Genomic DNA, 72,089 nt, shown 5'->3' on the forward strand with positions numbered 1-72,089 from the left:
GGCAACCCGGATCATCACGGACTGAGATTCGTGATGATCCGTGTTGCATCCGTGAAGGTGTAAAAGGGGCTTAAACAATCACCCCCGGAAGCGCGTTTTCGTTTTACACCCTGGCGAAGGCATTTTCCGCCAAAATAGCTAAACAGCGACTAGTGACGAGTCTACGTTTGTTTACATTATCAGCTGGGCGCGCGATGCAAAAGTCCGCACCGAAGAGAACAACAAGAGCTCTATGTTCAAATGCAGCTGTATTCAGGTTCAACACGAATGTTTGCCTTGATCATTTGCCTTTGCCGAATTGCAGGTAATTTGCACCATGGACCCATTACAACGTAGTGGTATAGTTCAGTGGTAATTTGCCCCCTCACTATCATGGAAGAAGATGATATTCACCGTTGTATGACACTGCATTCTATGAGTAGGATGTAAAATAGACCTATTAAAGTTTATTTTTTGATAAAAGAAAAACAATCATTATATAGCCTATAGGGTATACGTAAAACAATGTTTGTTGATCACTGCATTATTAATGTAAGATTAATACAAGCTTGACGAATACAGTATGTTCTAACAATATTCACTTATATTCTATCTATTCACTTGCTGGCAATATTTTTTTATGTTATTTGTTCTTTTTAAACTTTGTTTGATGTAAAGTACTGTACTTTGTACCTTAATTTGACGATGGTATTTGGGCCGTGTATTAGTGATAAAAGATATATAAAACTCAATAAATAAAGTAAAATTCGCAGAGCAAAATGCTGGAAAATTTATCAAAATCGGATAACAAAGATTTCCATCATTCCGATGAAACAATTCTAGGCATGTTTTCATGAATATTCATTAGATGGGCTGATGTCATATTTTGTATTTTATTTTATGAATTTATGTTTATTCAATTGTTTTTCTACCAAGAACTAAAACAATTGGATTGACAACTAATTAAGTGCATTATTTATCTATTGCCGCAACTTATTTAATCATTATGGAGACAAATCATTTACCGATTTATGAAAAATGAAAAAAATCATGTATAATAACATAAGAAAAAGGAAATGAAAGATGATGTGCATGTATTAAACTGATTTCACAAAATATTAATAAACTTTTAAAACTTGTCCGATTCTGATAAATTTGTCAGCCTTTTGCTCTGTGAATTTTACTCTATTTATTAAGATAGAAACATTTTCAGCCTGGACGATCCCTTTAAGGGAAACTTACTGGACAAATTATACTTTGTTGATTATGATTTGCTACAAGTAGTTTTTACTTTGTTTTCAAATTATAACTATAATTAATTGTAGTAGTAATATTAGTAGTCGCCGCATCGTCGTAATAATAATAATAATAGTGGTACATTTAGTAGTTAATGTAGTTATACATTTATTATTGTTATATTATAAATTATTATCTTTATTATCATATTTTTATCATTGTTAGTAGTAGTAGAAGTGTAGTATACTTTTTTTTATTAGCATCATTTTGAAACTGTTATTATAAATTGCATAGTTTGTTGTCAATATCGTCATCATTATTATCACTATTATTATCATTATAATTGTTATCGTCTTTGTTATGAACAGTATTAGATGTTACTAGTATACTGTTAGTAATTATTCAAATATTACCGTTCGTCTTGTTCTTGTTCTAGCTTCTCCTCCAGCCTTCAACTCAGTCTTCTTCTTCTTCTCAGTCTTATTCTTCTTCTTCTTCTAATTTTTCTTCTTCTAATTCTTCTTCTTTTCAGTCTTCTTCTTCTCAGTCTTCTTCTCATTCTTCTTCTCCTCAGTCTTCTCCTTCTCAGTCTTCTTCTTCTTGTTTTCTTCTTTTTCTTCTGCTTTTTTTTCTTATCATCATCATCACTATTATTATTATGTACATGTACTATTATTGATTATTATTATGTATTATTATTATCATCATCAGTAGTAGTAGTAGTAGTAGTAGTAATAGTAGTAGTAGTAGTGTAGTAGTAGAAGTAGTAGTAGTAGTAGTATAGTATCATTGTTAGAATTAGTCATAGAAGTAGTAGAAGTAGCAGCAGCAGCAGCAGCAGCAGCAGTAGTAGTTGCAACAGTAGTACTCAGTAGTAGTATCGGTGGTAACTAGTATATTTTATTTCATCGTAACGATTGAGTCGAACCAACCGGACCTCTTTCTTCATTCTCTTTCTTTTGGTACTATTGTTGCGATTCTTGTCTTATCATTATTCTGCTTACTAAATTAATTTTTGCCATTTCCCAAATTATAAGTTTCTCATCTCCCTGAGTACACAAACGGCACTGCAATACATGTTCGGATTTAATTCATATGAAAGCTCTGTGTGCATATGAAGTTATGTGGCCGTGTATACTGAACATTGTGCTATCAGTGGCTGTGCAGATTGCATGCGGTTGTGTGGGCGAAACTCGCCAGTTTCGGACTCTCTCAATAACCAGCGAAGTGTGTAGACTCTTCACTAGTCCTTTTTAGCTATATTTGCGGAAAATGCCTTCGCCAGGGTGTAAAACGGAAACGCACCCCGGAACCCCCCCCCCCTCCCGCCTTCTCTCCGGCATCGATCAAGCGTGATCCAGGGGGGGGGGGCACTCGACCAAAAACGTGGTAGGGGTGTGCCGTGGGCGAGACAAAAAACGGGGCCCTTGGAACGGATCACTAGCGTGTGAGTGCTTATGCATGCCTATGGAACGGGCATGTTACAACCGATAATGTCGCACCAACGCATAATGTCGCAGCAACGCATAATGTCGCAGATTGCGACATTCCCGACCTTTCGTTTGAGGACGCGTACGCTTATTTAGAACGGTAGTTCATTTTGGGAGAGACTTTTGGGCCCGTCGTCATGGTCGTAAAACTCCGTCCTGTAATGCAAATTGTGTGACATGAGATTTTTTTTTCGTTTCGCATCTGGAACGGACACACTCAATTTGCGTTTCGTGTGCAAAATTCTGGTTGCTACTATGGTAACAGCGATATATCTGATTTAGGACGACTTTCCAAATCCAAATATGCTTCCTCCCAGAGCTCGAGAGGCCGCCCGGGGGACCCACTTCCATTGAATGGTGGATACCAGGCGCGACCACACGTAAAAAGGGAAAGAGTGGGTATACGTATAGGCCTATGTAGCGTTATGAGGGTGTGAGAAACAATGATTAAAATACTGAAAAGGGATATATTTCCACTACTTGTAGGGTGTCACAACCCAAATACTTGTCGAGAGATGCATTTTCATAATCTGGAAAAGGCCTTCCCTTGTTTAGGGTGCTTTACGTAACCCCATGGTAGCGCCTGATATCCACTCATCAATGGAAGTGTACCCCCCCCCCCCCCGGCTAACCCCCCATTTCTGCGGAAAAGTAAAACATACTGCCCATAGCATTGCGTGCTAGAGGCATATCGTTTATGTAGAAGGTGCTGGCAAAAGAAAAAAGCTCTGCAAATTTAGACGGTTTATGGCCTGTTGCATGCTGTGTACATGTCAACGCATGGGAAATGATTCGGCTTGAGAGGTGATCTGACCCAACAACAAGCTCTTGTTTGTATACAGACTACGAACTGCTTTTGAAATTGGATCGCCTTTCAAAGGAATTCAAAGATTTGCAACTGAAGGTAAATGAACTTTTAGTAGGGTTGTGCCCTGATGAACCTGCTCCCTTACAGAATGCTTGCATTAAAGAATATGATGCTATTCAGCGATCTGCTGATTCAAACTGTTCCCATGAAGAGTCCCCTGAAGTTATCCGTCCTACTCCAACACACATCGGTCATGCCGATATATCTGATATTGATAAACAACTCAATGAGTACAGAAACAAGCAAAAACTAAAATACGATGAATTATCTGGCAGAAATTATGATAATAACACTCGTTCGGACCATGACATTAAACATGCAAAGGATAATACTGTTGTGGTAGAAGATGCCATGATGAGACATGACGTCCAAACCACAATCGACTCTCGGCAATACAGGAAATAACGACGAAGACGAAAATCCAGCAAGTAAGCACAATACAAAGAAATCTTCGCAGACACAAATAAAAGCAGATGTGCTGATAATCGGAGACTCTATGACTAAACAAATAAGACCATCAAAACTTTCTATAACCGGGTCTGGAAAAAAAGATTTTCAACTTATATTATAATTTTCGAAACAATCGGGTCTGGAAAACAAGACTTTGCAATATTATTATAATTTTTTAAATAACCGGGTCTGGAAAAAGGACTTTGAACTTAAATATAATTTTTGAAACAACCGGGTCTGGAAAAAGACTTTGGACTTAGATTATAAGTTTTGAAGCAACCAGGTCGGGAAAAAAATACTTTGGACTTATATGATAGTTTTATTAACAACCATGTCTGGAAAATAAGACTTAGGATTTAAATTGTGATTTTCGAAACAGTCGGATCTGGAAAAAAACATTTAATTTATATTATAATTTTGGAAACAACCAGGTCTGGAAAAAAACTTTGAACTTATATTATAATTTTTTAAACAACCAGCTCGGGCAAAAAGACTTTTAACTTATTTTGTATTTTTTTAAATAACCGGGTCTGGAAGAAAGACTGAACTTAAATATAATTTTTGAAACAACCAGGTCTGGAAAAAAGACTTTTAACTTATTTTGTAAGTTTTTGAATAACAAGGTCTGGAAGAAAGACTGAACTTAAATATAATTTTTGAAACAACAGGGTCTGGATAATAGACTTTTAACTTATATTATAATTTTGGAAACAACCGGGTCTGGAAAAGGACTTTTAACTTAGATTATAATTTTTGAAACAGTCTGGTATGGAAAAAAGATTTTCAACTTATATTATAATTTTCGAAACAATCGGGTTTGGAAAAAAAGACTTTGGACTTATATTAGGATTTTTTAAATAACCGGGTCTGGAGAAGAGACTTTGAACTTAAATATAATTTTTGAAACAACCGGGTCTGGAAAAAGACTTTGGACTTATATTATAATTTTTGAAACAACCAGCTCTGGCAAAAAGACTTTGAACTTAGATTATAATTTTTGAAACAACCAGGTCTGGAAAAAAGACTTTTAACTTATTTTGTAATTTTTTTTAAATAACCGGGTCTGGAAGAAAGACTGAACTTAAATATAATTTTTGAAACAACAGGGTCTGGATAATACACTTTTAACTTATATTATAATTTTGGAAACAACCGGGTCTGGAAAAGGACTTTTAACTTAGATTATAATTTTGGAAACAGTCTGGTATGGAAAAAAGATTTTGGACTTATATGATAATTTTTAAACAACTGGGTCTGGAAAAAGACTTTAGACTTATATTACAATTTTTTAAACAACCAGCTCTGGCAAAAAGACTTTGAACTTAGATTATAAGTTTTGAAACAACCAGGTCTGGAAAAAAGACTTTGGACTTAAATATAATATTTGAAACAATCGGGTCTGGAAAAAAGATTTTGGACTTATACTGTGTTTTTTGAAATAACCGGGTCTTGAAAAAAAGACTGGACTTATATCATGATTTTTGAAACAATAGGGTCTGGAAAAAAAGACTTTGGACTTATATTATAATTTTTTAAATAACCGGGTCTGGAAAAAAGACTTTGAAGTTAAATATAATATTTGAAACAACCGGGTGTGGAAAAAACATTTAACTTATATTATAATTTTGGAAACAACCAGGTTTGGAAAAAAACTTTGGACTTATATTATAATTTTTTTAAACAACCAGCACTGGCAAAAAGACTTTGAACTTAGATTATAATTTTTTAAACAACCAGGTCTGGAAAAAAGACTTTCAACTTATATCATAATTTTCGAAACAATCGGGTCTGGAAAAAAAGACTTTGGACTTATATTAGGATTTTTAAATAACCGGGTCTTGAAAGAAGATTTTGGACTTATATGATAATCTTTAAGCAACTGGGTCTCGAAAAGACTTTAGACTTATATTAGGATTTTTTAAATAACCAGGTCTGGAAAAAAGACTTTGAACTTAAATATAATATTTGAAACAACCAGGTCTGGAAAAAAGACTTTGGACTTAAATATAATATTTGAAACAACCGGGTCTGGAAAAAAACATTTAACTTATATTATAATTTTTTAAACAACCAGCTCTGGCAAAAAGACTTTGAACATAGATTATAAGTTTTGAAACAACCAGGTCTGGAAAAAAAGATTTTTGATTTAAATTGTGATTTTTGAAATAACCGGGTCTGGAAAAAAAGACTTTCAACTTATATTATAATTTTCGTAACAATTGGGTCTGAAAAAAAAACATTTAACCTATATTATAATTTTGGAAACAACCAGGTCTGGAAAAAAACTTTGGACTTATATTATATTTTTTTAAACAACCAGCTCTGGCAAAAAGACTTTGAACTTAGATTAAAATTTTTGAAACAACCAGGTCTGGAAAAAAGACTTTTAACTTATTTTGTAATTTTTTGAATAACAAGGTCTGGAAGAAAGACTGAACTTAAATATAATTTTTTAAACAACCGGGTCTGGAAAAAGTCTTTGGACTTATATTATTATTTTGGAAACAACCAGGTCTGGCAAAAAGACTTTGAACTTAGATTATAATTTTTGAAACAACCAGGTCTGGAAAAAGACTTTCAACTTATATTATAATTTTCGAAACAATCGGGTTTGGAAAAAAAGACTTTGGACTTAAATTAGGATTTTTTAAATAACCGGGTCTGGAGAAGAGACTTTGAACTTAAATATAATTTTTGAAACAACCGGGTCTGGAAAAAAGACTTTGGACTTAAATATAATATTTGAAACAACCGGGTCTGGAAAAAAAACATTTAACTTATATTATAATTTTTTAAACAACCAGCTCTGGCAAAAAGACTTTGAACATAGATTATAAGTTTTGAAACAACCAGGTCTGGAAAAAAAGATTTTTGATTTAAATTGTGATTTTTGAAATAACCGGGTCTGGAAAAAAAGACTTTGGACTTATATTAGGATTTTTAAATAACCGGGTCTTGAAAGAAGATTTTGGACTTATATGATAATCTTTAAGCAACTGGGTCTCGAAAAAGACTTTAGACTTATATTAGGATTTTTTAAATAACCAGGTCTGGAAAAAAGTCTTTGAACTTAAATATAATATTTGAAACATCCAGGTCTGGAAAAAAGACTTTGGACTTAAATATAATATTTGAAACAACCGGGTCTGGAAAAAAACATTTAACTTATATTATAATTTTTTAAACAACCAGCTCTGGCAAAAAGACTTTGAACATAGATTATAAGTTTTGAAACAACCAGGTCTGGAAAAAAAGATTTTTGATTTAAATTGTGATTTTTGAAATAACCGGGTCTGGAAAAAAAGACTTTCAACTTATATTATAATTTTCGTAACAATTGGGTCTGAAAAAAAAACATTTAACCTATATTATAATTTTGGAAACAACCAGGTCTGGAAAAAAACTTTGGACTTATATTATATTTTTTTAAACAACCAGCTCTGGCAAAAAGACTTTGAACTTAGATTAAAATTTTTGAAACAACCAGGTCTGGAAAAAAGACTTTTAACTTATTTTGTAATTTTTTGAATAACAAGGTCTGGAAGAAAGACTGAACTTAAATATAATTTTTTAAACAACCGGGTCTGGAAAAAGTCTTTGGACTTATATTATTATTTTGGAAACAACCAGGTCTGGCAAAAAGACTTTGAACTTAGATTATAATTTTTGAAACAACCAGGTCTGGAAAAAGACTTTCAACTTATATTATAATTTTCGAAACAATCGGGTTTGGAAAAAAAGACTTTGGACTTATATTAGGATTTTTTAAATAACCGGGTCTGGAGAAGAGACTTTGAACTTAAATATAATTTTTGAAACAACCGGGTCTGGAAAAAGACTTTAGACTTATATTACAATTTTTTAAACAACCAGCTCTGTCAAACAGACTTTGAACTTAGATTATAAGTTTTGAAACAACCAGGTCTGGAAAAAAGACTTTGGACTTAAATATAATATTTGAAACAATCGGGTCTGGAAAAAAGATTTTGGACTTATATTGTGTTTTTTGAAATAACCGGGTCTTGAAAAAAAGACTTTGGACTTATATCATGATTTTTGAAACAATAGGGTCTGGAAAAAAAGACTTTGGACTTATATTATAATTTTTTAAATAACCGGGTCTGGAAGAAAGACTGAACTTAAATATAATTTTTGAAACAACAGGGTCTGGATAATAGACTTTTAACTTATATTATAATTCTGGAAACAACCGGGTCTGGAAAAGGACTTTTAACTTAGATTATAATTTTGGAAACAGTCTGGTATGGAAAAAAGATTTTGGACTCATATGATAATTTTTAAACAACTGGGTCTGGAAAAAGACTTAAGACTCATATTACAATTTTTAAACAACCAGCTCTGGCAAAAAGACTTTGGACTTATATCATGATTTTTGAAACAATAGGGTCTGGAAAAAAAGACTTTGGACTTATATTATAATTTTTTAAATAACCGGGTCTGGAAAAAAGACTTTGAAGTTAAATATAATATTTGAAACAACCGGGTGTGGAAAAAAACATTTAACTTATATTATAATTTTGGAAACAACCAGGTTTGGAAAAAAACTTTGGACTTATATTTTAATTTTTTTAAACAACCAGCACTGGCAAAAAGACTTTGAACTTAGATTATAATTTTTTAAACAACCAGGTCTGGAAAAAAGACTTTCAACTTATATCATAATTTTCGAAACAATCGGGTCTGGAAAAAAAGACTTTGGACTTATATTAGGATTTTTAAATAACCGGGTCTTGAAAGAAGATTTTGGACTTATATGATAATCTTTAAGCAACTGGGTCTCGAAAAAGACTTTAGACTTATATTAGGATTTTTTAAATAACCGGGTCTGGAAAAAAGACTTTGAACTTAAATATAATATTTGAAACAACCGGGTCTGGAAAAAAACATTTAACTTATATCATAATTTTTTAAACAACCAGCTCTGGCAAAAAGACTTTGAACATAGATTATAAGTTTTGAAACAACCAGGTCTGGAAAAAAAGATTTTTGATTTAAATTGTGATTTTTGAAATAACCGGGTCTGGAAAAAAAGACTTTCAACTTATATTATAATTTTCGTAACAATTGGGTCTGAAAAAAAACATTTAACCTATATTATAATTTTGGAAACAACCAGGTCTGGAAAAAAAACTTTGGACTTATATTATATTTTTTTAAACAACCAGCTCTAGCAAAAAGACTTTGAACTTAGATTAAAATTTTTGAAACAACCAGGTCTGGAAAAAAGACTTCTAACTTATTTTGTAATTTTTTGAATAACAAGGTCTGGAAGAAAGACTGAACTTAAATATAATTTTTTAAACAACTGGGTCTGGAAAAAGTCTTTGGACTTATATTATTATTTTGGAAACAACCAGGTCTGGCAAAAAGACTTTGAAGTTAGATTATAATTTTTGAAACAACCAGGTCTGGAAAAAGACTTTCAACTTATATTATAATTTTCGAAACAATCGGGTTTGGAAAAAAAGACTTTGGACTTATATTAGGATTTTTAAATAACCGGGTCTGGAAAAGAGACTTTGAACTTAAATATAATTTTAGAAACAACCGGGTCTGGAAAAAAAGACTTTGGACTTATATTATAATGTTTGAAACAACCAGCTCTGGCAAAAAGACTTTGAACTTAGATTATAATTTTTGAAATAACCAGGTCTTGAAAAAAGACTTTTAACTTATTTTGTAATTTTTTTTAAATAACCGGATCTGGAAGAAAGACTGAACTTAAATTTAATTTTTGAAACAACAGGGTCTGGATAATAGACTTTTAACTTATATTATAATTTTGGAAACAACCGGGTCTGGAAAAGGACTTTTAACTTAGATTATAATTTTGGAAACAGTCTGGTACGGAAAAAAGACTTTGGACTTATATGATAGTTTTTTTTAACACCCAGGTCTGGAAAATAAGACTTAGGACTTATATTGTGATTTTTGAAATAACCGGGTCTGGAAAAAAAACTTTCAACTAATATTATAATTTTCGAAACAATCGGGTTAGGAAAAAAGACTTTGGACTTATATTAGGATTTTTTAAATAACCGGGTCTGGAAAAGAGACTTTGAACTTAAATATAATTTTTGAAACAACCGGGTCTGGAAAAAGACTTTGGACTTATATTATAATTTTTGAAACAACCAGCTCTGGCAAAAAGACTTTGAACTTATATCATGATTTTTGAAACAATAGGGTCTGGAAAAAAAGACTTTGGACTTATATTATAATTTTTTAAATAACCGGGTCTGGAAAAGAGACTTTGAACTTAAATATAATTTTTGAAACAACCGGGTCTGGAAAAAGACTTTGGACTTATATTATAATTTTTGAAACAACCAGCTCTGGCAAAAAGACTTTGAACTTAGATTATAATTTTTGAAACAACCAGGTCTGGAAAAATGACTTTTAACTTATTTTGTAATTTTTTTTAAATAACCGGGTCTGGAAGAAAGACTGAACTTATATATAATTTTTGAAACAACAGGGTCTGGATAATAGACTTTTAACTTATATTTTAATTTTGGAAACAACCGGGTCTGGAAAAGGACTTTTTACTTAGATTATAATTTTGGAAACAGTCTGGTCTGGAAAAAAGATTTTGGACTTATATGATAGTTTATTTAACAACCGGGTCTGGAAAACAAGACTTTGTAATTATATTATAAATTTTGAAATAACCGTGTCTGGGAAAAAAGACATTCAACTTATATTTTAATTTTTGAAACAACCGGGTCTGGAAAAAAAGACTTAAATTTTTAGGAAATCTGGACATTTACCGGTGCTGATCGACAGATTAAAAATATGACACAATGGAGAGACAATATAATGTATGATCTGCTTAAGAAGGAAAGTACTAATTCTATCATATCCCTGTGATTTGCTGGATTTGAGATTTTTTTGTTATTTCAATGATTTCCTGAACGTTTGTGGGGTTAAAGAATAGGGAAGAATTTATGGGTGTGGGAAGAAATTTTGCAAAACTTTGGTTTGGTCTGGCAAGGTTGTTAGCCAAAGAGGGTCCTATGTTAACGAAAAAGGAATTAAAGGTATCAGCTACATCATCTGAATTTATTGCAGCAGCATGAACTGTGAAATTGTCTGTTGGTAATACTTTGGGTTTCTTGCCAATCAAATCCATGATTATCTCCCATGTGGCTTTCATGTTTGATTTAACTTTGTTAAGTTTTTGGGAATAAAACAATTTGCGAGAAGCCCGAATTATATTGGTTAATCTATTTCTATAAGTTTTATATTTATTTTTATTTTGAATAGAAGGGTTCTTTAAAAATGTCTTGTATAGTTTATTTCGGGTATGTATGGATCGTAGAATAGCTTTAGTAATCCATGGCATTTTTGCTTTTCTTTTTTTGATAGGTGATAGAGGAAAATTTTTATCGTAATATTTCTGCAATTTTTGGTTAAAATTTGTGTAAGCAATATCTGAATTTGACTCATTAAATACATCTAACCATTCCTCAATCGCAAGATCACTTTTAAACGATTCAATATTGATTGGTGATTCTTTACTGTACATTGTACATTTAGGTGAATTTTCTTTTGAAATATCATTATCACATAATAAAAAACCGGTAAATGATCAGCTATATCAGATATTATTAATCCGCTGGAAGTATCTCTGTTTAGTATGTTTGAAAATATGTTGTCGATAAGTGTTGATGAATGGCTATCAATTCTGGTCGGTTGATCTATGTGGGGATAATAACCAAATGAATGCATAGTGTGTAGGAATAAATCGTTTTCATTATTTTGGGATAACAGGTCAATGTTAAAATCACCCATTAAATATATTTGTTTATCTTCTTTTGTTATGGTATGAAGGCATGTTTCAAGCTCTTCGCAAAATAAATTTGCATTGCCATGAGGGGGTCTGTAAACTAACCCAATAATTATATTTTTGCCTTTCGGCTTCATGATTTCTAAGAATAAAGTTTCACTTTGTTTTAATGATATTTCTTTTCTTATTTTAAAATGCAAATGTTCATTGATGTAAAATGCTACACCACCTCCTCTTTGATCTTCACGATCTCGCCTTATAGGATTATAGTTTTGCAAGTTGAATATGTTAGGTGAATTATTATGAAACCATGTTTCCGTGACACCAATAATGGAGAATTTGAAATTATTTAGAGTAAAGAGTAATGATTCCAATGATTCAAAGTTTTTGTTGAAACTTCGGGCATTAACGTGAAGCAAACTGAATTTGTGTTCTGTGTCTCTAAATTTAGAAGTAAAATCTTCAGTTGAGTAATATTTATTACATGATGCATTGTTTGTATTGAAAATAGAAAAAATGACTATGTCATTACTCGTGAAGAAAAATGATAATACCAAGATTTTAAGATCGAAGATATGACAACTGGTTTGTATGTAAATTTTCTGTGCCGTAACAGTATGATGACGGTGGTAATGGTGATGATGATGGTGGTGGTGATGATGATGATGATGATGATGATGGTGGTGATGATGATGATGATGGTGGTGGTGATGATGATGACAATGATAGCAAATCATACAGGAGGTCAATGAAGTCATGACCTGCGAGCATCTGGCCACCTTTACGTTAACAGAAAGTAGAACCATATCACAAAAATGAATAAAGAAATGAAACCTGTCTAAATAATTCTATAAAAATCTATCGATAAACCTTAGTCAAAGAACCAAACATAAATTAAAAAGAATAGTAAAAATCGGAATACATGCAGTGTAAAATTGCGGGTAACAGATCGATTAAATTCAGTACAGGTATTAAAGAGTATTTCTTGTTGGATTACAATTAACGAAATTAAGCAAACATGTGGTGCGAATCAAGGCTAGTACAATGCCTTTGAGAAAAATGGATACAGAGACAGTTATATACTAAAATGATTTAAAATAAATACCACTGAGCATGTACTTGCAAGAATATTGACAGCAAAAAGTATTTAAAGGCTCCTTCGTATATTGAAAATAAATTAGACAAACTGTTTTTTCCTACATTACAATACCTGTAATCGGTTCGATTGACTTTACCTGTGTTGTAATGTTAAATTTTGTTATGTATTAATTTAAAAGATTGCAATATCACCAAAGGTAAAAATAAAGCAGGCATCAAGCCGTCCAGAATGCAACGAGTGTACGTAATGGTGAATCAAATAGTAAGCCATTAATCTTGAAAGTTATTTTCTCAAGTGTGAATTCCAGCAATCGATTGTAAGTATTTCTTTAGCCATTACATATTTTGAATCATTATGTACTTTAATGAATGAAAAAATGTTGTCCATTCAATACAAAATTGATGAGAAATTCACCATGAGTCGAAACCCATACATGGCAACATTACAAACATAAGTTGGTACTTTTTATCACTATATTGATGTAAATTTCGTTGGTAAATTTATAAGTGCTAGTAATCGATTGGAAGTATTCAACTCACTTCAGCATACAGGCTAAAACCAAAACAATCCAAAACATGTAAAGGCACGCATCTTGGATCATTTTTTTTTCTTTTGGTGTATGAAAAAATGTAGACCATTCCGTAAAAGGGATTGATAAAATCACACATGGCAACATCACAACAGGTAAGTTGGTAATTTTCACTTTACACATATTCTATATTGATATAAATTTAAAATAGAATTGTTTCACAAAATATATATTTTTAGAACAATCCGTTCTGGATTAACATGATTATATACACAACAAAAAAAGTAAGTCCCCCCTAAATCAAATTGCTGTAACTTTTGAACCGAATCAGTTTGATATATGATATTTCATGGGTGGTTTTCTACACTCATTAAGCAACTCCTGGAAAAAAAATGAGATTGATCGGCTGAGTCATGCATGAGTAATTAAAGATTAAATTAAAAATGACAATTTTTGAAAGTCACAAGAGTCATTTTTAAGATTGTGCAAATACAAAGTTGGGCAAAAATTGTTTTTAGGTGAATTTTATGGTGTTATGCTGTTTTACTATCCATCATTTAACCACTTCAGACCAAATTTTTGATATCGTATGTTCATGGTTAAGTGAGCACAATGTATTGCCGGGGCCGCGGAAGCGGGGGGGGGGGGGCTGGGGGCCCCCAGTTTTTTCCATAAGCAAGTACAAAAATGTAATACGATTGTGATTTTTGGCATGGCCAGCCCCCCCCCCCTCCCACTTTGAAAACTGCTCTGCGGCCCCTGTATTGTGACATATCATCATAGGGGTTTTTGGTAGTATCTTCTACAACTTATTAGATCATGTTAAAATTTGAAAAAAGTTGATGGCTTCCCCTGATTATAGGCCCCTCTCCCATTTAAAATTTTGGATCCACCACTGATCTGTCCATACATTCAACTGAGAAATTGTTAGGAATAGAATACATTTATCCAGTATAAAGAGTATTCATTCCTAAGTTTTCGAATGTGCTCGCTCAACCATGAAAATGGTCAAAGTTCGGAAAGTGTTTGGTGATAGAAATGATGTGTGATAAAACAACAGCAATTAAAGACACATTTGAAACCAAATTTGTCCCCAATATTCACTTTATTACCCTTTAAAATGAGTCTGTGACATTGAAAATACCAATTTTCCCACTTTGATGCGTGCTCACTCATCCATAAATAAACAAATCGATTTCATTTTTGCACAGAATTATGCCCATAGGTTGATAAACATTACTGCCAAACGACATTGCTAAAGACAGCCTTGAAAAAGTTCTACCATATTGAATAAGGGATTACGTATGCTTAAACATATGCACACATAATGTACACACGTCTATGAGAGAGGAAGTCAAAATTTTAACAAATATGAAATGAGGGTTTGTTTCATGGACGGTTTTTGTTACTTCTGCCAACAGTTATTTCATGAAACTTCGCATATGGCTTCAGAGTCACACTATCCAAAAGGTGCGCACACCAAAATAACCATTCGATACGGTACAGAGTGGGGCCAAGGCCTTGAACTTTCTTCTCATTTGCATAATTTTTGAATATTGTATGCTCACTGATGCATTAAACATCGGGATTTTCATGAAAATCAAATCAAATGAACTGTGCAAGGAGTTTTGTGGCAGATATTCATAGTTACAAATTGCATTTTTTCCAATAACGTAAAAAATAGCTAATCACATTCCACATGTTCATTCAAGTGTAAATGTTTAATTTGACACCTTTGAATCATTGAAGCATGTTAATTAGTCATGAACATAACGAAAAAGTTGAGAAAAGATCATTTTCAGTAACCAAAATGAAGCAATACTTGCCTACGATATTTGAAAATCGCATTTTTGGTTTCCAATAGATGTTCATTGAACCGTGAAACGATGAATATTGTTGAATATAGTCTTCCCAAAAATAACTGTCATCATATTCTGGCATTTTTATTGATAGAAATGTGTAAAAATCCATTTATAGCAAATTTGGACTTGGAGTTTATTCAACCGTGAAATTTAGCTTAAAAAGTTGTATCGTCTTTTAGAAAGTACCTTTTACAAGCCTTCTGACTATTTTTCATGATGAGAATGTGGAATTAGTTCCAATAAAATGGAATCAAAGTCATGATATTTTGCTTGTGACTTTTGAAAAGTGACATTTTTGCCTTCTGATGATGCTCACTGAAGCATGACGTAAGATACATCCACAAAATTTACTCAGAGGGTAGCTTATCAAATTACCTACACGCTCATGTAAAAATATATCAAAAACTCGCATTGGTTCGGAAATTATTGATGTTTGTTTAGGGGGGACTTACTTTTTTTGTTGTGTATATAATAAAGCGGATGCATTGATATAACACAACTCATTAGAAAATGTCGTCACTTATATTTAGTATCCATTATTAGAAACAAAACAAAGTAACGACCTGTAATCGATTGTACAAGTTCAATTGAGTTTACCTGTAATGTAATCTTAGATTTTGTTACGCATTGACGTCTAGATTGCAATATCGCCAAAGGCGAAAATAAAGAAGGCATCAAGCCATCTAGAATGCAAAAAGTGTATGGAATGGTGAACTTTACAGCAGTCGATTGCCGATTGCCAGTAATCGAATAGCAAGTCATTAATCTTGAAGGTTATTTTTCAAGTGGAAGTTCCAGCAATCGATTGTAAGTATTCGATTTGTTTAGCTTTTACATATCTCAACGTACTCTCCTACTTAAATTGATTCATACAGGCATTTCATCCTTCTTTTTAAAATGATCATATCAGGCATATTAAGAGGGGGTTATTTGCTGCCATCTGCCGGTATACACAGGAGAGGTTGCATTATAAAATACAGGCCGGCTTTGCTTCTTACGGTACTGTAGTGTGTGTGTGTGTGAGAGAGAGAGAGAGGGAGAGAGAGAGAGAGAGGAAGAGCGGGAAGCTGGAGGGGGAGAGAGGGGATGGAGGGAGGTGGGGGAGGGGGCACCCGTACGTAGCGCTGTTCACGTCAGCTGTAGTACTCTACAATGGTACCCCACCCCTATCTAGACACGTGAATTTGCGTAGCCTCTTTACAGACCAATTTATAATTAATTATCGTCGTGCTGTGGCGCGTGGCTGTGATGGGCGTGGCGTATCGTAACTCTTGTCCGTCTTGGGAGAGGGCGGTGGCGAAGGGGCGGTGGCTGGGGAATGAAAAGGTTTCCCAGTAGTTGGGCTTATCATGTTTGAATGATCCGATTGTAAATAATAAAATTCGTAATCATGGTGATAACCATGATATAAATGATAAACGGTAATATATGAAAATGATAAAATAATAAATATAATAAATAATAGCATGATAATGTAAAAGCATTAGTGATTTTATTTTTTGTCAATCACATGTCGATATATATATATATATATATATATATATATATATATATATATATATATATATATATATATATATATATAGCTTATAATGACTTAAAGGTGAGTTTTAGATATATATTAAATAATAAATAGTGATATGCTTAGGATTAATTGTTAAATACAATGTTTCCACTAGTCAAGATTTATTCTCTAATTTACGTTTAATGTCATTTTAATTTAGTACTATATTATTATCATTATTATTATTATTGTTGTTAAAATTATCATTATTATTATCATTATTATCACTGTTATTACCATTATTGTTTTTTCATTAATATCATCATTATCATTATATTAGTACTATATAGTTGTTATTATTATTATTATCATCAATATCATTATAATTATTAATATTATCATCATTTTCCTGTGTATATTATCATATAATCAATCATATTCAGTTAACTAATATTGTCATTCTTATCATCATTGATACTAAGGTCATCATCATCATTGATCATTGTTATTTTCATTATTATTATCATCTGCATTTTTTTTGCAAAAGGTCATGAATCAATTGCTAATTCCAACAGAATCAAACAAGGGCATAACAACGTATCTCAAAATTTGACAATTTTGAGGGCATCTTATAAAAAACTGTATATTAGAAATATGACCATGGTGGTAAGAAAACATATCATAACAGGTAATCCCGCATTGTCGTTATGAGTTCATTAGAAGAGATCTGTGGAGCGGGCGGTGGAGACGAGCACTGTTCCAATCTTCCTCTAAGATTAACATGAAAAGGTCTACAATACTAGACTACCAGGTAATCTCCTCTTTCAGTCTTGAATGATTTATCCTCCATTGACGATAGTTTTGACAAGAAACCGCGCATTCCTGTACCTCCAGCTCCATGACGTGGGGTCGTCGTGACTCAGCTCCGTTATATACTGTATCTTGAATTATCTAAAGACTTGTATGTCTACCAAACTGATGGTTGTCAACCGTTGTATATGCCGACATTTTTATTGAGGAGTATGATACTGGCGATGATGATAATCATTTTATCAGAGTATGGACCTATGACCATTGACCAGAGCCGCAGCCAGGTCATGTCCACCAGCTAGCATACGGCTTGTTTACGCAGCTACATCTTGCATTACAGTAAAAACAACAGTGTGATGTTGTATACCAGAGATGATCCACGTGAGTAAACTTTCTTTCTTTGGCTGTTATCCTTCGTAGTAGTACAGTAGTACGAATCAAAATAAGTTTGCTACTGTCAAGATTGGATATAGTCACTATTGACTATACCAAAAAGTTCATACTCATCTTGTGACCATTTAAATAAAGTGTCTGGAAAGATGATGAAATCACTGGCGGATCCAGAGGGGCACAGACGGCCCGTCCCCCCCCCCCCTCTTGAGAGGCACAAATAACAATTGTCATGTAAATATGCTGTTGTAACACAAATAAAACCCTCCTGCCCCCTTTTTCGGGGGGGGGGAGGGGTTGTAAAATTTTCCTCAGAAAAATGGGGATCCGCCCCTGAATGAAATGTAATGATATATTTCCCTTCAAGTGAAGTGGTATGGATCCCTTTTTCGTATTTCATGTACTTTTCCAACGTCGGTTTCCGTGTGACACTACCCTACCCCGACTCCCTGTGAACATTATGGTGAATTTGGTAGGCCAATGAGATAAATGGATAGTGTGGTAGGGGGCGTGTAGGATTTTGGTGTTATTATGTAATAAGTTGGTGATTTTATATTCTATATGTATAAACTTTATATAATTTTTTAATTTTGTTTTACAGAAAATCTTTATGAAATACTTCCCCACCCCAACAATCGTTGATTTTTAATCAATTATAATGGAGAAAAATCAAACAAAACTTACATTTCCTCAAAATCGGGAGTAAAATAAGAATGTTGTGACATGCTGAAGTTTGGTCGGGATGCTAATAAAGGCCGATGACGTATTTATATTGTAATTTATGATTTTTATTCCAAGAAATATGAAATATTTGATTCTCTCGATATGATGTGATAAAGGTTCCTTTGATATGCAGAATTGTCATTGTTATAATTTCGAGTGATTTGATGAAGAGTCTCCTTATCGTCAAATTAGAGCTGTTTGTGAAAAATTAAGCAATTTTTTTTTACATGTCGTTAAATCACTTTCTTTATATTTATCTTATTTTGGTTAAATTTTCAGCGAATGCTTGTTCGATGTATCTCTTTTTCTTTTGATCAAGTTTTCGGTGGGAGTGCATTTGCCCTTTAATTTTAACTGATATGATGATTGCATGTTCCGGCCTTGATTAGATTAAAGTTTCTGGCATATGAGATCCTCCAAGGTTTGTTTAATTTTTTTTTTTTTTTTTGGGGGGGGGGCAAGTCTCAAAATATTGTTATAAACGCGAGAAGAATTGAAATTAGGTGTGTGTTTTTAATTTAATGTCATTGCTCTTGACTGTCTCTCAATATATTTGCTAGTTAGCATTCATCTGATTATTTTTTAAACTTTCAGCGTTAAGCTTGTTCAATGTTTCTCTTTTTCTCCAGATTAAGTTTTCGTTTGGAGTGGATTTGCCAATTTGATCTGAAATGATATGATGATCATGGCCCTGGAAAGTGTGAGTGCTGCGTGTGTTACTTTCCATAGGCAAGACCCCCGTGGAATTCCGGTAGGTGTGACCATAGTAGGTCCATCGTGGGACGGACAACATTGTTTTATTTTTTTGCTTGTCAAATTTCTGAGGACTAAAATAGCCCAAAAGAAACCCTCTTTGTTTTCTTCAGTCAAATTTCTCGACTTGATGATGATTCCATTTTTTAAATTCATGGTCTTGATAATGTATTGGCTAGCCGTTAAGTACAGGAAAGGTTCAACCTGAACAGTTAGTTGTAGAAATAGCAGAAAAAATATTGATTAAGGTTTTAGGAAAATACATTAAATATCAAATATCAATAGTTTCAAGGTTTGGATTTGTGAAGTAACAAAGGAGCAGCTGCCCCATATGATAAGTAAGATAAAATACATACATTTATTATTTTTTAATGTTTCGTGATGTCAAATTTTTGTTTGCTTTTGTAAGAGAGGCATGTAGCGCTTGTGACATGATTTGTGTATTGATATACTGAAGGTACAATAAAACCATTTGTTATTTTTTTTTGAGAAAGTGATATTTCATTCATTTTTACCATAGTAACTATATGATATTTAGGAAAGCTGCTCGCAAAAGTCGTCACAAATCAAATAATCCAAATTCTAGTAACTTTTAACTCTTTGATAGGTTTTACTCAAAAACCGCCGATGTTTTTCATATTATTTTTTCTGCAATTTTCACAATAAATAAAAACGTTTTGTTTGTCAGGGTGAAGTTCCCCTTTAAAGGACAAGTCTACCCCAACAAAAACTTGATTGAATAAAAAAAGAAATAAATTAACAAGCGTAACACTGAAAATATCATCAAAATCAGATGTAAAATGAGAAAGTTATTGCATTTTAAAGTTTCGCTTCACTTCACAAAACAGTTATATGCACATCTCGGTCGGTATGCAAATATGAACTGATGACATCACTCACTCACTATTTCTTTTGTATTTTCTTATATGAAATATCTTTATTTTCTTGTCATTGTCATGTGAAATGAAGTTTAATTCATTCCTCCCTGAACACGTGGAATTCCATTATTTCAACATTTTGTGCTTCATGCAAGGAGGTCCTAATCGTCAAATTCGTAAAAATTGAAATATTGTATAATTCAAACAATAAAAAAACAAAAGAAATAGTGAGTGAGTGACATCATCGACTCTCTCACTTGGATGTAACTGGCTCGTTCATATAACTATTTTGTTAAAAATAAGCGAAACTTTTAAATGTCATAACTTTCTTATTTTACATCCAATTTTGATGAAATTTTCAACATTGTTCTTGTCTGATTTTTTTTCTATGGATTCAAATCAACATTTTTCCGAGGTGGAATTGACCTTTAAGGGTGTAGTTGGCATGTGAGGTTCTCTAAGGTTTGCTTTACTTATATTTGTGGGGGGGGGGGGGTCTCACAATATTGTATCATCGCGAGAAGAAGTGGGTTTTTTTTTATTTGATTTTACTTCATGTATGTGGAGTTTTTAACCTACAAAATGTAACTAAACTATGTCAGTACAACTACAGGAAAGTGATAATAAAAAAAATTGATTTTTTTTTTTTATTAAAGATGTCCAAGTGGAAATTATGTCATTGAAAGTCGGACGAGAAGTGGACTTTCCTGCTTAGAAGTTCACTCACTCCCTCATTATCTCTTTAATTATAGTTTTACTTCGATAGTTTTACTTAATTGAATTAAGATGGTGTAAAATGGATGCAAAGAAAATAAGTAAATTTTACTGAGAACTTCCAAAGTAATAATTATTTCAAAGAATTAAGGTAGTTTCTTAACATAATTCAATTAAGTGAATACTAAGGTAATTTTTATACAGTGTACAAAACTGACCACCATTGATTGGTGTCTTGAAAATTATTTTACAGCAACTGGCTGATGGAGAGGGTATGGTTTACGTGCAGACTGGTGACTGAAGGAGTAACCAGAGAATTGGAGATGGAACACCCCCCCCCCTGGAAAAAAAACTGAGGTCATTAGAAAGTAAGTAGCGTAATCTGTCAACACTGTGCAAATAATGTAGTATCATATTTTGTATAATCTTTAACATTCTTTTATTACGCTATAACATTCACTAATGATGTTTCCTTCGCTGTATTTGTACATTTACAAACATGTTATCGATTAAACCTCTTTAAGATGTTTTCTGTTACTATATAAGTGACAGAGAACCCCGTAAATTTTGTTTATTTGTTTACTGAAGGAAAGTGGAAGCATAAAATTGTTATTACGGAGTGTTTTAGTTACAATTAATACTCTGCGAGGTTAGATCATCTTGTATTTTATTTCGGACATGTAATTTGAAACAATATCTTTTAAATGCAAATATTTATTACAGGTCTCCCTACGTGGTTCATTTCAATGAAAAGCGGATTGCAATACATGCATCGCCCGTATGAGGCTATATAGACAATCGGGTAAAGTGGTCATGTCATCGTAAGATACAGAGGCGTATTCTTTTTAACATTTTGTTAAATAGGATAAGATACACTGTTAATCTTGGTCTTCTACTTATTATTTTTACTGAGCGTATCAGTTAATCAGTAAAAATGACATAAAAAGTGTCGAGAATAAAATAAAAAACAACAAATTAGCGTAATTGATTAATTAAATATACTTGTAGATTTTGATTTAAAACAATCATGTTTTTAAGACATGGTTGACGTGCATGCTGATTTTAGTTATTGAATAATGTAGCTTAATTCATACCATCACTATTTTTGTTTTGCTTTCTTATCCGATCAGACATGCTCCACATTTCAAGCAAGAAGGACAGATTTTGAAATCCGACGGGACAATCGTTAAAACAGTTCTTCTAAGATAGAGTGGGCTGGCTACAAAGATCAACGAGGTGGACCATGAACTAGGCGCAGATTATGTAGTTGCTATGCGTCCCTCAAAAAAAGGAAACTGGGATTCTCATATCGTTTTTCTCCTAAGGCAAATTCATTATAATATTTCGTTTGCATTATATTTTCACTTTTATACACACAATTCAATAATTCCTCTAATTTTATACCTAATCTGCCACAAACACTTTACAAATTAAAGGGAATGGTCCAGGCTAGAGATATTTTTTATCTTAATAAATATGGTAAAATTTACAGAGCAAAATGCTGAAAATTTGACCGAAATCGGATAACAAATAACAAAGTTATTGAATTTTAAAGATTTGTATTATTCTGGTGAAACAGTTCTAGGAATGTTTTTATGAATATTCACTATATAGGTTGGCTGATGATGTCATATACCCACTTGTTCTTTTGTATTTTATTATAAGAAATTAGGTTTATTCTAAAATTTTCTACCAAAAACGAAATAATTGGATTGACAACTGATTAAATAAGTGCAACTTATTTTATCATAATGGAGACACATCACTAACTCATGAATGAAAAAATGTTTCAGTTATGATTTTAATGTAATAACACAAAAACAAGGAAAGTGGGGATGTGACTGTGACATCATCAGCCCACCTAATGAATATTCATGACTATGTGCATATAACTGCTATCACAAATTATTGTTTAAAATTCAATAAATTCTTTGTTATCCGATTTTGATGAAATTTTCAGCATTTTGCTCCCTGAATTTCACTCAATTCATTTAGATATAAATATTTTGAGCCCAGACCGTCCCTTTAATGAGCAATACCAGTTTGAAATTTTAATGCCAAAACCATGTTGCACAGAAAATTTGGACAAGATTGGCTTGTGTTACGACACCCGAACTTATTCGACGATTGACTCAATATCATTTCTTTTGTATACATTATTACATATCTCACTGATCACTGAAATAAGAGTGCATTGAGAATGATTAATACCTTTCTGAACAAATCGTTTCTGAAAGTCCTCGATATTTGTTGTTTTAATTTGTCTTGCGTGAATGATTTACCAAGTTTTTGGTCTCAAATTAAAGATGAGATTTAACTCTTACCAAGTATCAAATTCATAGTAAAAACATGTGAAATCTATCTCTAAATACGGGTTCCCTTTTTTGTTGGACGCACTGTCTTACCCCGTCTATTAGGGTCAAGACAATGATAAGGGGCGAAATGCAGTAAGATTTTAATCCGGTCTCCTCCGCAATCAAATTCTGAAATCGATTGAAATTTGGACGCGGAAGTGGACTCCCTGTCTGAATATGATTGGAGGGATTTTAAAAAATACCTACATTGGCGAGCTATAAAGCCCACATGGTCCTGGGAAGCGGGGTGATGGTATGTGTGCCAAATTAGAAATGTCAGGAAAATCACCTTCATTTTTTTTTGACCCCCCCCCCCCTCTGTTTTTGGTTGTCAAATTCTTGGGACCAAAACGACCCTCATTTTGTAGTGAAAACTTTCTCTTTATGTTTTTGGGTCAAATTTTCTTCAGCACCCCTGCCCTCCAAAAAATCGTTCCAAGGGCCATGGATGTCGATTTGTGTTGTGAATTTTGTCCAAGGGGGGGGGGGGTGATCTCTGGTTTCACCCCCCTCCCCTTGAATAGTATGATGTCACGGACCATAGAGCCCTGATTTAACCATTATACATGCGAGCTTGTAATCTGTATTCTTTGGTTATGATCCCCGGGTTATGACCATGAGGTAATTCAGCAACCTTCTTGAATTCCCAGCACAACATCGAAATGCTTCCACAAATCTTAATCTGAGTAATTGATCATTTCTCTTTTTACTGACTTATCTCAACCTGATTATGGTCATCAAAATAAATCCCAACGATTTCCATCACAAAACAATTCTGATTAATTTGGAAAACCGAGAAATAAATGACAAATTGAAAAGAAATACATACAAAAGAAAATAATATTGCGATATTGATTTCTGTCAAGTGTATTCGATCAGACTGACCGACAGAGAGTCTGAATAAAAAATGGGGCTTTAGTTACCTTATTAGAGCAAGCCTTTTATTTCAAGCATAAAGTTGCATGATATAATGAAAAATTTCGAAGAATTTGTTCTTACAGTTTTGTAGATGATGCCGAATTTCGGGGTTGTGTGCGGGAATTTCTTATAGAATCCGATGACAGGGGCAAATAATATATCTGGAAGCGTGACTTTATGTTTTTAAGGCCTTTTCACACCATACGTCTGGTCCATTCAGAATAAATCGTATTTTGCTTATTTTCAGAAAAAGTATTTGAGGTTAAAATTAGCTGTAAATATACTAATATAATCTTTTTGGATGATTTATTTTGGACTCGGTAGTGGACCAAATTGTTTTCGAAAAAGAACCCGAGAATGAAAGAAAAAAAAAGGTTACCAAAAACTTAATTGACACCTGGGCCCCGTTGCATAAAACTTTTGCCAGACTTATTTTTGCCATAGTTTTTCTATGGCAAAAACCTTAGTTTTTGCCAGAGTTTCAAATTCGGTCAAAATTTCATGGCAAAAAAACTCTGGCAAACTTTTGCCAGAGTTTTTTAATTTGCCAGAGTTTTTTAAGACTGAATAAACTTGGACGAGGATGAACGCCGATATCAGCCGATATTGCGATCGGTATCGCTCATGTATGCTGTCTGCTGAAGAAAAAATGGAAACCCCAGTCAAAGTAAGTACGACTTATTTTATTCATTCATATGTATTGATATTTATCAATTTGATCATTCCAAGTCGATAAATTATTTGCAAAAATATCTGTGTATTATTTTGAATCACGATTGGTACCGTAATAGTTAGACCCACGATATTTTGAAAGACGTTTCTTTCGTTCTGTTTTGTGTCGCAAGCACTCGCGATGGTCAGCGTCTTTGCCATGTCTATTGCCGCCGGAGCTTCGGGATGGTAATGTGCAGGTTGCGCTTGCGGCTCGAGCAGCTGCAGCATGCAGCTTACGTTTTTCTGCAGTCTGCATCGGCACATTTGATTTGGAAACTGTCGGTTGATTGTATTAGCCATTGTATTTCTATTGCTATGATCATATATTCTGCTTTATGACTGATATCATAAAAAAAGATTCTATACCTTTTTTAATGAATGAAATTGAATTTTTGATGAAAATGGTTAAACTGTTTGGAAATGACATTGACGGTTTGGTCTTTGGAGAGTTTCCTCAAATTGGCCTAGGCCTATCCCTAGGCTATAGGCCTAGACAGAAATATAGAATTTACCTGAATTTCAGACCCTTCCTATTTCGAAGAGCAAATGCTGGTTATTTGTTTTCCGTTATTTTTTTCTTCAACCAGTCGACTGTGTGCGCGGGGGATCAAAATTTATTCGGCGATGGTTTTTGGCACTAGGCCGAAGTATTCAATCCGTCGGCACGCCATTACTTTTTTTTAGGCTAGTGATTTAAGATGGCCCTGTTTCTCAATCTGCCCTTGTCCCATCTGACAATGGACTACACCATTTGAGATGAGACCAAACAGGGAATTAATCTAAGCCAGAGACTTACATAGATCTAGATCTCATTTACCAATCTAAACCCTTTTGAAAATTTGAGATTTGCTATCTATCCTCACTAGGTTGAATACAGGTACCGGTAGGCCTACTAGTACTACTACTAGTGCCATTCAGTGCAAAAGGCCATCGTCGCATAATTCAATCCTCCGCGCATACAGTCCACAGATTGATAAAGAAAATGCTGACAACAGATTACCCTTGAAATAACAAAAGTATGAAATTAAGATAAATTCCATATTTCTAAATATTTTCGGGAATATTTCAAAATCTTTGAATTATCCCGGGTTGAATACTAGTGCCCATAGGCCATACGGTACATCTTAGCAATTCTTACAAATCCTTTACAAAAAACACACCAAAAATTCTTGCAAAGGAACAAAGTACATAATGTTATTTTTATTAGTCAAATGGACACTATGAGTTACATTGGTTTTCAAAAGGGCACCTTTTATTTTGATCTCATTTTATAGCTAAATTAAATTATAACAATACAGTAAACAAACTGATGAGCATATAAAAATGACCTTGATGAAATGAACGAATCCCTTTAAGGTAATATATCATCTGAAATGTAATTTCATGGGCAATATTTGTTTACATTGAGATTGGTTTTATCTGTTCGAATCATGGTCATAAGTTCCACATTTAGATCCAAGTTTACAACCATCAAACTAGTCTTTAAAAAAGCCATGGTTAAAGTCACCCCAAATAGAAAATACTTAACATTAAATCATTCAAATTGAAAGAAAACTAAATGCAAATATTTGTATGGCTTTATCTCTAAGTGGAATTTTGTGATCGTCTAATAGATTATTTTCTCATTCAATTTCTTACAGCTGAAAAAGTCAAGATACACTCTTGAGCAGTTGCAGTGTATGTGCGACTTTGTGCGGATCAATCACACACGATTGTTTGGTCAACCTTTGTCGCCATGTGAAAGGGTAAGATATACAGTATGGAAGCTAAATTTAAAAACTGCGCAAATTTTAATTGCTACCATTTTTATTATATGCCTGTCCTAGACGGTACACGGTATCACGCTCATTGTCCGTCTGTTAACTTTACCTTGTAAACGTGGTAACTACAGTTTCTTTCTTTACGAATAACTTAATGTTCCATGTTGCAGGATGGCGCATTATGTGTTCACCTTAGCAACACTCTTGTTTGTATTTATAGATGGGTTTCTTTTTTTTTTTTTGGTAGTCCTTGGCCCCGTCTTACAAAGAGTTATGGTTGATTTGATTAGTGTCTTAATTAATCTATGAAAAACGTGCTCAATGTCCTCTGTATACAAGAGAAGCACAGTGAATTTTCACGAAAACAATGAATGCTTGAATATACATCATAGCTAGAAAATGTTTTGAACAAACATGAATAATGGATGTCGACATTGCTGGCCATCCATAATTGCGATCGATTGGATCAATCGCAACTCTTTGTAAGATGAGGTTCAGGGCCCTGTTGTACAAAGAGTTACGATTAATCCAATCCATCACAACTATGCAAAGCCAGCAAAGTCAACATATAAAATGCATGTTTGTTAAAAAAATTCTAGATATGAATCCATATCCATAAATTCATTGATTTATTGATAATTTGGGGTGTTGTACAAAGGACATTTTGCAATTTCCCTGTAGAAAAAAATATGACACTGATGGATTTCCATAGAGTTACGATAGGTCGGATCAATCGCGAGTATTTGTACAACAGGGCCCAGGATCCCGTCTTACAAATAGTTACGATTGATCCCATCAATGATAACTCTATGGAAATCCATCAGTATCATAATTTTTTCTACATAAAATTTTCAAAATGTCCTTAGTAAACAAATGTGAACACACCAAATCATCAAGAAAGCAATGAATTTATGTAATTTTTGTCATATCTAGAAAACATTTTGAACATTCATGCATTTGAAATGCTGACTTTGCTGGCGGTCCATAGTTGTGATTGATTGGATTAATCTCAACTCTTTGTAACACATTTTGATGAATATTTGTGATAAAGAGAAGAAGCTTTCCCTTAGCAGATTTTCTTTTATTTTTTAGACCATATACATATTTACTTAAGAGTGTCAATTTAGTTTACTGCAAGAAAAACTATTTTTTGGTCTGTTTGCATTTCGATTAAAGGTTGCTGATACAAGGAGAAAGGCGTGGGAGGAGCTATCAGAGCAGCTAGCGGCTCTTGGCTGTCCAGGCCGCACAGCCTCCAACCTCAGGCAGTCTTGGAGCGATTTGAAGAAGAAAGCCAACGAATATGCCAGGCAAAGAAATAAGACTGGTACGTATTTTCATTCATTTTAAAAGTAAAGAATTAAGTTTAATATATCAACTTAAGCTTTAAGAGATCTATGACCTTTCATCTAGTTATTTTTTTAGAAGATATGTCATGCTAATCATTCAACAACTATTTTTATGCCTCTGTCAATTGTAGGTGGATGCAGGGAGGCGGGCTGGATTTTGGGTTGTCTCATTTTTCTGGCCTTGTTGATTTCTTTATTGTGATAAGAAAAGAAATTTTAACTTCCAATTTTTTGTAAGTATGCATATGTAGGAGTGACAGCAGGCAGTTTCAGGTCACATGACTAAGGTCAAAGGTCATTTAGGGTCAATAAACTTTGATGGGGGGGTATTTGTTGAATTACCATCATAACTTAAAAGCAAATGGGCCTGGTTCATAAAACTATAGAGTAATCAAGTATCACTGATCATCCTTTGTGAATTTCAGTTCAAGCGACAATGGTCAAAGGTCATCTATGATCAATAATCTTTGGCCATGTTGGGGATAATTGTTAAATTGATGTCATAACTTTGAAAGTTTATGAATATGTTTATGAAATATGGATTTCATGAAAACTATTACTGTGTATAAAATGAGACTAAGTTAGTATTATTATATTAATGATTTAACTTCAAACTTGCCAAATGTATATAGGAGTTATAATTTTTAGCTCATCCGGCCCGAAGAGCAAGATGAGCTTATGCCGTGGCGTGGCGTCCGTCCACAATTTCAAAATGCTACTCCTTCGCCATTTCAAGTCCGATTTCAATTCTGTTTGCTTTATATGATAGCACTAGGTGGGGCAGTCAAAACTTCTACTCAGAATTTTTAAATTCATTGAATATGCTAATTTATGCGCAATTTTCAAAATTCACGTAAAATGCTACTTCTTCTTTATTTGTTGACCGATTTTGATTTTTTTGCTTCCAAGGTTCTACACAGAGTTAAGAAACTTTAACTAGATAATAATTAATACTTAATTCATATGAAATTTATTCATAGATAACAAAAAATGCTTCTATGTCATTTCTTCATCAATTTCAATTCTATATCCTCAATTTATGTCACCAATGTCAACTGGGCTGAAATTAAAATTGTGTTAAATTGTGTTGCGAGATACCGGATGAGCTCCACATCATTGATGTGCTAGTTCTTGTCGCAATGGCGGAGGCATACATGTCAAATCTTTAAAATGGAATCATAGCTATTCTTAATATTCCAGTCTTAGAGTTATTGTTTGTGCACACTTCCTAACTGATCAGTGTTTGGGAATGACTTCAGTTCATAATCTGTTATTAGCAATTTCTTTTGTGTCAGGGGGAGGAGGGGGGAGTTGAGTCATCATCAACCCCATGGTATTGGTCGTGTCTACTCCCTTTTTTAGATCATTCTACCGTCCCTCTTTGTTTGCATTGAGAAAGTTTATAATTATGTAACGTTATTGATTTTTGTTAAATCTTCAGGAGGAGGAACGTGCAAAATTAAGCCCAAAATGGAAATGATCTTGGCAGCGATGCGGGACAAGGCAGTTTATGGGATCCGGGGCATGGAGACCGAGACAGGGGCATCAGAGAAACCGGTTGGTTTAATAGAAAAGTTTCAACAATCAAATAGATGACATATGTGAAATTACATACATGCCTTGAAGAAGGATCATTTATTTTAATTCCAGCTATTCTTGAATTCAGGCATTAATTCAATGAGCATATTTGGATTGGATATTCTCCACGATTCTTCTCACATGGCTCTACTTGAGAATCTAAAGGGGCAAGGTTATTTTAAAGAGGACAATGAAAGGAAAGGGAAGGTGATGCTTCAAGGTCATTTTAAATTGGCACCAATAGTAAAACCTTTTTATTTTTTTTGCAATGGGACATATGCACTGGATTACCACAGTTATTTCAAACACTCAGATAAGAAGAGCATTTGTTTCTCCCCAGATGAAATGATGTATAATGATTTAATTGTGTAAATATTCAAATTTTAGGGGAAAAAAAAGTTCTTATATGCACTTTTCCAATAGAATGTCTTTATTTTATTTTGAATTTTTAATATGAATAGTGTTTCTTTTCCTTTACAAAACGTGATAAAGACACTAGGATATTGTTTTTATATATTTCAGTGTTCTTATGGATTGATGTGCATAACTGAATAGGGGAATATAAAGGGGAAGAAAGAAAGTGGGGAAAAAGAGGGGTTTGTTTATCTGATTTTTCTCCTTTCTCTGTTCAAATCATATTAATTCATCCTGGAATACCAATTTATATGAGCTTGGAATTGGGTTAAGATTTTGAAATGAAAAAAATGTTGAATCATAGTCCATTCCAATGTTCAATACGAAATGTTTAAATATGTAATTTAAGTCAAGTTTAATTTTCTTTTGTTGATGTGCAGCTATCACAAAATACGGCAGCCTGTGCCATGCTCGCTGAGATGGGGAATCCGGAGGAAGAGGAGGAGGAGGTTGAGGAGGTGGTCGAGGAGACTGTGGTCAAGGAGGCATCGAAGGAAGAGGGGGGTCAAGGAGGTCATGCAGGACGCCAAGACGTCCAGCATAAGAGAAGGTGTTCTGTGCGGTATGACCAGCACACAGAATACCAGGAGCGTCTGTTGCAAGTTCAGCAGGAGACGCTCAGAACGCAGCAAGCTATGCTGCAAACATTTAATAACATCCATGATGTTTTTAAAGAGATTAGAAATAGTTTGCAGCAGTTTGTTAATGGACATCAGTAGTGATTCTGGACAACTAGGCCCAAATTCAAAAAGGTGGTTTTTAAAACCATTGGTTGAACCCATGGATGCAAGTTTCTTGTATGAATTATGCTTATTTGCCCTGCATAGTAATAAATATTCTATGCTGATGTGCGCTTATGTCACAGTGCGCCAAATTAATGACCATGGTTAAGGACGCTAGTTTTATTCATGAGTCCACTATTTGAAGAGTGGACTCATGGATAACCATGGCAACTGTCGTTAATTTGGCACACTGTGACAATAGAGAGCATCAACCTTGGACCTTTTTTTAATAAATGTAATTTATACAGGAAGTCTGCATAAACCATCGGTTCATCCGATGGTTTTAAAACTTACCTTTGTGAATTTGGGCCTTTGTCTTTGAATCATTTTTGTTTGTATGTAGCTACTGATTCCATTAACAACTACAATAGCTTGCCTGTGTTTTGAGTTACTCTTGCTGAATTTTACAGCACGCATCAACATTTTATTGGTATTCCACCTTTTCTTATGCTGTTCTCTTGGCCTCCTGCTAATAGCTCTATACAGTATTATCATATGCAAAATATTAATGTTAATTGGTAGAAATCCATACAACAACCTTCATAACATGGATATTGTTGGTCTCACAATATTTGATTTTTTTATAAAGAAGCAAATTTTACATTTTAAAATAACCTGTGCTATGTAATGTATTTATGATTCATCTTATCAACTCTTAACTTCAATACTTCATATTTTCAGGAATTAATATAGAAATTATTTCCTTAGATGTTTTAATCATCTGGAGATTTTGTAGCAATGGAAGAAATAAGTAGACTGAAAACTTGATGAATATTGTTTAGAACTTGTAGTAAAGTCAACTTGAACTTTGGTAAATTTGAAAAACCATACATTTAGCAAATATTATGTAAATGAGTACAAATAATGACAAAGACTACATTCTTCTGAGTTGAGAATGTTAAACTTCAAATTTTATTCATTTCTCAGTAGATAGAAGATAATGTTATTCATTCAGTTCATTCAATTTGAATCAATGCCTTGCGATGCAACACAAACATTTTGGTGCTGAAATCTTTATCTGAATCCCTCTCTAAGAATAGTTCAATGTTCACTTATACATTTTCATAATCCAAATCTGAGTAAAATTCTCTATTATTCAACTCTGAAATATTTTTTTTTACTAAAGAAGTGACAAGTACAAAAACATTTCCTCCAATATTATAACATCATTGATGTGGGTTTTTTTCCCATTATCTTGTTTCAAAATGTGTGACTGCATCAAATTTTCAGTGTCACTCAAGACAAAAGCTCAAGTAAATCAGAGTGAGTAAAAATTAGCCATCCTTTCACTCTCAATCTTGATATCTGTGTTTAGCATATCGTAGGAACCCAGGTGACACTTGCTATATTGTGATGTTTCACAAATTACTTCTGATCATGTACACCAATGCTTTATATTCTAGGGTTATCCTAAGAGAATTAAATTGATTCTAGAGTTGATGCATAAACCAATTTTCATGGGATTCATGACCACATTCCATGTGATCCTTGCCTGTTGCATCTGATTCTCACAGCATATATGAAGGAATATATATTAAGATGATTTATAGGTACGCAGGTTTGGGTTTCTTTCCTAATTTCATAATCAACCATTTGGAGGTATGATTTACTCTATCATTGGAAAATTCAATACAGTAACAGAACCATTCAATATGATGCTCACTGTGTGAATCTTTCACCATGAAAGTCAGGGTCAAAATAGACGACATAGAAGGATACAGTATTTGCAAAAGTGCTTTCTGTATATATATATACTCCAAGAACATTTATGCATCTATGTTTGTATACGTATGAATAACAATTATTTTCATTGTCTCCAAAGGTGCACTTTTTGGTAAGATTTGTAGTCAATCATTATGGGGCATTGCTTGTGACTACAACCTCTCATTCTTCATAGATCTTAGGCACATGTATATCTATTCACATTTACTTTTGTGGGTTTTGTCACTCAGCCAATCCCAAACTCTACCACATGTTAAATGATAATTAGATCATTGTGTAATTGGAGGTTATGCCTTATGCTAGAAAAGACCAATAACCTAAGAGCAAAGTTGAAGTAAAGTTGGTGCCTTGAACATCAATGGTTTATGATTCAGAAGTTTTTAACTGGTCAAAACAATATGATTTGTCGTGAAATGATATAAATCAGAAATAAAGTGCAATTGTAAATACAATGCCATCAAACTAGTTACAATAACTGTAACACCTTTCCAATAAATTATTTGAAAAATGTCAATATAAAATAAAACGAAAGCAGGACATGGCTTTCAATTTAAACAGAGCAATGACAATGGGGAAAATGTGCATGGTTAATCCAAATCAGTTCAAGCAAAATAATCATTTATAATTGCCTGTCTAACAGCAGCACCAGTGGGCTCATTTCCTTCTGGCTCGTGGGGATTGACATCTTCATCAACTTCCATGTGGTATTCTTGTTCTGGTTCTTTCAACTCCTTGCTTATATTAAAGAGAACACAACAAGCGATGATGATGTCGCTGGCCCTTTCTGGGGACATATTGATGCCACCACCCAACAAGCATCTGAATTTATTCTTGAGCTGCCCATTGACTTGCTCGATGAAAACCCGTGTCTTACAGTGTGCTCTGTGTGCAATAAAAGTAGATTTGGGAGCAAGTTACATGTAAAGTCAGATTTAAATTCCTTGTGAGGATTTCCCCTCCTACATAATGTAAAATGAAATATTCTCAATATCCTGCATATAGTATTTGCAAAATTGAAATGAAATGAAAGACTTGAAACTTCAGTTTAAATGTCAAGTCCACTCACAAAAAAGTTGATTTAAATCAATAGAGAAATTTCAAACCAGAATAACGCTGAAAATTTGGTCAAAATTGTATATTATATAAGAAAGTTGTGACATTTTAAAGTTTCGCTTATTTTGCACATAACAGTTCTATGCTCAACTCAGTTTTATGCAAATGAAAGAATTGATGATGTTACTCGCTTACTATTTTATTTGTATTGTATTGTTTGAATTATACAATATTTCTATTTTTTACAGATTTGACAATTTTGTTTGAACCACAAAATGGAAGACGAACACAAGACAATGGAATTCCCATGTTCAGGGAGGAATGAAACTTTGTTCACGTGATAATGAGTAGAAAATTAAAGTATTTCATATTCATGTAACGAAAAACACAATAGATGGTGATTGGGTGATGTCATCAGTTCCCTTATTTGCATACAAACCTAGATGTGCATAAAACTGTTTTGTGATTTTATTTTAAAATTTTTTAAAATGTCATAAATTTCTTATTTTAGATCTGTTTCTGATCAAATTTTCAGCGTTATAAGCATGATTTCCATCGTTATATTCAAATCAGCTTTTTGTTGGGGTGAACTTGTCCTTTAAGCTGCAAAAATTTATTTATTTATGTTTTCTTTAGACAGGGTGGTCTCTTCAGTACATAAAAACTGCTTTTCGAGAGAGCCCTTTACGCTGCAAATTTGATCAATGTTGGGTGACAGGCTATTATATTTATCATTTCAGAAATGCTTTCATTTGTGTATTGATGAATGCAGTTTAGTGCTTAAATAATTAATTCATTTCTGATTTATATGTTATGCCAAATTTTATTTATTAATCTGCTGTATATATGTATATATGTAAATTTAAAAACATTCTATAATGTGTTTATCAAAACGACACATGATTGCTGAGCATTCATTGATAATTTTATACTTGAATATTATTAAAATTTATTCACCTGTTATATGCTCTTTCAGCATTGTTTTGTGGCTCTCGAACTGGTGTCATGAGCCATGGCTCCAGGCGATATCCTGCATCACCCAGCAGGATACCTTGCAGCTCGCCATCAGCAAACCGTCGTCCAATGGCACTGTTCTGTTGATTTAAAAGAAAAGGGACCTTGTCAATATTCACTTACATATTTCAATACACAAACAAGGGATACAGTGACCATTGAAATCAAAATATGACTTTATTATAAATTCAGTTGTAAATTGTTAATAATGAGTTCTTTGGTCTATCACTTTTAACTGTTCTTAATAAATCATAAGTTTCCTGTATTATCTATCTTGGATTGCAAATGAAATTAGTTTAAATGTATTATTTGAGAATTGAATTGTTTGAAATAGGAGAAAGGGAGAGAGAATGGGTATACAAAAAAGAAAGGAGAGTATTTACTATTAAGAAAGAGAAGTCTTGAGTTGTGGCTAATTTCATTGAGAAAAAGTCACATTTAGGTTGGCTCCCTTCTATGAAAATACTACAAATACGATACCATATTTATTTATTGATGTAAGTGGCCCATAAAAGAAACATTTTAGAATTGTTATTCCCCCACCCCCTGTACAATAGATATTATATAGCTATCATATTGCATTGATATACGATGGTGGGGGGGGGCATTTCTTGAATATAATTACCCTCAAGATGCGGCTGTCGTGGGTGCTTCCTGGCCATCTGGCGACGACATTCAGTAGTTTGTAGGTGTGGTCGCAAATTAGTTGAACATTCAGTGATTTGCGACCCTTTCTGTTAACATAGAGGTATTCATCCTCACCTAGGGGAGCCCCCAACAGATTCACATGTGTCCCATCCACAGCCCCCACCACATTCGGGAAATGGGCCACTCCGTAGAAGCCTACTTGATGCTCTCGAATGTCTTCCATTGACTGGGGGAACTTGATCACCTGTACATTTAATGAAATTTTTGGAAAAAAAACATTAAGGGTAGTGGGGGTCATGTGTGCTGAGCTGAATGAAATGAAGACTGCATGATTTTGAAAATTGACTCAAGGAACATGAGAGTTTATATGATTTATTATCTATTTTAGTTTCATTTGGCGCAGGGTAGCCCTTTCAGTTATTTGACTGATTTACACAGGGGCATTGCATCATGATGACAAACTTTATAAACAAAAAGTTACATGCAATTAAAATAACATTGCAGAAAAGGTACAAATGAAAAAAGGGGATCTATAAACTACAGCTTCAGCAGGAATTATTTTACATTTAGTTTCCAATACTTGAATGAGTATGGAATCCATAAATTATAAAAGTGGAGTATATTCCAGAGGGAATAATATTGAAGGTATTTCTACATGATTCAGTATTGGATATAGAGGGGCGTTTTAAGGGAGTTTGAAATGTAAGGTTCTGTGAATGATTTTCTCAAAGAGGTTGCATAGGCTTGTTCTGAGAACTAGGGAAGCCAAAAATAACTAGATTAAAAAATAATGGGTCTTATCTCCCAAAATGAAGCTGATTTCATATATATGTGTTAGAGAAATCAGTTATCAATTATTATATTGGATTCTACAGTAATTGTTTTACAATGTTTTATATTTTGATGTTATAATGTTTTATGAAAATTACCAATGTGGATAGGCCTATTTCAGAAAATGATATTTTTAAAAAACTTTACCAAGAAATTTATAGCAACAAAAAAATTGAAAATATGGTTTTACAAAATGTTATCATGAACTTTAGATAATGGTAGTGAGGAGGGGTAGTGTGACTTATGAAACAATTTTGGAATGAATTAAAGGTGACCCCCCCCCCCTCCCCCCATCGACCCCTATTTGACTGGTCATCATTGGCGGTGGAAGCCAAAAAAAAATTAGGGGGGGGGGTCTACCTGAAATTTTGTGATGGACATATGAAAAAAAATATTTGACAAGCAAAAAAAAAGGTCATCAACCTAAATTTTAGGGGGGTTCACAGGAAACAAAACCCCACCCCCTATTAATTTATCCTATCTCTCTTATTTTGTATGTCATTGTTCTTGGACAGCTTCATCCCAAGGAGTTATCAATTTTAAAGAAATAAAACGATCTTTAATCATGTTTTTTTTTAGATCTTTCAATGGTTCTTCATATTCCCCCCCCCCCCCCCCAATTTTTTTCTCTGTCAACTGTTGAAATTACCCGTGACAAAACCCCCAAACAAAATTGATTTGCCTTGTGAGCTGGCGCCCTAGCTATATAAGCACTTGCACAGCTACTGCGCCACTGCAAGCACTGGCGCTGGCCGAAAATTCCCGAATTTCAGTGCATGCATGACCATCATCATAATGCATGGAGGAGTTTGGGGCTGAGCTCACTCGTCAGCTGAGCTGTGCCGGGTCGGGAAGGAAAGAATATTTGAAGGTTACACCCTTTCCCAAATCATCAACCAGTTTCATGAAGTGACAAACTAACTGAGAATTCTCATTTTACATATTGGCTGTCATAGGTGAGATTGATATGTCGATTGATTTTGATAAGTGATCGAACGCGCTGTTCCAACTTTTTTTTGAGTGTGTGGGACTGGGCCGTAACGACGACCATCAATTTTTTCCTCCTGAAAAGTAAACCGAGTACAAGTCTGTTCTTTCGTTAAAATAAGGAATCGCAAACTTTTTTTGTATTTTAGTTTATTTGAGGTGGTTTTTCTAGATATGAATTACAAACCATGTAAATATTTGGATCTATTTCGGTGGTTGAATGGTTAAAAACAGCAAAAATAGCGATGGTTTGTACAAATGAACGATAAGTAAACAGCACTGTGCCGTCACTATTACATCCCGCGGCGGGGCTACAGCTGGCAGCCGACACTGCCACTCTCGGTAATCGTCTGTGGCCATGGTAACAAAAAAAATAAAAGGGCACGAAGTTCAACTTCAATCAAGTAATTTGAAGACTTAAAACAGCTTCATGGCATAATTTATAACCCATTTTTTAAAAGAAATATGTTGGATCTAAGTCTTATATAGTATAGATCTACTACTAAGGCCTAAGTTAGACATTTCAAGCTCAATACAATACATAAATCTTTGAGTATTGCAGTGTTGACAGTCATGGAAATTTCAATAACTTTCCTTCATCCACTTCACTCATGATGACCTTAAAATAGGCCCTAATAATTATCAAATAGATGAAATTATCTATAATTACCTCATTTCTTAGCTGATACAAGGCTAAGGTCACTCTCCGTATCGTCCTTGATGCTGTTGACAGATGTATTCCGTGTATGACACTGGTGTTCGTAAGCATCGATCCGGTCGCGAAGTATCGTAAGGTGATAAATACTTGCAAACTGGCAGGTAGAGCAAAATTTCTTCTCGTCGGATGCTCAATATAGGGAGCGAGTCTGTTAATGATGTGAACGCATCCCTGCCTGGAGAATCTATATAACTTCAGCATTTCACTGTCGTCGTAGATGTCCAAGGGATGCGTTCGATCTCTAAAGACTCGCTCCCGTCTCAAGACAGCTGCCTGCTGTATGGCATACAGTAGAGCAGCCATCTTGAAACTACTTTGCCAGAGTTTTTAGGACTTTGCCGGAGTTTTTAGGACTTTGCCGTTGGTACAGGAGCTACGGCAAAAACCCACTTACTTTGCCGGAGTTTTTTTAAAGTTTTGCCGTAAAAAACTCCGGCAAAGTTTTATGCAATGGAAAACTCCGGCAAATTTTTTTTTGCCGTAGTTTCTGATTTTTTGCCGTAGTTTCTGATTTTTTGCCGTAAAAAAACTCCGGCAAAAGTTTTATGCAACGGGGCGTTGGTATCTGGTTACTTGCCTCGTGTCTGAATTAAAAAAAAAGATCATATATACACCATGCAAGTAACACATCTGCTCTTTAATTTGATAAATCAATTTAAAAAGTGTCTTTAAAAGAACAACGTTCTATTTCTTTAAAATTATGCTTGCACATGGGTAACAGAAGATTGCTGATCATCAAAAAAATGGAGTGACTATTTATTCCGAAAGCCAGCTTGTAAAAAGTCTTCATTTATTTCAAGATTTTTTTTTAAATAGAACTTCACTTGTACTTAAAGGTCAAGTCCACCTAAGAAAAAATGTTGATTTGAATCGATAGAGAAAAATCAGACAAGCACAATGCTGAAAATTTCATCAAAATCGGATGTAAAATAAGAAAGTTATGACATTTCAAAGTTTCGCTTATTTTCAACAAAATATTTATATGAACAAGCCAGTTACATCCAAATGAGAGAGTTGATGATGTCACTCACTCACTATTTCTTTTGTTTTTTATTGTTTGAATTATACAATATTTCAATTTTTACGAATTTGACGATTAGGACCTCCTTGCCTGAAGCAGAAAATGTTGAAATAATGGAATTCCATGTGTTCAGGGAGGAATGAAACTTCATTTCACATAACAATGACGAGAAAATAAAAATATTTCATATTTCATATAATAAAATACAAAAGAAATAGTGAGTGAGTGATGTCATCAACTCTCTCATTTGAATGTAACTGGCTCGTTCATATAACTATTTTGTTGAAAATAAGCGAAACTTTAAAATGCCATAACTTTCTTATTTTACATCCGATTTTGATGAAATTTTCAGTGTTATGCTTATTGAATTTTTCTTTTATTCAAATCAAGTTTTTGTTGGGGTGGACTTGTCTTTTAATCAATGGAGTATTAGATCAAGGAGCGGCCACGGTACATTAATTAGAAGACATGCGATTTACTTGTTTTAAAGTTCAGTTTTCGTCCGCCAAAAAGTGTTGTGGAAATCCTTTCTTGGAACCGATGTACTGGCCCTTGCGTTAAGTATATTATACAAATAAAAGAATATGCCCTAAGCTTTGCAAATATGTAGTGATCAACCAATCATTTTTTTATGAATGGAACCTATAAATCTTAATGAAAAATGGATGTGGAAAAAGGTGTAAGAGGATAATATTCGAGAGTACCAAAACTAAGAATTAAAGGGAAGTACACGAATTTGAGAATTTTTGCAAAGTTTTCAGAAGTCTTTAGGCCACCGCACACCTTACCATGCTTACGACTGTTCGCGATCCGATTTTGGAACAAATGGCATTTTGCTAATTTTTTTTAAAATGTGAATGGAACATATTTCATTTGAGGTTAATATTTATTGAAAGAATACTAATATAACCTTTTAGAACGATTGCAAGCCTTTATTTTGGAGTTAAGGCCAAATAAGTTGCAAATTGAAGCGAATCGCACGACTGCTATGACGTCATTGCGACTAGATATTAAATTTGCTTGTATTCTAAGAAGGATGGTAGAATATAAACAGACTTAAACATAGGAATTCATACGATGATTTCGAACATTACGCGGTAAGATATTCCAAGTCTCAATATTAGCATCAAATTCTACTACGTTTTATTCCAAAATTGAGTCGCAGACCAATCGTAAGGTGTGCGATCGCTTTTACACTACTTCAGCATAACAGGCTTTGATAATATTGCTCCAAATTAGGAATGTTTCATGCTTCACCTTTACACATGCAGAACGCATTTATATTGTACTTTACTTATTGCTCTCTTTTTCAAAATAATATCTGTTGGAAAATTCATTTTTGTCGAACCATGTCATATTGCAGCTATTTTTTCGATCAATTAAAGGGATGGACCGGGCTGAAAGTATTTATAGCTTAATAGAGTGGAATTTACTGAGCAAAATGCCGAATATTTCATCAAAATCGGATAACCAATGACAAAGATATTGAATTTTAATTTCTAGCAATATTTTGTGAAAACAGTCGTCATGAATATTCAGAAGTTGGGCTGATGATGTCACATCTCCACTTGTTCTTTTGTATTTTATTATATGAAATTAGGTTTATTCATTTTTCTTCCAAGAACTAGAATCAACTGATTTAGTGCATTAGATATTTATTACTGCAACTTATTTCATTATAAGGGAGACATATCATTCACGCAAGTATTAAATAATGAAAAAAATATGATCTTATGTTATAACATAAGAAAACAGAAAGTGGAGATGCGACATCTTCAGCCCCGCATACATTCGTAATTCCGAAGGTTCGGATATTCCGAAGGTCCGTGAATCCGAAAACGAAATGATTTTCGTAATTCCGAAGGTTCATTAGTACGAAAACGAAATGATTAAAGAACCTTATTTCGTTTTCGGATTAACGAACCTTCAGAACAACGAACCTTATTGCATTTCTGAATTATCGAACCTTTGGAATAACTCCACAAATGTACGGATTAACGAACCCTTTTACGTTTTCGGATTAACGAACATCGAGGTTTTGGCAATTTACGTGTTTCGGAATTACAAACCTTCGGAATAAAGAACCTTCGGAATTACGAACCTTCGGAATTACAAGTGTAACCCATCAGCCCACCAAATGAATATTCATGACGAATGCTTTCACAAAACATTACTAAAGTTTAAACTTCAATATCTTTATTATTTGTCATCTGATAATGAGTTAATTTTCAGCATTTTGCTCTGTGAATTCTACTGTATGTATTTATAAATATTTTCAGCCCGGACCATCCCTTTAAGATATCTTTGTTGTGTGTATTTTTTCTTATTCTTTGAGGTCAAATACAACATATAATTATATAGAAAAAAAAATAAAGTGTTGACATTAAAATTCGGTTCTTGTTGCTTCTACTTAATTTTGAAGCTTTATTTTACTTGTGAGAAAATGTAGCCTATATCCACAAAGGTCATATAAGACTTGAATGACAGAACAGAAACAAATGTAGTTTTTACTTCCAGGCTATGGAGGCTCTAATCAGTCTCTCGTATGTTCTTTCTAAGGAGAAATAACTGGAAGCAGAGGAAACCCATTATATTTCTCACCTTTCCGTGTTTTACTCCGCTTTAAGTCTGTGAACTGGAAGAAGAGGAAACTCATGCTATTTCTTACCTTTTCGAGTTTTACTCCGCTTTAAGTCTGTGAACCGGAAGCATAGGAAACTCATGCTATTTCTCACCTTTCCAAGTTTTACTCTGCTTTAAGTCTGTGAACCGGAAGCAGAGGAAACCCATTCTATTTCTCACCTTTCCGAGTTTTACTCTGCTTTAAGTCTGTGAACCGGAAGCAGAGGAAACTTATGCTATTTCTTACCTTTCCGAGTTTTACTCTGCTTTAAGTCTGTGAACCGGAAGCAGAGGAAACTCATGCTATTTCTTACCTTTCCGTGTTTTACTCTGCTTTAAGTCTGTGAACCGGAAGCAGAGGAAACTCATTCTATTTCTCACCATTCCATGTTTTACTCCGCTTTAAGTCTGTGAACCGGAAGCAGAGGAAACTCATTCTATTTCTCACCTTTCCGTGTTTTACTCCGCTTTAAGTCTGTGAACTGGAAGCAGAGGAAACTCATTCTATGTCTCACCTTTATGTGTTTTACTCTGCTTCAAGTCTGTGAACCAGAAGCAGAAGAAACTCAATCTATTTCTTACCTTTCCGTGTTTTACTCTGCTTTAAGTCTGTGAACCGGAAGCAGAGGAAACTCATGCTATTTCTCACCTTTTTGAGTTTTTCTCCGCTTTAAGTCTGTGGACAGGAAACAGAGGACACACTTTATTTCTCACCTCTCCGAGTTGAATACTGCTTTGTTAGGCCTTTTTACTGGACGCAAAGGAAACAAATATTCCAATACTTTCCATATTGTCTGCGTTGAACAAGAGAGGGGGAGGGGTGGAGATTGCTTATGCTTCATAAAGATAACGGAGTGATGACTCTTGATTTTTATTCCAGTGGAATATAGGCCTTAGGAATGTGGGGGGCTGCAAAATGAGATACGGGATGAAAATTTCCTTTTAGGAACGAATAATGAAAAATTGACCCTGTTACTACCCCTTTGACCCCTTAACCCCTTGAATATCATTATTTTTATTGTAATTATGATCCAAATCGCTTATCAGTTTCAATTTTCCTATTACACATAAAACAGATAGAAGTGGAAAAACATAAATGAAGGCATTTGCCTAAAAAAATGGGACTTCTAGTATGATTCAATCGTCGGGGCCTGTCTTAATGTGAGAGTGAGTTTGTTCCATACCATTGAAGTTATAACAGTGAAGTTTCATCTCCGGACTGTTTTATTTTAGTTAGATAATTATGTCAACTAAAGTCTTCCGAGGATCGAGTTCTTCTACCTGGTACCTAAATTTCTAAACAATCACACAAATATTTCGGGGCGAGGTTAATATGGGATTTGAATGTACAAAAAAATAGGAAGTAGTTTGAAAATGATTCGTTGTCTAATCGGGAGACAGTGTACATTATGTATTTGGGGTTCAGGAGGTGTGTCACAGCGGATTTTGAAAAAAAGATGAGCGGTCCAATCTGTTCTTATGTCCAGAAATGATTTAATCATTTCCCATTCTCTATCTGTATGTGAAATTTTCATTTGTCAACTGGACGCGGGAGGGTGGAAGTAGGGCCCTACTTGGCACCATTTCTAACAGAACAAAACCGTAATTTTAACATGTGGAATTTGTGTACACTCTAAAAAAAAAATTGGGTAAAAGTGCTCCATGGAGGTAATTATCTGTTCAACCAACATTGGGCATTTGGGGAGGGGCATTTCTATTTATCCAGTGTAATGAAAATTTTGCCCATTCTTAAGTAATTGCTTCTTATTTTCAAATCTTACTGGACGATATGCTTCCCGCATTGGTAGAAGACGGCCCAAAATTGGTTGGACACATAATTACCCTCGTAGTGGTAAAAAAATTACCCAATACTTTGTTTACAGTGTACATTAAGTTAGTGAGAATAAATAAGAAAGAATGAATTAGTTCAAGTTATAGGGTATTCAGATGACCTTCATTAAAGGTCAAGTCCACCTCAGAAAAATGTTGATTTGAATCAATAGAGAAAAATCAAACAATCACAATGGTGAAAATCTCATCAAAATTGGATGTAAAATAAAGTTATGACATTTCAAAGTTTCGCTTATTTTTAACAAAATAGTAATATGAAGGAGCCAGTTACATCCAAATGAGAAGGTGGATGATGTCACTCACCATTTCTTTTGTTTTTATTGTTTTAATTATACAATATTTCATTTTTTACGAATTTCATGATTAGGACTTCCTTGCCTGAAGCACAAAATGTTAAAATAATGGAATTCCACGTGTTCAGGGAGGAATGAAACTTCATTTCACATGGCAATGAAGAGAAAATCAAAATATTTCATATAATAAAATACAAAAGAAAAAGTGAGTGAGTGATGTCATTAGTTCCCTAATTTGCATACCGACCGATATGTGCATGTAACTGTTTTGTGAAATGAAGCGAAACTTTAAAATGTCATAACTGTCTTATTCTACATCCGATTTTGATGAAATTTTCGGTGTTATGCTTGTTGAATATTTCTCTTTTTATTCAAATCAAGTTTTTGTTGGGGTGGACTTGTCCTTTAAAGACTTCAAAATAATGAAAAGTTCCGCAAATCCCTGTCATTGGGACCTATGAAGTTGGTAACGTTACCAGTATGAAATATCACCGTGGACAACTTTTCATTCATTTTTGTGCATGTAGAACATATTTCTAATCAATTCAAATATAATCATTAAAAATCAAATTAATAAATGAACCTACATAAGATGCAGCCATGTCCCCGAGTTGTTACTAAGTTGAATTGAAATTGTCTTGAAAATAAAATAAACATATTTCCTATTCTTAAAGTTATAAAAGCCTGGGTATAAATACTCACATCCTAATCTATCCCAATAACCGCACGTCAACATAAATAATTCGCCCATCTATTGCTTTTGATAAAAGATAAATAATATGAATTATAGGCGAAAATATATCAAATCTTTAAAAATCATGTCTTGGCCATTTAACTTTTTTCTCAATCTAAAATTAAATTCTATTACTAAGATATTACTGATATTACCCCCAACCCTGTACCCATAACACAATCGTTATCCTTAACCGGTAATAACTCTGATAGTGAACTCGTAACCTCCAAATAATCATTAATCTAGAATTCCTACCCAAACCAAAAGTAGATATCATTTTGGTTGAATTTCTATTTTTCTTTTACTTTTTCTTCTACTTTTCTTCGTTCTTCTTTTTCATAGCTTACTCACTTTCCTTTCAATTTATTTCATTTTATCTGTTTAAAAAAATATGTAAAATCGCTTTCCCTTTTTTGTCATATGAAATGCCCCCGGTCGTTTTATGATTTTGTTTGTCATTATTTCTCCGTTTAATCACATAATAGTTCAGCGCAATACTTTCTGTTTTCGTAAACTTGAATGCTTATGTCTCAAATTTGCCTTTACATTTCCTTATTTTCTACCATTTAAATATTTTCAAAAGGAATGTTGACCACCGAACTGTTGTATTGTAAACCCCTTTCTATCTTCTTCTTTTAATTTCTCTAATGAACAGTTTCAATGCACCTTATATGGTTTCTCATAACGCATCTCATCATATTTTAATCATAATCATTTGGAATACATAATAGTTTAGGTAAATGGCATGTCGAAATCATGCCACATTTCCTCGTAAATGAGAAATAAATTAAAATGGGTTTTAGACTGTTTCAGTCTGTCTCCTCTTCAAATGTTATCTTCCCTTTCCCTTTTCTTCTTTTTGTTCTTTTTCTTCTTCTTCTACTACTACTACTACTACAGCTACTACTACTATTATTACTACTTCTTCTCCTTCTCCTCCTTCTTCCATTCAATTTCCTTCTTTTTTTTGTTAATGCCTTGCTAACTCGCAATTGTCTATACATTTCCCTTATTGTTGACCCTTCCTTTTCAAATATTCATAGTTTGTTATTTTTTACGTTTTGAAAACCCACAATACTTAGAGGTTCGGAAATCTTGAAAATAATTTGAAAAATAATTATAGAGGCCTATAGTTTTCGCCAGTTGTCCCCTCTTCTCGTAAATAGATGTTTAAAAATATATTGTTAATATTTTTTTTTTTTTATAAATCATGTTTGTTTTTAAAAAGAAAAACAGTTACACTGAAGGTCAGGTTATCTGTTCTAAACAAACATGATGCATGTCAGCATAAAATGAATACAGTACGGTATTTAAATAAACATATTATCATCATCTATCACTAATGTCAAAATCAGACAGTTTTTAAAGCTATTTCTCAATCAACACAATCTAAACTGCTTTTTTGAACGTAGAGGGAGTATGTCAGTAGTCTAGATTTAGACGTGAAACCCTCCATTCACCAGGCAGCGTTGTAATGAATCCATGATTGAATCCGTGGATTTGGAAAGAGTAAGTGTACGGGTTTCCGAGTAAAATAACTGATAACGTCAATATCTAGACTAATAACGAGGACGCCTCTTGGCCGCAGTCGGTTATCAAAAAAGCGCATAGGGGATTTGAAAAGGGGCTGAATTAAATTTGGACGATTTTTATTCCTATAAAGTGTAACGGTAAACTTCAGGTTTTAAAATTTCATAAGGTTCAACGCCAGAAGTAATTATTCATACATTTAGATGGATTTGTAGTGAAACATAAAAAAAAAAGCTTTGACGTCGCCGGGATGAAATTTGGGGCGGAGTTATGCGGTAATGAAAGTCAACGAGTAGCGTGTGACATTTTGTGGACCTCATCATACACTTGCTAAACGGAAGCAACAACACATTGATGTTTTTTGTCCGTTTGTTACCTCAGGTTGTATGGAACTGGCATTGTTTTTCGCATTATCTAAAAAAAATCCAGGAGTTTACTTTTGGTGGCAATATTTTTGTTTGTTGCGAAATGTGTCCTACCGTCAGATAGACAGATTTTCGACACCATACCAATTATCATTTCCTTTGTCGGGTGAAATGATAATTGATATGGTGTCGAAAATCTGTCTATCTGACGGTCAATTGGATCAGGCTCGCCCTTATCACTAACCCGTCTATGTGGTCTAGTGGTTAAGGCAGCGGCGTTCATAGCTGGGGGCCCAGGTTCGATTCCCGGCGGAGACATTTTTTCGGCATCACCAATTTTTCCAAAGGGTAGATAGCTCTGGGGAGCCTTGATTTAAGCTACGCCTACCATTGTTCTCTTCATCCATTTCTTTACACAATATTTAAAATAAAAGAGTTGCCGATGCTGTTGTACATGTATAGCTTCACACACATTTATATATATATATATATATATATATATATATATATATATATATATATACATATATTTAAATCCTTGATGATATTATGTCTCTCGAGGTTACCCCAGACGCGTTAGATCCGGAGGGGAGGGGGCGCTCCCCAGGAGAAATATCCTATACATTTTTTGATAAATCATTTGGAAGCACTGTAAACGATAAAACCATTAAACTTGGCATAAAGTACTTTTAAACTTACCAAATAGTCCATTATTCGGCGCCCTTCGCGGGACGCGCCTCTGAAAATCCTAATGAAAGGATTAGTCATCATTGAATGAAATGACCTTGCGGTGTAGGTTGCACAAATTTAGTCTAGGCGTATAGGGATACATTGAACCCCCAAATAGCGTGCGCTTTAAGTTACAATTCGCTGATCAATGACTTAAGACCAGTGACCTTATGGTATCATGAGGAGCTAATACAAGAGTAATGTATGTCAATACCTTATAACATTAAAACCATTTTATTAGAATTACCATTAATGTACATGGTTAAGGAAATCACTGATCCTTCTTCTACTACTACTACTACTACTACTACTACTACTACTACTTCTTCTTCTTCTATACTTTTTCTTTTACTAAGACTACTCATGACAATCATTAAAACAGTAACATTGAAATAAATGGTAGTAATAATGAGAACACTAAATGTAATGGTAGTAGTTATAATGATCTTATGGTGAAATAAGAAGAAGCGGAAGGAGAATAAGAAGAATGATGAGGAGAAGAAGAAAAAAGGAGGAGAATGTTTGAAGAAAAGACGAAGAAGAAGATGATGGTCGTGATACTAATCATCAAATTAATGATAATAAGAATTATAAAGTTGTAAGAATTTATTTCATAATCCCAACAACATTACATTCAAGAGATTGCGTTGTATTAGGCATGATTAATATAAATATGGAATAGTACGCAAATATTGTCTTTACAAAGTCTACAAGCATTACCATCATTTTCCATATGGTTTAATTGGGTTAAGCATGTGTAGCACACAATCCAATTTCTTAATCATGTAATGGAAGGTATGACTTCCACTGATATACTTAATCGTTTTTTTTGGGGGGGGCAAACAAACCCCTCAAATATAAAATGATTAAAAGACAATACGCCTCTGATATAGAAACCTGTCCAGGAGAGAAAAACACCAGAGTGACATTTCGACATAAGGACATGTATGAAAATTAACCCTTGATTTTTCTTTTTTGCTGTTCTCAGAAGACGTTTGCCCCTCCTGACCGTTTTCCAGGTATATTCCACTGCTACAGTGTGTAATAATTTTTCCACATTTTATTGTATGAACATCTGACTCTAAAGAAAAATGATGTTATAACAATATCGTGTAAGTACATTTGTATACATATACCCGATGTTGATAACTGGTACAAGTGAAAATTGTCTAACGATTTATATCATTAAAACACTGGACCAAAAGAAACGTTGTATTCATATTTCATCTTGTTATTCGAAATTCAAAAGAAATCTCATAGAAATGCTCAACAATATTTAAACAAACTAATACTGTAAGAAATTTAGACGTTGAAAATCTCATGACAGTGCAGCAAGATACGGCGTATCGGGCAAAATTTATATTAAAATCAGTTGTGAGCGAGCAAAAATTTTGATATTTCTATTACAAAAATCAAATTTTATGATTGATTTTGAAATAAAAGTCAGAAAAATAAAACCACAAGTCACCCTTCTTTCTTCCCCTTTCCTTTCCTTCCCTTTCTCTTTCATTTTCTTGGTCGTGAAAATTTTGGTGGTTTGGGGGCAAGCGCCCAAGCCCCCATCTGTGCGCCACTGTCTCATGTTAATTAATATATAATTTGAGTTTCAGACACGCAAGTTTAACTCTTAAACAAATTGACTTACCTGTACATGTATTGCTCTATATACGACAACTATACAGCAATGCATTGATTATAATAGTTGTGACGAACTCAGGTTTACCTCGGTCACAGTGGCTCTACGGCGGCCGTAAAACGGCGAGTCGAAAGCAGCAGTTTTATTTTTTTTGTACCAGCTACATAATGATAGGTGGTTTGATTAAAAATGAATAAAACAACTGTTTTCGACTCACCGTACGGCCACCGTAGAGCAAATCTGACCGAGGTATAGGTGGCTTATCACAAGATTACCAAGACTGACAATACATCTCGCATTAAAAAAAAAATCGTTTTCAAAACGGGGGGGGGGGACACTTCCATTGACGAGCGGATACCATGCGCGACCATGGGGTCTCGAAAAGCACCCTAAACACGTAATTTCCATATTCTGAAAATGCACCCCTTTACAAGTATTGGCGTGTGACACCCTACCCTTAACAAGTATTGGAAACAAAACGATACTCTTGGCAAATATTCCCTAAAATGAACCCCTAAACAAGTACAGGATTGTTTGATTGTTACGATTCCTTCGGTCGTCGGCTTTATCTCATTTGGTTTAGTACGACCCCGCCTTCTACACCTCGCGCAAATCGGACTCTAAACACGAATTGTTGGGGCAAAAAGGACATCCTTTATAAAACATTTTAATTTTGTTTTATCAACCCCGCATAATTGACCCTAAACACGTAATTTCCCTAGCGAAATAAATACCCTTTTTTCATTATTTTTGTGTTTTTGATACCCTTATCACGTTACGTACGTAACGTGCCCTATCGTGAAAAAGACATCCTTTTTACGTTTTTTTTTTTGGTTGCGCATGGTATCCACTCGTCAATGTAAGTGCCCCACGGGATTCAAAAGTCATAATTTTTTTCCCAAAAGAGTTGTAGGCTTAGGCCTAAATTATGCTTTTGGAATAAATGATTTAAAGGTTAAGTCCATCCTAGAAAAACGTTGCTTTGAATGAATAAATAAAAAATAAACCAAGCATAACGCTGAAAACTTCATCAAAACCAGGTGTAAAATAGGAAAGTTACGACATTTTACAGTTTTCTTTGTTTATAAAAACCCACATGCACAACTCAGTGATATTGCTCAATATTCCTCTCATTTTTTTTAGATGTGTGAATTATGAAAATCCAATATTTCAATTTCACAGATTTGACATTAAGGACCAACTTGACTGAACCACAAAATAATAAAATAATGCTAATTCCACCTGTCCCTGTAGGTATAAAACCATGTTTCACGTGATAAGGAGTGGGAAATTGAAATATTACATATTTCATATAATAAAATACAAAATAAATAGTGGGTGGTTGATGTCATCAGTCCCCTCATTTACTTACCGACCAGAATGTGAATATAACTGTTTTGTGAAATTAAGTGTTACTTTGATATATCATAACTTTTTTTATCTTACATCCTATTTTGATGATGTTTTGTAGTTTTATGCTTAAATAAATCCAGTGAATATTAAATTTAGTTTTAAACCTTGTAGATTTAAACATAAATCTAAAAGGTTTGAATCTATTTTTTTTGAGATATGAAAGTTTATCCTAAAAATTCAAAATAAATCCAACATTCGGCTGGTCACAATTCACATCCGATCTGGATTTATTTTAAGTCCTTGATTGATTTGTGGAGTGTTTATTAATAAATTGACCCATCTTTTTCAGGGTTAATACTTCACATTATCTAATTATTTTTGACGTGAATACAATCTTTGTATTGAAATCATATATATCGTAGTATCGTAACTCTATGGAAATCCATCAGTGTAAAAAACAAATTCTACAGGAAATTTGCAAAATGTCCTTTGTAAACAAAGGAGAACACACCAAATTGTCACGAAATCAATGAATTCATGTATATACATGTACATTCATATCCAGAAAATCTTTTGAACAAACATGTATTTTTTGACTTTGCGGGCTTTCCATAGTTGCGATTGATCGGATCAATTGCAACTCTTTGTAAGATGGGCCCCAGATCTGTACATGTCGGAAAATATGTAATCTACTCGCGTGCTGGATCTAAATTGATCAAAACCGTTATTTCATGTGCCATTCCAATAGCAAGTGGTGTTTTCCGATAAATTTCACCCCCAAAAATCGAGATAAAGAATTACAATGAAACAATTTAATTGTATATTACTTATACATAAGTCTACGCGTAATTTCAGATCATATCTGAACGTGCTTTGTTTAACTTTGAGATTTTTTATCTCTTCTGACAAAGAAATAATGAAATCAAAAGAGTATCGTATAGTTCATAATCCCCTCTCAAAAAGGAGAAAAGTAATGTTTAACTGACATGATGTACTCGACCCCATGTCTGATCATGGACCTATTACATGGTCTGATCCACTAGCGTACCTATGGGGGGGGGGGCAGGAGGGCAGACTGCCCCCTTACAAAGTTGAAGACTTTTGTTTTGTTTTTTGCTTGTCCAATTTTTTTTCTGGCGCAAAATGTCGTTTATATCCTGTTCAGGACCTATTTTTTGCTCGTCAATTTTTTTGGGGTACAAAACCCTTTGTTTGTGGTTGAAGACCATTTTTTTCTTTACAATTTTTTGAGCAACGATTTTGCCCCCCCCCCCCACTGTGGGAGATCCTAGGTACGCTACTGGTATGATCGGTACCCCCAACTTAATTGGTAATCCTTGGACAGATGCATTTGTTCCAGTGTTCCACCTCAGTATTCGTCCTATCAGTCAAATAAGAACTGTTGTTCACATCCTTTCCATAGAGTATCTTTTGTTGTTTCTGGTATGGTTGAAGTGTCGATGACAACTCAATCTTTTAAGACCTTCAGATCTAGGGGTGTAAAGATAAAATAATAAGAAGTAAAATTATAGACCGACTACAAGGATTAGATAATAAATCGGATGAGTAATTAAGCTAGTTTCTTTGTATACTTACAATTTCGGAGTTCGTTTTGCATGGATTATTTTCTTCATCCAAAGTAATGGTTGTCCAAATTATACATTTTTACCTAACTTTGCAAATTATTATGACCCGATTTCACTATTATTAATATTGTCGACAATTTTTTAATGTAAAAAATATTCAAAGAAGAATAGAAAAGCGGTTACATAATCTATTGGGCAAATGCGATACCGTTATATGTAGGTAGGGCGAATGAATTTACTTACATCGGATAGATAAAGCAAACCTAACCAAGCCAGAAGACAATAGTGGAATAACGAATCATTTCATGAGGAATGGGCACTTGACACGCATGCATAATGTGTTTGTGTGTACTTTAATAAATGTTATTTTAAAAGTAATGATAATAATTTTTGTTGTATCAGATCGACGCGTCTAAGCGCATTATATCATTACCCCGGTCGTCGGGTCCTGATGGCTTACCCGCACACAATGTAAACAGTTGATCCATTCCCTGAGGAGCATTCCAACAGTTTTCAGACACAATTGTTTAGGAAATACATAGACTTTCACATCTGTGAGGTACCAATTTAGCACCAGCGTGGGATGTAGAATGGAAAAGTATACGCCTCGCTAAAGAACGCTACATGCATGCAGCACTGCATTAGAATATTTTCAGGCTGGGGTAGCAGTGTTCCTTCAAATACAGGCTGGAAGAGGTTAATGGTCGCTGGTCGTTATTTCCTGAAATATTTAGCTTATTGGTCTACATATCGATTTCTTGTCACTATAATAGGTGGAGTCAGAGATTGCCCTCTCCTGCACGCCGCTGTGTTTTTTATTGATAATTCGAGGGGTAATGCTCCCACGGGCCCACCTCCATCAAAATTGCCTAAGTTTAATTACTGATATGACACTTCGAATTTGAGCAATTTTACTAAAAACAGTTGTATGCATGTCCCTATGAATATGAAATGATGGAAATGATGATGCTATATCGCCAACTTAGAAAAATATGAAATTACCTTTACTTAGATTTTGTCCTCCGGGTCTACGTGCAATAAAAAAATGATTGTTTACTGATTTAGTGCGAAAGATAATTATTGCTACAACCTGTTTTGTAACAAGTGAGACGCGTTTTACAAATTATGAATGAAACTATACGAAATAGATTATGATTTCATGTAATGAAATAATGCAAGAAAAGATGGAGACAACAAAATGTATTTCTATGACGACTTCCATATTGTGAATTCCATAATGAAATAACTTTATTATTTTTTCATTAGATTTCAATAAAATTTTTACTTGAGTTTTGCTCGTTGATTATTATTATTATCATTGTTATCATTATTATTCATTTTGCTCTCCCCTAATTTTCTCTTCCATAATGGCAGGATAGATCCGCATCCTGGCCAGATTTACGCCAATAGCATCAAATGTGGAAGCTAAAATGAGAACTGGGTCTTGGCACCATTGTTCTTTTAGTTGTTGAAAGGGGGAAGGAGTACATAAATTTTCAATGTAGACGGGCGGGAATGTGCTTGCTTATACACCAACCTCCCTTTTAGTCTGCATTAATGGATTAAAAAATCAAACTTGTTTTTCATATTCAAAATGTAAAGTTAGGAAAAACTATTCAAGCACATTGAGTGAATTTTGATTGATGTAGAAAAATATAAATTTTAATGTCTTACCGACTCCCATTGTTCCTGGGATGGCCTCTCTTTGCAACTGCATTCGACGTAATAAGTCTGACATTCTTTATTCAGCTCGGCTTGGTAATCGTGACTTCACATGTCTTTCATGTCTTTACTGTGATAAAGTTGAATTTCGCTGTTCAAATAAAAAATATGTTATCAGATATATATATATATATATATTTATATAAAAAATATATATATATATACATACATGTATGCATAATATGTATATTATATATATATATATATATATATATATATATATATATTTATATAAAATATATATATATATATACATACATATATGCATAATATATATATATATATATATATATATATATATATATATATATATATATATATATATATATATATATATATATATATTTCTATATATATATGTATTTATTTTTATATACACAGCAAAAACTGTGGTGTTAACCGATGTACGTAGAGGACCACACCAGAGGGGCGTTTCATGAAAAGACTTGTCGGACGTTTTATCCGACAGTTACCATAGTAACAATACCTCTCAGCCAATCAACATCAGAGAAAGATGTGAGATCTGACAACTTGTCGGATGAAAATATTGAGGAAACACTCCCCAGTTGTTTTACACCGATATGTGTTATTACAACACCTTTGGTTGTTACATTTACACTCTTCGGTGTTATGGTCAATCTCTAGGGGGTGTCTGGAAAACGAAGACCGAAGACCGGGGACACATATCACACTCGTGTGAAAGCGTTTGTAGTTCACGCACGAAGTGTGTACAAAGCAGTGCAAAGTGTGTACAAAGCACGTGCGCGGGTAAGAATGGACTTTGGACCTTGCCCCCTACACATGTTCTCCCATTGACATAACGCATGTCCCCGGTCTTCGATCTTCGTTTTCCAGACCTGTTGTTGGGTGTCTGGAAAACGAAGACAGAAGACCGGGGCCATCGCATCCGTCTAGCTAAAATAAACCATTATTATATTCAGATCAAATTCAGGAATATTCTGATATTGGATATGTAATGAATTATGATTGGTTAATGATTAATTGTATGGATATCGTAATGTGAATGATAATTGATTGAGCAATATATCGTGCTCAGCTCAGCTGGCATTAAAATTTTATACCATTGACATAACGCATGTCCCCGGTCTTCGATCTTCGTTTTCCAGACCTGTTGTTGGGTGTCTGGAAAACGAAGACAGAAGACCGGGGCCATCGCATCCGTCTAGCTAAAATAAACCATTATTATATTCAGATCAAATTCAGGAATATTCTGATATTGGATATGTAATGAATTATGATTGGTTAATGATTAATTGTATGGATATCGTAATGTGAATGATAATTGATTGAGCAATATATCGTGCTCAGCTCAGCTGGCATTAAAATTTTACACCATTGACATAACGCATGTCCCCGGTCTTCGATCTTCGTTTTCCAGACCTGTTGTTGGGTGTCTGGAAAACGAAGACAGAAGACCGGGGCCATCGCATCCGTCTAGCTAAAATAAACCATTATTATATTCAGATCAAATTCAGGAATATTCTGATATTGGATATGTAATGAATTATGATTGGTTAATGATTAATTGTATGGATATCGTAATGTGAATGATAATTGATTGAGCAATATATCGTGCTCAGCTCAGCTGGCATTAAAATTTTACACCATTGACATAACGCATGTCCCCGGTCTTCGATCTTCGTTTTCCAGACCTGTTGTTGGGTGTCTGGAAAACGAAGACAGAAGACCGGGGCCATCGCATCCGTCTAGCTAAAATAAACCATTATTATATTCAGATCAAATTCAGGAATATTCTGATATTGGATATGTAATGAATTATGATTGGTTAATGATTAATTGTATGGATATCGTAATGTGAATAATAATTGATTGAGCAATATATCGCGCTCAGCTCAGCTGGCATTAAAATTTTATACCATTGACATAACGCATGTCCCCGGTCTTCGATCTTCGTTTTCCAGACCTGTTGTTGGGTGTCTGGAAAACGAAGACAGAAGACCGGGGCCATCGCATCCGTCTAGCTAAAATAAACCATTATTATATTCAGATCAAATTCAGGAATATTCTGATATTGGATATGTAATGAATTATGATTGGTTAATGATTAATTGTATGGATATCGTAATGTGAATGATAATTGATTGAGCAATATATCGTGCTCAGCTCAGCTGGCATTAAAATTTTACACCATTGACATAACGCATGTCCCCGGTCTTCGATCTTCGTTTTCCAGACCTGTTGTTGGGTGTCTGGAAAACGAAGACAGAAGACCGGGGCCATCGCATCCGTCTAGCTAAAATAAACCATTATTATATTCAGATCAAATTCAGGAATATTCTGATATTGGATATGTAATCGGTTATGATTGGTTGATAAGTAAAAAAATGATTAATTGTATGGATGTCGTGATGTGAATGATAATTGATCAAACAAAATATTGCTAAATTTTAAAATTCAGTAACTTTTTTATCCGATTTTGATGAAATTTTCGGTATTATACTCGTGAATTCTACTCTATTCATTAAGCTATACATACTTTCAGCCCGGACCATCCCATTAAAAACTCCGTATAAAATAAACCTAATTGTAATAGAAAGCAATGTCATCGACCTAAGACAGGTGGCAAGCGCCCCCTTGTGAATGTATTTTCCATACGGTCGGCGAACATGAAACAATAGTGCGTCGCTTGCTTACTACTTTGCGGTTAAGCCGGCCGAGACGTTCTTACGCGTACATTTCGAGACAGCAACATTTAGTACGCGTTTGGAAGCCCTGTTTACACGTGCATCGGCTTTTGGCTCAGAACCATAAGCCGATGCAGAATTGGCTTTTATGGTCTATCTTGCACCGCAGAATCGGCTAACCCTCTCTGGGAATCGACGGGCGGACGACATTTATACCGTTTTCATACTGAAGGCGAAGTTGAGTTACTCCGGAATAACTCCGGATTGAGTTTATACGCTTGTACTGCGGACCGACTTTAAACCCCCTTTCATATTGGCAAACACCGCAGCGGTGTATCCGCAGTTGTTGCCATGGTTTCCAAGCGAGTTCGCGCCATACGTGTTGCGAGATCACAGCGATAAGTGCATACCGCATTTCCGGTGCGGAGTAACTCCGTTTGTAACCCTCTTCTCGAAGTGGGTTGAGTACACCGCTTTGAATCCGGATCAACTAATCTCAGAATTTTCATATTGCCCTCCAAAGTGGAGTAACTCCTCCTGGACTCCGGACTAACTCCACTTCGGCTCTCACTATAAAAGGGGTATTAGTCTCGCCTTCACCTCTTGTGGGCGAGACAAACAATGAGAGTGGGAAAGAGAATAAAGAAACAAGAGGAGAAAGGAAAAGGACCAATAATTGGAGTGAACACATCTAATCATCCTGAAATAGGGCCTACTAATAAACAAGTGAGAAAGGGGTTAGAAATAAAGAGATGGCAAAGTGAAACAGAAATTTTAGTCGGGAAAGGAATGGATAAGAGCCAAAAATAAACGGGATGCGAAAATGCTAACATGAAATCTGAATAGAAAACAGAAAAAACAAGAAGGAAAAAAAAGAAATTAAGAACGCAACAGCTAGTGGCTGTCTCAGGCCCCCCCCCCTGAAAAAAATTGGCAGAGCAAAAAAAAGGGAGAAAGAAGAAAAGATAAAAGGAAAAGAAGAAGAAAAGATAAGTGGAAAAAAAGAGGAGGAAGACGAGTGAATGAAATAATGTGAGGGGAACACTTGCCAAAAAAAAATCTTTCATGTTACTATAAAAAAATCTTTGCGCTTCGAGCCAGAATTGCCTGTTCGATGAGATTCATATCTTGCTCAATACATCTAGGCTGATATGGAGCAAGTTTTGAATTTATTATACAAAACATAATTAGCTCGGACATCGAACTTTCAATATTTTTTTCATTCACAAATGTAAGTGCTCTGTAAAATGTCCGTTTTATTGTCTACATATCAGCATTTTTTTTAAGCTCACGCTGCGTGGTCACATTGTTTGATTTGCCAAGTTCCTATTATCTATAATGTTCCATTAAAGCTTGTGTATAGTTTTGGTAAATCCACCAAAATGCACCTATCACTATTCCAATTCATTGCTAGCTAATATGAATGGATATGCTCTCTAACAGTTATGATGTGGAGGATATGAAATGAAAATGTGTTTTACAGGATAACTTTTGCGATTTTACATGGAAATTTAACTTGATCGGGTCACCCGATCAAATTAAAATATCTGTGTGTTTTTGTCTTTCAATTAAATCCTATTCCAAATCATGGAATGGGCTGAAACTTTCAAGATATGTTCTTTGTAACTTTTGGATATCTAATCACTAAATTTATAAGATAAGTGCTTGAATGCCCATTTTTTAAATTTAAAACAAGCATCGCCGAGAGAGGACGCTATATATCCAAGATTTGAATTTTTCTCAGAGAACACGAGCTCTACGCTTCAGTAAGACTGTCATATTAGATGATATTCGATTATCAATCACATTATTGACCCTTTACCAAAGCTATACCGAGGCTTTAAAGAATGTATTCAGAAAGCCCAGATTCTAGGTCCAAATCTAAAACATGCGCGATAGCCTGCATGTTCGTTTTTTAAAATCTACTTGAATTATCCAGTTTCACATCATAATATCAATAATTGTCTGCTCGCGCATCACGATCGCATTGGTAATGATACCCAATTAACTATATCTTATTTATGATTTACAAAATATGAATAGTGTCCCGCTTTTAGGTCTGAAATCTCTTCTTTTTTCCTCTTGCGCTTCGCGCTCACATTCATTGTATCGTTACATACCTATCCCTTTTATTGATACTAAAAGTAATTACCATTCTTTTAGGTCGGAATGAAAAAAAAATGCTTTATTGATATATATATACCGTCTTCGTGGGTACCTATAAGCAGTCCTCAACAGGTCCCTTTTCGATAATGCTAGAACAGTTAATAACAATTTCTGCTCGCCCTTGGAGTTCGCAGTAACCATCGAGTTACATACGAATCTTGATCATGATCACACATAACATTGCCCAGAATATTACATGAAAGTAAAATAAAATCGCTCCCGCTTCGCGCTCGCACATTTTATAATGCTTATGAGATTATTTCATGTTTATGTTGCTTTATAAGAAAAAAATAAGAAGTGACTGATCGGGAAAATATAGGCGAAGATAATTTCGGGCCCCGTCCCCTATTGGCGAAATTCGGACCCGCCCTAATTGTGACAAGTACACACCGGAAAAAAGGTGCCCCCTGAAAAAGCAAGGACCCCCCAGTGCCCCCAGGAAAAAAAATAATCCTAGCTACGCCACTAGCTGGAACACAACCGCGATACCGAGGTTGAAAATAAAGAATGCGGTAAGATAGACTCGGCTGGTGTGTGGGTATGACGTCTGTATAGGCCTAATCGCCTATTTTGATTTCACGCAACTAGCCGCAATCATAGGGGACAAAAATTAGTGAATTTCAAGATATCGACCAAGCATTGCCGATGTTCCTATCCAGGGGAAGACCACTCTTCACATCATGATATGCAGCGGCGTAACAGGGGTCGGTGGCCAGGGGCGGGCAAGAGCCAAATATTTCCCGGTCATATCATGGTATAAACAGGCGTAATGAGCCGACACTATTTTGAGAAGGCCAGATATTGTGCATCGGACAGAATTTATCTTTAAGAAAAATTGCGAGCGAGCAAAGCGATCTTGTCTTAAAATGATGACCTTTTTAAAACAAAAATCAAATTTTGTGGTAGGTTTTGACATGATTTCCAGAGAATGATATTTCACTCTTCTTTCTTTGGATTCCTTTTTTGTCGTCTGTACGCGCACTGTGAACAGGATTCTTTGCGGCTATATAACGTGAAGAGTAAAATAAACAAAAAACGAGGGGTGGAGTATAGCACATTTGCTAAACTAAAAGCTGTTTTATATAAGTCCCGAGTTTCCTTTGCTTTTCTTTCCTCCTTTTTTTGTGTTCTTATTTGTACAACTTTTTTGGCCCATGGCCCAGCCCTTAATTCCATACGCAGTGCTGTGCGGTTGGGGTCCGGGGCGGAGCCCCCTGAACTTCTTGATATCAAAGCCATTTTAACCTCGCAGATTGCCGCTATTTTAATCAAATTGCGTTCTACATAGACTATAGCTTTTACACAACACATCTGTTCAACCCAGCTGCGTAATGAACGAAATATTTTTTTAGGGCAAAGCTTAGCAACGTAAATTGTAAAAAGTCGCTAGCGTGCAAAGCGAGCTGGAAAAAAAATGCTTATTGAAATTAAATTCTAATTTATTTGATATATTTTCCATTATATTCAGCAAATAACACATTTCATTGTCCATTCATTTCATTATACTTTGTCTCCTATAATTTCTTTTTTCCCTCTTGGGTGTGGAACACCCCCCCCCCCCCCTGTATGCCATTGATTGAACATGGTGCATGAACGGGAGGGGGTATATAGAACAATTTGAAGGTTATAAATGCTGAAAAGCCCATACTGCGTGGCATGCAGCGTGGGGTCTGGGACAAAGAACCGGGGTCCCGCCGTTTCATGAACGTTGTCAGCACTGACAAGTTGTTTTTCTCCGACAGTTACCATAGCAACAGTCAGAGGCCAGTGCTTTTTAGCCAATCAAAACCAAGGATTTCACTGAAATAGTCAGCACTGACCATTTAGTCAGTGGTGATAAACTTTGAAGAAACATCCCACCGGTAGCTTGTTTGCATAAATTTAGCAAGCTTATAAGACAATGTTGTATGCAGACCATCTTTCTTCCCGGTCTTTTCAATCATCGGCAGCCCGGTCATGTTATTATTTTTTTCTTGTCCCTTTTCCCTTGTCTTTTTTTCCAATTTAGCTTTTGATTAATTACATTCTACCTTCGTTTCCCGCGCTATTCATGAAATTTTGTTATCTTTTAATTTATTTCCCGCCGTGCTATTGCATTACATATTCGGAATAATGTGTTCTTTCTCAAATGTTCTGTTTTCGTACATTTTCCCGCTTTACTTTCTTTTCCATTCAAAAAAATTCTTTGTTTTTATTTCACTTTTCCTTTTCCCTTTTCATTCCCCATTTCCCTTTCTCCCTCCCTTTTTTTTCTTTTTCCCGTTTTTCTTACGCCACTGATGATGACCGGGAATTTTGTGGCTCTCGTCCCCTCTCCCCTGGCCACCGAACGCTGCTACGCCCCTGATTCTGTGTAAGAATATTGCATGCATATTTTTCAGTTTGAAAGTTTGTTTTCTTTAATACGATATGACAATTTCATGGAATATTGTATCCATGTATATCAGTTGTTTTAAGGTCTGTATATCAGCCAGCGTGAAGAAAACGAAACCGTGTCCGTAGCACACTAAAAGTGGTAATTAGCTTGACGAATGAAATCCCCGGTCTTAATTCTGTCTTCGTTTTCCAGACACCCAACAACAGGTTTGGAAAACGAAGACCGAAGACCGGGGACGTGCGTAATGTCAATATGGTAGTAAAATAGTTGCAAACGCCAGTTAAAAAATGGGTTCCAAAATGACTATTGTTACTTAAAAGTGGAGAAATTATTCAAACAATACCAACCTGTGAGAAATATTAAATGTATATACACTTAAATGTATGGGATAAGTTATCATATTGATTCATGAGTTTGTAATAGCACCCATTTGATGAATTTTTTAAATCTACCATGGATTTTAGACAAAATGGAAAACTAAATATCCTTGTTATTTGTTGAATGTATTATCTGACCCTTTATACCACCATGTAGACATCCAAATTATTCCTCACATATTAATATTGTATGAACTCTGACCATTATTAATGAGTTTTAGGAATCATTTTAGATGCCATTTTGAAAACTTTCTTGGGCTCTTAGGCAAACTGGACAAGTGCATAATTATCTTTGTAACGAGTCGAAAGTATCACTATAATCATGAAACCATTGAGTGGACACCAAAATCATATGTCCTTGGTGAATTTTAAATGAACTATGTCCATTTTTAAGTAACATCATTCACTTTAGACTCAGATTTCTTCACGCCATCTTGGATTTTCCGACATAGACCAATGACTGCCCTTGTTGATATGATAATATTAATAATATAGGTATATTAACCTAGGGAAGCCACTTCAGTTCTAAAAACTGTTCTCCCAGCGGGCCTTGCCATTATTATTACCCCTGCCTTAGATGGGCTGCCTAGGCGCTCTAGCATTCAAGGAATTTATTCGCGCATTCAGGAAATTTCTTCCTACCGGGTACCCATTTACCTCACCTGGGTTGAGTGCAGCACAATGTTGATAAATTTCTTGCAGAATGAAACTATGCCATGGCTGGGATTCGAACCCACGACCCTTTCAAAGTCAAAAGACCAATCCACTGGGCCATAACACTCGAACGGTTGTAACTAATTTTCTGACTTTAAAATTACGGTTTAGACATCAAACCATTGATGGATATTACATGTCCACTTGTAAATAACAGTGGCTATTTTATACTCTTTTGTTTAACACACTCGACCAACGACTCTCCTTGTAACTTATTCTAATGTATCATTAGACCAACTTTTCCACGGTAGTCACACACATTCATATTCCCGGATATTGAACAAACTATATCGGTTTTTCAAGCAGCAACAGCAATTTCAAACTCCATTTTTGGAAGCCATCTTGGATTTTTTTAACATACCGGACCACCGACTGTCCCAGTATGTTGAGTCCAAGATTGCCTGCAAAAGTTAAATAAATAAAAAAAGGAAACAGTATTCTTGTCCCAATTTTGATCGTTGAAACCATGGTCTAGACACCGATTCCATCTATCTCAGGGATATATAATGTGCTATGTCCATTTAAAGTATCAACAGCCATTTTAAACTCCATTTTTGGAAGCCATCATGGATTTCTGGGTCCTTGTAACTTTTCCCGATATACTTCTTCACCCTTAAAAATCTTTGAATAGAAACCAAATAAAGGTCACTTAAGTACCAAAAAAAAGAATCGAAGATTTTATTTTATTTTAGCCTAAGGTAGCTATTTGCCCCCCCCCCTCCGGGGGGGGGGGTAGAATCAAACAAATTAGATGCCCATACTATGAATCGGCATTGGAAATAATTGCTCTTGAAATGTGTCAGCATTCAAATTTATTGATAAAATTACAGTGCCTAGAATTTGATTTTTTTAGGGAAGTGCTTATCATAAGTTATGGCGCCCTCTAGTGTTGTAGTAAGGTTTTCACTGCATAAAATCATGAAATGGGGATGATTTTTTTGGCTTATGTCGAAAGGGTGGGTGCTGTCGCGTTAGGGTGCGTCAACGCGAACGCGAAGATTCGTCCAAAGCCCCCCCAGTTTGGCCGAAAGGGTGCGTTGGGAGCGTTAGGGCGCGTCAGTGTCGACAACGCCCCCAAATGGCACAACCGGGGGGGGGCTTTTCCCGAACCTTCGCGTTCAGTACATTTTTATTTTACAAATCGTCTTGAACGAGGTTCGCTGACTAATTAGGCCACGCCCACTCCCAAAGTTTTGATCAAAATGTAAAGTTTGTTTGATGTTTTCGCCGCGACGATTCGAAATGAAACGAAGAAATTAGCAGAAGTGAAGGTCACCGGAGAGGTGAATGAGGATTTTACCGTAAGTAAAACCATTCAAAATGTCGTTCATATTATATGTAAGGTGATGAATAATTTGTGGTGCGTAATTATCAATTGAATTACAAGAAAAGATAATCTTCTGGCAGGAACCCTGTCGATACGATCGACAAACTTGACAGTACATAATCCAGTCTAGTCCCATACCCGTGTTTCTGTGTCTGCAGAACTAAGTATCTGACTGAGGTCCACACACAACGACCCATCGCGACCCTGTCCATACACGTTTTTATGATCCACACAGGGCTGTAATTTTGCTAAGAGAAATCTTTATATTGTTTTACCTTTATGACATTCGGCATTATCGTGATATAGGGAACCACCGTTCACTTCATACAGCAGCGCTTTATTCAGTCACACGCTCACGCACTACCCTATTTCCACCTCCATTCACTTTGTAATTTAATTGTACACAAGTGCGCGTACACAAATCTATGAGTGGTTCCCAAAACCACGATTTGGCCTGACATTCTATATTAAAAATCATAATTTTTCTTTTCCTTTGGTTTTTGTATTAATTTTGTTGCTCGGTGTGGTCGGGGATATCCTCGATTACCAGCGTGTGCAATAGATGTACACAAATCCAATGTGGCCATCCCAATTCTGTGTTACAGTCATTGGAATTGGACAGGAGCTAAATCACATATTGATAGTGTGAGTGATAAATTGGATATTCTCAACTTATTTAGCATATAGGCTTAGCGAACACAAGTCAAACGAAATGGAGGCACTCGACAGCAGGCGAGGATTCAGGGGGGAGTTATGTGGCAGAGGTGCGTTCACACCCAATCAAAATCTAGATATTATAAGTTTTAAATGGTGCACCCGTGGCAGTAGACCAAAAGCTTCGGTCCCTGTTTTGCTGGTTGTTCAGATGAACTCCGTTGGCTTCACTCACCAAATACAGAGACCGAAGTTCTAGCGCGATCTGTACAGGGGACTCAATGGCCATATGTTTACGTACTTAAGATCGGTTAAAAAGGGGAAGTGAATTTGCGCGACAGCCGAGGTAAGTCACTGTTTTGTTCCTTTTAACTTCAATTTTCTCCGTGTTGGGGAATTATTGCCAAGAGGGAATATAAATTTGCATTTTGGTCGCGTTAATTTTCAAAATTGTTATTCATTAAAGACAAAATTGAAGAGCCCCGACGGGGGGATTTTGCATTGTAAGTCCCCTAATGGTGGCTGCACAATAGCAAGCCGTCTGTGTATGAGAAATAAAAATAAATGTTTAAAAACTCCTCGAAACAGACAGCTGCCAGCTGTCTAGCTATCGTGCAGCCACCATTATGGGACTTACAATGCGAAATCCCCCAGTCGGGGCTCTTCAATTTTTCAATTTTATTTTTCATTTTTATCGTACCACATAAAGTTAGAGTCTAGATCTAGTCAAACCTAACCTTAAATAGCACGTAAAGGTACTTAAAGGTCCATTCATTAAAACAAAAATAAAGGGGAATATGCAATGGATCTCATCAAGCCCAAGTATTTTTTTGCCTTTGAATCTCATAATAAAGTACTATTGAACAAAGTCCAGTAAATTAAACCAGCAAGGTATCCATGTGCTATTGGGTTAGAAAAAACTTTTATTTTAATTCAAAAATATATTAATGACAAAAATGTTTTATTATTTGTATGATTAATATGTTAATGACTGTCTTGCTTATAATCAAGTGGAAATTATATGAATTAACAAGAATTAATTGTTGACCGATTGTTGGTCGATTCTAGAAATTTCAGGATAATACAACAAGAAAGAAAAATGATTGGTATATTTGAATCATTCCCCTTTATAAAATGTCACCAATATTCATAGAAAGTGCAATATTTTTCAATGATCACTGTGTTAATCTACATATTTCTTTGTTATATCAATGTAATATTAATGTTCTAAATTCAGACTGGAACTAGAGAGCTTGGCTCTGACTGGTCTACTACAGCAAGGAATGTGCCAGGGGCCAATCTGATGAACATGTGGCAGAAGATTTGGCAATGGGTGAAGAAACACTGAGATTGAAATGCAACCACAGGTAACATGTAGACTAGTAAAATGCTATAATGATGACAAAAAAATGAAGGATATTGTTTAGGTTGCAGAATGTTAAATCATTAAAACCCACATCAATGATAATGAAATCGCACTGTACCAGATTTTAAAGTCAGTTTGTAATGTAGACATTACATAGACATGAAAGACCATGACCATGCAAAAAATCATCCAGATGGTCATTTTTGTACATGGTTTTGGAAAACAGTGCGGGAGCTGAAAAACATAAAAACTACCATTTGGTCATGATTTTTTGCATGGTCACTCACTTTAAAAACTCTACAGTTAACATGCGACCCCAGCCCCCCCCCCCCCTTCTGTTTGCGTAGCCCCTACTCACACCCCTCAATCCATTTTTCACTACTTGCTCATGTGTATGTACATACAAGCTACATTACGAGGAATAATTTCTCTAAGTTTCTCAGCCAGAGCATATGTCATTTACTATTTTTATTTTTGATTAACATAATAAAAGCTTGAACCATTTGTTTACCCCCTTCTATATGAATTCTGGTAATCAAAAGATGTTTTATTTCCTGTTTTTAGACATGTACATATACATGTGAGAAGAAATACAAGATTGTGGCAAATATTTTAATTAGTTCAATACTCTTTGTTCCTTCAGGTGGAGGCTTCACCCAAACTTTTCAGACGGATGCGAGATACAAAGTTACCCAAGTATAAATGGTTGAAGGTTTTAAAGAGCCAGACAAGAAGGCAGGAAATGTGATGTCACTTGTAAGTTAAAACACTCTTAAGTATGACTGCCTCACTTTGGCGAAGAAAGTAGTCACATTAAAAAAAAAATAAATTGCCAGTACTGTTCTCTTCTTTATTTGGTCTTCTAGCAGTCAATATTTGAAAACAGTGACATCTATAAGTCTATAAGATAATAAGTGCTTAGATGCTTAAATGATTAATGATGATATTTCTTGGACAGTTGTAAAACATCCAATATCAATCAATGCTAGATGCTGTGACTTGCTTTCTATTGCCAAAGTAGTAAATGAATGTTCCATTGTTCTGCATTCCTATTAGACCCCCCACACACCATCACCCTCTGCTTTGTCAGCTAGGAACACTGCAAAATTACCCAAAAAAGAACACAATTTTTTTTATATCTCTTGTAGGCATGTATAAATCAGATAAATTTAATGACTACAAAAGCAGTCATTAAACCTCACTTATTCAAATGATCTTGGTAGGGGGGGGGGTGGCTCAGGATCTTGCCTGTAGATTGTGCACTCACTTCAGAAATCAGCAGGTTGGTTCTGAATCACGAAATAAAAAACAAATGTGATAATTTTGGATTTTGACTCCCTTTATTTTGTCATTAAAGTCATTAAAATCAATTGTGTATACATGTACATTTTAATTTTTTTCTTATGCATTTTTTTTTTGGTTGTTTAACCCTAAGAAGACGGGGGGGGGGGGGCTCGACATTTTTCGCGATAAATCAGCTGCTCAAAGTTTTTTTAATGTGTCGCTCGCTGACTTTTTACTTTCAAGACTCTCGCGCAACTTTTGAGACCAAAATTGTGACCCCCAGGTACGCGTTTCCGAAATTACGCAACATTTCGTAAGTGCATGCAGACCCAAAATTGCTCAAAAACATGAATTTGTGTACAAATCCAATGCAAATAGTGTTTTTAGCCAAAATTCATAAAATGTATCATTATTTTTCCTTTTACTGCTTAAAATCATTTAATTTTATCTTGTCTATGGTAAAAATAAAGTCCCCGAAAATTTCCATTGAAAACACAATGAAAAGCAAAAAGTCATAAAACAAAGAAATACATAAGAAATTTAGAAAACAATAGAATACATAAGAAAATAAATGTGATGTGTACATTTTTGAAAAATAAATTTGATCAGATGCCTATCTAGAGTATGTGAAACAAAAATGAGCATTTTAGGGGCTTTATTTTATTAATAAGCCAGTTCGTAGTTCCTTTCTGCGCATGATCAAAAGATTCTATGCATGATCAGAAGAAGGTCATTTGTACTAAAGTGACATGGTGCTTTAAAATCTAATGAGATAAGCACCAACTTTGATGTCTTGATTATTCATATATTCTTTTGAATTGTCATTTTCATTTTCATCCACAAAAAACAATGCTTCCACGAACGACTGGTATTTCACAGTTTGCAAAGTACATTGTGCAACATGCTAAGATATGCATTCAAAGTAGGAATGCAACAAATGCCTTCATTACGTGTTCATTTGTGTGCTATTCTAGTCACCTGGTCTATTCAATTTCTTCATCCTGCTATGTAAGGCAAGCTTACGTAATATCTTGCTTTGAAATCTGCCTATCATGATGAAAGAAATGAAAGGTCATTTGACCAAAATTGTCCACGAAGTAACTACGAACTGGTCTATTAGAGCAAACTTATGATTTTATGCATAAATTTTCATAATCAATGAGCAGTGAGATTTTTCGCAGAATTTTAACAGCGATAATTAAATTAGGAATAAATGACTTTGGTATCAATAATCATGGAAATTAATATCTTTATTAATAAAATATCACATGCTCTATAAATTAATTCCATTTCAGTTACTTCAATAAACATGAACAGCAGCAGGAGCAACAACAGCATCAGCAGCCGAAACCTCAACTGCAATAAGAGATGCAGCAACCGCACCGACAACATCAAGAGCAACAGCAAAAATACCTACATGTATTACAGCAGAAATGCAACAATCACATTGGCAACATCAACAGCAGCAGGAGCTCCAACAACCATGCAGGGAACATCGCGCGCAACATGAATAACTTCATCAAGAGATGCAACAACCACAGTGGTAAACATCAACAGCAGTAGCGACAACGACAGTAGAAACAAAGCCAATGTCAAGGATTAAGCAATCATACAGGAAACAACACAAGCGGCAACATCAATAAATGCATCAGGGGATGCAACAGCCATACTTGTAAACAGCAGCAGTAGCAGCGATGACAAGAGCAACCACACAGGCAACACCTTGAGCAACATCAGTAGCAATGCACCAGCAATGAAACAATCACACCAACAACACCAAGAGCAGCAGCAAAAAGAAAATAAATTCCAGCAACCATGATGACAACAGCAGCGGCAACACCAACAACACTAATGAATGTTGAAAAACTTGTACAAAAGTCAATGACACCACAGTTTTTTTTTAGAATTTATTGGACATTATTGATTAAAAAATGCACAATGATTTATTCAGGTTGAAGAAAATTATGTGTGAAAAAATTGTGTACATTTGAAGATGTTTCCTGTGTATTGAATAATTTTTATGAAAATATAGTTTTATAGATGAAAATATGATTCTTGAAATGTCTACTTTTTATTTGTCATTGACTAAAGATAAATACATTTTCTTTGAATTTTCTTAATGAAATGAAAAAAGGGAATTTATTCAAATGTTATCATTATTATCATCGTTCTTATCTTTATTATTTTTATTATTATCACTATCATTATTACTATTATTATTATTATTATTATTATTATTGATATTATTATTATCATTATTATTCTTATCATTGTTATTATTATTATCGTCATTAAGTATTATTTTTCTCATTATAATTATCATTATCATTATTTTTGTATTATTATTATGATCAATAGGACTAGTAACATGTTAGTATTTGGATTAATTATTATAATTATTGTAATTAGAATCATTCCTTCATTTTTGTCTCACCTGCGAAGCAAAGTGAGACTATAGGCGCCGCTTTTCCGACGGCGACGGCGGCGTCAACATCAAATCTTAACCTGAGGTTAAGTTTTTGAAATGATGTCATAACTTAGAAAATATATGGACCTAGTTCATGAAACTTAAACATAAGGTTAATCAAGTATTACTGAACATCCTATTACAGTTTCATGTCACATGACCAAGGTCAAAGGTCATTTAGGGTCAATGAACTTAGACCATGTTGGAGGAATCAACATCGAAATCTTAACCTGAGGTTAAGTTTTTGAAATGTCATCATAACTAAGAAAATATATGGACCTAGTTCATGAATCTTGGACATAAGGTTAATCAAGTATCACTGAACATCCTGCATGAGTTTCACGTCACATGACCAAGGTCAAAGGTCATTTAGGGTCAATGAACTTTGGCCGAATTGGGTGTATCTGTTGAATTACCATCATAACTTTGAAAGTTTATGGATCTGATTCATGAAACTTGTACATAAGAGTAATCAAGTATCACTGAACATCCTGTTCGAGTTTCAGGTCACATGATCAAGGTCAAAGGTCATGTAAGGTCTATGAACTTTGGCCATGTTGGGTTTTTTTTGTTGAATAACCATCATATCTCTGTAAGTTTATTGGTCTAGTTCATAAAAAGTGGACATAAAGAGTAACCATGTATCACTGAACACCTTGTGCGAGTTAGAGTAGTATTCAAAGTCAGAACTGCTGCTATATTGAACCGCGTGATGCCGGTGAGACTGCCAGAGGCATTCCACTTGTTTTCTTTTATTCTTCTTCTTTTTCTTCTTCCTCTTCTTATTCCTCCTCTTCTTATCATTATTATTAATTTTATTATTATTATTATCATTAAGCATATTTTATCATTATTATAATTATTATTATTTTTATTTTTATGATCCATAGGAGAAGGAGCATGCTATTATTTAGATTATTATTATTGTAATTAAAATAATTCCTTCGTTTTTTATTTTCTTCTTTCTCCTCCTCCTTTTGTTCTTCCTCGAACTTCTTCATCTTTTTCTTCTTCTTTTTCTTCTTCTCTTCTTCTTCCTCTTATTATTATTCTTATTCTTCCGCTTCTACTTTTTCCTCTCCTTCTGCTTCTTCTTCTTCTTCCTCTTATTATTATTATTGTAATTAAAATAATTCCTTCGGTTTTTTGTCTCGCCTGCGTAGCGGAGCGAGACATAGGTATCACTATTTCCGGTGTCGGCGGCGTCGTCGTCAACAATTGTGTTGTACACCCAATAACTTTCTACAGCTTCGAGGTGGGATCACCAAATTCATACCAGAGGTCCATCTCGTGAAAGCACAGGTCAAATTCGAATATGAGTTGAATTTGAATAAGGTCAAAGGTCAATGAACTTTCCATGACTGGCACTGTGCTATGTTGTACACCCAATAACTTTCTACAGCTTCGAGGTGGGATTGCCAAATTCATACAAGAGGTCCATCTTTTGAAGGTGCAGGTCAAGTTCGAATGTGAGTTGAATTTGATTAAGGTCAAAGGTCAATGAACATTTTACTTCAGAACTGAGTACTCTCTATAATTGAACCAGATTTTGTATTTTACTTGTTTATTCTTTAAAAGCTGTTGTTGTTATTTATTTAATGAGCTATAGTTCTTGACACCATTTATAATATTCACACAAATTTGCCAAAGGTACAATAGAAAAGCTGTCAAAGTTTTCACTCACATTGTTATGAATTACATTCTTTTTCACTAACATTAATTTCCTTACTTCCATGGAAGTCATTATACATGTAGCTTCATAGTATTAACAGCATTCTTAGTGTTATCTCATTTCCTAGGGATAAAGTAGGCCTATAGCATTATGGCATATGTAAACTGTCAGAACCACAATTCACCCCCTAAACTGCTGACAGCCTCGGAAGTCATACAGCATAGTTTTGACATACATTCTCTTCATGACTGCAATATGCAGGCGAGACAACGCTTGGCGTTTGCCTTGTCTTCTTTTTCTTCTTCCTCTGCATCCCTCTTCCTCTCCTTCATATTATTATAATTACTATCATTATAATTATTACTAAATTTGTATTTTCATAATTGTTGTCTGTGATATTTTTTTGTTATTGTTCTTCATCATTATCGTATACTCCTTTTTCTTCTACTACTACTACCTCTTCTTTTTCTTCTACTACTACTACCTCTTCTTTTTCTTCTTCGTCTCCTTCATATTGTAATTATTTTTTTACTATCATTATTAATCATTGTTGTTGGTGATATTATTTTTCTTGTAATTGTTGTTGTTTTTCATCATCATTATCTTATTCTCCTCCTCCCGCTTCTTTTTCTTCTTATTGTTATTGTAATTATTATTATAATTATTAATATTACCATTATTATTATTATCATTATTATTGTAATTATTATTATTGTTAGTATTATTATTAATATTATTATTATTATTAAAAAACAAAATAAAACGCACCCTTTCGGCACTTCCGGGGGGGCTTTGGACGAATGGATGCGTTCCAGTGAACGCGACGTGACGTAACGCTCCAAGCGCACCCTTTCGGCCAAGCCGGGGGGGGGGGGGGGCTTTGGACGAATCTTCGCGTTCGCGTTGACGCACCCTAACGCGACAGCACCCACCCTTTCGAAATAAGCCGATTTTTTACATCAATTGACCAAAAATAATGATATACATTACATGTGGTATATTCCTCTGTTGTTGGAGTGTATAAAAAGACATATTCATTTCATTTTGTAATCCTTTTGTCCTAATTTTAGTGCCAAAAAAGGGAAAAATAATATTTTGGAGGCAATATTTTACAATTTTGGGGCATTTTTCGTACAGTCCGCCCCAATATGGTAAAATTTAAAAAAACATGGACATCACAACATCATCAAGTATTCATTCTCATACACCTCAGACAACTTAAAAATATAATTGGTGAAGAAAAGTGAAAAATAAGGTTGAAAACAATGGATTATCCTATTGGGCTTTGTACAGGCCAATATGGCGCCAAAAAGGACCCCCCACAAAGGGAAGGAGGGGTCTGAAAATTTGAACCCCATCGTTTTTGGCCTAAGGGGACCCTATTGAAGCAAAAACAACAAAAAAATCAATTTTGGCACGCTAGTCCTACGAGAGCTGTGTCAGTGACATATCGTACCACACTAAAGAGACAAATGCCTTGTTTTAACAGACTTTCCCATGAAATCAGTGATTTCTCTTTAAAGGAGAATGAAACCGTTGGAACAAGATAGCTTGTGTGAAGACGGCAAAGAAACAGATCAACGAAAGTTTGAGAAAAATCAGACAAATAATGAGAAAGTTATGAGCATTTGAATATTGCAA

The 72,089-nt window shown here is 34.6% G+C and overlaps 2 protein-coding genes and 2 long non-coding RNA genes across 4 annotated transcripts; 3 read left to right on the forward strand and 1 right to left on the reverse strand.

Annotated features, from left to right (window-relative positions):
• Positions 1–19,359: 19,359 nt before the first annotated feature.
• On the forward strand, positions 19,360–22,338 carry LOC121412493. The gene is made up of 3 exons (XR_005969612.1): positions 19,360–19,501; positions 21,349–21,463; positions 22,226–22,338. It is a non-coding gene; the product is annotated as an uncharacterized LOC121412493 (long non-coding RNA).
• A 2,494-nt stretch (positions 22,339–24,832) lies between these two features.
• LOC121413197 lies at positions 24,833–32,989 on the forward strand. Its single transcript, XM_041605950.1, has 5 exons — positions 24,833–25,034; positions 26,722–26,826; positions 28,018–28,168; positions 29,632–29,747; positions 30,563–32,989. The coding sequence occupies exons 1-5, from the start codon at positions 24,951–24,953 to the stop codon at positions 30,899–30,901; spliced, it is 795 nt and encodes a 264-aa protein (XP_041461884.1). The 5' UTR covers positions 24,833–24,950; the 3' UTR covers positions 30,902–32,989.
• Positions 32,990–33,193: 204 nt separating this feature from the next.
• LOC121413196 (putative nuclease HARBI1) lies at positions 33,194–38,432 on the reverse strand. Its single transcript, XM_041605949.1, has 4 exons — positions 37,890–38,432; positions 35,379–35,645; positions 34,697–34,833; positions 33,194–33,568 (listed from the first exon to the last, which is right to left on the reverse strand). The coding sequence occupies exons 1-4, from the start codon at positions 38,238–38,240 to the stop codon at positions 33,289–33,291; spliced, it is 1,035 nt and encodes a 344-aa protein (XP_041461883.1). The 5' UTR covers positions 38,241–38,432; the 3' UTR covers positions 33,194–33,288.
• A 24,272-nt stretch (positions 38,433–62,704) lies between these two features.
• LOC121413198 lies at positions 62,705–68,143 on the forward strand. Its single transcript, XR_005969692.1, has 4 exons — positions 62,705–62,979; positions 64,897–65,026; positions 65,669–65,781; positions 67,605–68,143. It is a non-coding gene; the product is annotated as an uncharacterized LOC121413198 (long non-coding RNA).
• The last annotated feature ends 3,946 nt before the right edge of the window (positions 68,144–72,089 follow it).

The sequence above is a fragment of the Lytechinus variegatus genome, chromosome 4 (assembly GCF_018143015.1).
Source record: "Lytechinus variegatus isolate NC3 chromosome 4, Lvar_3.0, whole genome shotgun sequence".
NCBI classification, from domain to species: domain Eukaryota; kingdom Metazoa; phylum Echinodermata; class Echinoidea; order Temnopleuroida; family Toxopneustidae; genus Lytechinus; species Lytechinus variegatus.

Excerpts from the sequence above, each read along its gene's own strand:
- LOC121413197 (XM_041605950.1), top strand. The coding sequence starts at position 24,951 with ATGAACGCCGATATCAGCCGATATTGCGATCGGTATCGCTCATGTATG. Across the intron at positions 26,827-28,017 it reads CTTTGTCGCCATGTGAAAGG|GTTGCTGATACAAGGAGAAA; the intron begins GTAAGATATACA and ends TTTCGATTAAAG. Across the intron at positions 29,748-30,562 it reads CAGGGGCATCAGAGAAACCG|CTATCACAAAATACGGCAGC; the intron begins GTTGGTTTAATA and ends GTTGATGTGCAG.
- LOC121413196 (XM_041605949.1), bottom strand. The coding sequence starts at position 38,240 with ATGGCTGCTCTACTGTATGCCATACAGCAGGCAGCTGTCTTGAGACGG. Across the intron at positions 34,834-35,378 it reads ACGACAGCCGCATCTTGAGG|AACAGTGCCATTGGACGACG; the intron begins GTAATTATATTC and ends TTAAATCAACAG. Across the intron at positions 33,569-34,696 it reads GCTGAAAGAGCATATAACAG|AGCACACTGTAAGACACGGG; the intron begins GTGAATAAATTT and ends TATTGCACACAG.